This window comes from Polyodon spathula, chromosome 39 (assembly GCF_017654505.1).
Source record: "Polyodon spathula isolate WHYD16114869_AA chromosome 39, ASM1765450v1, whole genome shotgun sequence".
In the NCBI taxonomy this organism is placed as follows: Eukaryota; Metazoa; Chordata; class Actinopteri; order Acipenseriformes; family Polyodontidae; genus Polyodon; species Polyodon spathula.
In genome coordinates, this window is record NC_054572.1 from 868,141 (window position 1) to 931,863 (window position 63,723).

At 43.1% G+C, this 63,723-nt stretch overlaps 4 protein-coding genes across 5 annotated transcripts in view; 2 read left to right on the forward strand and 2 right to left on the reverse strand.

Annotated features, from left to right (window-relative positions):
- Positions 1 to 1,913: 1,913 nt before the first annotated feature.
- On the reverse strand, positions 1,914 to 5,867 carry LOC121304723 (protein phosphatase 1 regulatory subunit 15B-like). The gene is made up of 2 exons (XM_041236077.1): positions 3,054 to 5,867; positions 1,914 to 2,114 (listed from the first exon to the last, which is right to left on the reverse strand). The coding sequence occupies exons 1-2, from the start codon at positions 5,064 to 5,066 to the stop codon at positions 1,923 to 1,925; spliced, it is 2,205 nt and encodes a 734-aa protein (XP_041092011.1). The 5' UTR covers positions 5,067 to 5,867; the 3' UTR covers positions 1,914 to 1,922.
- A 4,029-nt stretch (positions 5,868 to 9,896) lies between these two features.
- On the reverse strand, positions 9,897 to 37,666 carry LOC121304707 (phosphatidylinositol 4-phosphate 3-kinase C2 domain-containing subunit beta-like). 2 transcript variants are annotated; one of them, XM_041236007.1, is made up of 33 exons: positions 37,339 to 37,666; positions 30,762 to 31,649; positions 30,291 to 30,391; positions 29,846 to 30,006; positions 28,949 to 29,069; positions 27,538 to 27,649; positions 27,327 to 27,406; positions 27,058 to 27,121; positions 26,787 to 26,933; positions 26,390 to 26,423; positions 25,581 to 25,776; positions 24,402 to 24,524; positions 23,272 to 23,439; positions 22,113 to 22,224; positions 20,098 to 20,240; positions 17,939 to 18,127; positions 17,583 to 17,676; positions 17,219 to 17,313; positions 16,680 to 16,860; positions 15,928 to 16,035; positions 15,709 to 15,801; positions 15,426 to 15,555; positions 15,163 to 15,299; positions 14,729 to 14,898; positions 14,275 to 14,431; positions 13,948 to 14,057; positions 13,481 to 13,682; positions 13,072 to 13,196; positions 12,860 to 12,977; positions 12,174 to 12,261; positions 11,364 to 11,470; positions 11,015 to 11,143; positions 9,897 to 10,392 (listed from the first exon to the last, which is right to left on the reverse strand). In XM_041236007.1, the coding sequence occupies exons 2-33, from the start codon at positions 31,557 to 31,559 to the stop codon at positions 10,201 to 10,203; spliced, it is 4,785 nt and encodes a 1,594-aa protein (XP_041091941.1). In that variant the 5' UTR covers positions 31,560 to 31,649; positions 37,339 to 37,666; the 3' UTR covers positions 9,897 to 10,200. The 2 variants fall into 2 exon arrangements, with proteins under 2 accessions (XP_041091941.1, XP_041091942.1); XM_041236008.1 differs by lacking the exons at positions 9,897 to 10,392; positions 11,364 to 11,470 and having other exon boundaries at positions 11,021 to 11,143.
- Positions 37,667 to 51,159: 13,493 nt separating this feature from the next.
- On the forward strand, positions 51,160 to 55,787 carry LOC121304633 (acidic mammalian chitinase-like). Its single transcript, XM_041235871.1, has 11 exons — positions 51,160 to 51,246; positions 51,821 to 51,850; positions 52,702 to 52,903; positions 53,080 to 53,136; positions 53,232 to 53,397; positions 53,685 to 53,809; positions 54,134 to 54,257; positions 54,409 to 54,594; positions 54,835 to 54,954; positions 55,063 to 55,204; positions 55,482 to 55,787. Exons 1-11 carry the CDS (start codon positions 51,222 to 51,224, stop codon positions 55,736 to 55,738), a joined length of 1,434 nt encoding a protein of 477 aa, XP_041091805.1. The 5' UTR covers positions 51,160 to 51,221; the 3' UTR covers positions 55,739 to 55,787.
- Positions 55,788 to 60,297: 4,510 nt separating this feature from the next.
- The window catches only part of LOC121304656 (acidic mammalian chitinase-like), a 4,484-nt gene continuing 1,058 nt past the window's right edge, over positions 60,298 to 63,723 (forward strand). Inside the window, exons 1-8 of the mRNA XM_041235922.1 lie at positions 60,298 to 60,317; positions 60,721 to 60,818; positions 61,654 to 61,855; positions 62,032 to 62,088; positions 62,184 to 62,349; positions 62,637 to 62,761; positions 63,086 to 63,209; positions 63,361 to 63,546. Of these exons, the coding sequence (XP_041091856.1) occupies positions 60,298 to 60,317; positions 60,721 to 60,818; positions 61,654 to 61,855; positions 62,032 to 62,088; positions 62,184 to 62,349; positions 62,637 to 62,761; positions 63,086 to 63,209; positions 63,361 to 63,546 (978 nt within the window). The remainder of the gene's footprint in view (positions 60,318 to 60,720; positions 60,819 to 61,653; positions 61,856 to 62,031; positions 62,089 to 62,183; positions 62,350 to 62,636; positions 62,762 to 63,085; positions 63,210 to 63,360; positions 63,547 to 63,723) is intronic.

Genomic DNA, 63,723 nt, shown 5'->3' on the forward strand with positions numbered 1-63,723 from the left:
TTTATCAAAACCACACTTACACAGAAACTAAAAGTCTGATGAGACTCCCTTCTTTATCACCCCAAACCTGCATGCCACAGACTCCAGGCAGCGCTAAGGGGTTCTCTGGCAACTAAAGCAGAGCTGCATCTACACGCAACTGCAAAAGAAACAAAGCTGGGTTTATTCCAAGCAGAGATTATGAAAAAAAACAAAAAACAAAAAAAAACAGATCTCTCTTTGTTCTTTGGAAGGACACAAGGGCAAAGAAAAGCAGACTTACAAAAATAAAACACACCCCCAGAAAGATCTGAATGAATATTTTTTTTAAATTGTTTTATTATTTTTAAATTTCTGATCAGACAGAAGCAGTTTTTTTTTTTTTTTTTTTTTTTTTTTTTTTTTAATGAAGCTTCTGCCACTGTTTTCCTTTGTCTATTGCAGAAGCACTAACCCAGAAAAAAATGGACGTTATACAAAAATAAAATTTGATATAATTTAACTGTGTTGAATTAAGAACAGCTGTATTAGTTGTTTGTATTATTTGTTATTACCATTCCTAAAATACTGGAAATACCGGCAGTGGTTTTATGATGTTGTGCTGGCCCCACCCATGCTTGGAATAGCCACACTCTAGCTCATGTTGCTTCCCACACACCTTTTTTATATAACATGCTTCTTACACCATAGACCTAAAAAAAACCTTGAGGGCCGTGTCTTATTGCAGATTAATATTCCAAGTGAAGGCACGAGCTGCAGTTATCAAAGTGGGCCTAAATCACATGCATTAATGAGCCAACGACCTGGATTAAGTGAAGTCAGGTTTAAACCACAGCAAATTTAATTAAAACAGAATTAAAAGAGAAACAGTTTTTGGTTTCTTCTTCTTGTCATATGGAATGGTATGATTCCTAATAACGTTAATTAAGATTTCTCCACTTTCCTTATAACGTGCGATTTTTATTTTTGTATTATTAACTGATTCAGAAAAGAAATACAATTTGTGTATGTCCTAAAATTAACACTGAGCACAGTTGATGCAACTGCCTTTATATTCAGTAAAATGAAAACACCTTAGTCTTGGCAGACAAACAAACTGATAGTTTTGTTTTCAAAGTCTTTTAAATTCAACAGAACATCCACAGGAACCCCAGGAATTGGCCAATTTTTTCACGATTAAAAACCTCAAGATCACCAACCACTGCAAATCAAACTGCTGCTTAGCTGGACTTTGGAATCAACCTTCTAGTTATTTTAAGATCTCCATTACTCTAAATAACACACCGTGCAGGTATAGCCTAGACCAGCCCAACCCATGGTTCTTTTTAGAAAAAGAAATTTGGTAGTGTTATAAGCTGATCAGCTCCCAAATAAGGCTGACGCACAAAAACACACGGTTTAATAAGCAGGAGGCGGCTTATCGCGGAACCCCTTTTCAGACATTTGCATGAAAGATTTAAATATTGTTGCTTCCTGGTGGGTTTACTCCTATGGTAGTCTATGGGACCGACATCACAATAAGGAATTATACTTGTAGCCAGTGAAGAATCAAAAGGAGGGCCACTGATAACATTTAGTCCATGCTGAAGTAAGAGATGCAAATCCTTGGTTCCAACGCCATTAAAATTACTGCTGTGCAAAGACTGATATCGCATCAGATCGCTTGTGTCATGAGCAGGCATCGAACCATGGTTAGTGACCTGTGACTTCACTGCGTACACTGGGGACTGAGCTGAGACCATACCCACTCACTGCACACAGCTGAAAATGACCTTGCAAAGAGGTATAGCATATGAGGGGGCCAAGTTTAGTGTAGCCTAAACCCAATTCCTCTGAATGGGATTGACAAGTCTTATTGAACGCTCTGCGCTGGACCTCCCGTCTCCCTGAAGTTTAAGGTAGATTGAGCTGCTGTCCCTTTTTTTTTTTTTTTCCCCCGAAACTCAGCATTTCTCATACAGTCTTTCGAAGACCTTCTGCCGGTGGGCTGGCGCAAGGCAGCATCCAACTGCGTCTTCTGTTTCCTGGACCCGCCTCAGAAAGCGGCAGCGGTCGCGGGCCAATTCTTCCCAGGGGCCACGGCGATCTTCATCACAGCTGGCATAGAACTCTTCTACCTCGTCCACAAACATCACCTAGGGCACAAACACACACAAACTCTTAGTTGCACAGGATTAACATTACAAAAGAGGACCTGTAACTATTAAGATAATTAGATAATGGTCTGGGAGGGACCATACAAACTATACTCCCTAAATAATTTACCTAGTAGGGGCGGACAATGGACTAACAATGACCAACAGGGATACAGCCACCCTGATGACTAACAATGACCAAGAGGGATTGTGTAACATGCCTACAACATGTAGTCTGCAATTAATAACATCTAGGCAACTGCTGCTCCCTTGAACAATGTTGCATCAGCTGATCATAGCTATCAGCCAGTCTGTTGCATGGGGTTTACATCACTCCTCCCACAGCACCCCAGGAGTACGGTACGTGTGTGTGTTATCAACACGCTCGTAGTTCCCTGTGGTCTTTACATCACTCCCACAGATGCTCAGCAATCTGTTTGGGAGACAACTGGAGAATCAATCAATGTCCAATGCCCATGATTAAGGTGGTTAAGAGCAGGGTAAAGATGCAGAGAATAAGGAACTCAGTATAGGTGTTTTTTTATGTGCAATGGAATGCAGTATAAAATTAAAAATGCATCAAAATCAACAGACCTTGAAGAGCAGCTAGGTCTCTCAATGCTTGGGTGCAGATTATAATTACACACAATATGCAATTTTGTACTTTGAAATAAGAGTTACTAAGCTTTTGCTCCGGTGCACATATAGATATTATTGTAAAGCCATATTAACAGTCAAACAATGATGCGAACTGTATGGCCTTTTATGTAGCACACCTGGCTGTGTAGCTTAATGTGCCTCAAAGCTTATGGAACCCTCACAGATGTTTTATTTAATGGGGCTCCCAGGGGCTATATTTACTGGTGTTTAAGATTTGAAATCAAGGCTATAGTTAAACCTGGAATAGCTCATAATGCTATGCAACTTGGGGATTAGTACCTTTTTTTGCTTGCCACATCTGTTGCTTGTCTTCTGCGCTTGTTCAATGTGGAAGGTCTCGGAGAAGCCGCTGTCCAGTCTTTCCTCTGCCTCCACCGTCTGCATGCAGGGTGAAGGAGCTCTCTTGCCCGCTTTTTGCTTGCTAATCAAGGGGCTGCTACACCGCTCCCTTACCTGTTTAGTACTGATGGGAACCATGAAATTCAGGGGGCTATAGGGGTCCCCTCTGCAGCTGAATGAATTCCATAGTTTGAGACTCTCTGCTTCATCACAACTGCTGTGGTCATCCTCAGAATCCCATGGGCTTTGAGACCCTGGGGAGCACTCTGCATCTGTCACTTCCTCCTCTGTAGAAGTAGCAGTTACATCTACCTCAAAGGGAGCTCTGGGTTTAACAGTCTGGATTGCAGCGGTAAAGTTTTGGGGGTTGTAGGGATCCCTGCTCTGACTGAAAGAATTCCACAGCATTTCTTTTTCTGCTTCCTCTGTCCCACCCTCTTCCTCCTCTGATTCGGAAAAGTCAGACGACCCCTCACTACTGAACCCATCATCATCATCATCATCATCTTCATCATCACTATCCCAGTCCAGGTCTGATTCTGACTCACTCTCGCTCTCCTCACTACAGGGGGCGCCCATGATAAATGCAATGGTCTTGTTCTGGCACTGGGGGCTGGTGAGAACAGGCAGGCTTTGACTGGCGACCTCAATGTGTGCTTCCACATTTGAGTCATCACAGGCCACAGTGGCACCTCCTATATCCCTCTGTTCCATCTCCCCCTCGGGGCCCAGATTGCCATTGCTCACACAAATGAGGGGCTCCCCCACCTCCGCACAGCTCTGCTGCTCAGTCCTGACAGCCTCAGAGGAGACCTGGCTTGTACAACAAGCCTCCATTTTGTGGCTTTTGGAGCCAAAATGCTCCTCCTCCCAGCTGGAGTACCCATTGTCCTGGTCTGGGGTCAGCACTACTGCCTCAGTGCTGAATGTGGCAGTGGCTGTAACAGCCGCACAAGCACAGGGCCTCCCAAACGCTAACAGGAGCTTTTCAGCGACAAGAGGTTCCGGTAAGGCCGTTTGTGAGCTTGCATTGTCAGGAGGGGGCACTTTGTGAAACTGATATCCAGCGTTTTTCGTACACAAAGGTTCCCCTTCACTTGGGACAATGTGAACCGGAGGCATTGAAACAATGGCTACAGGACTCGGCTGCAGCTGCTTTTGAAACCCTGTACTGACCTTTTCTTTACTCTGTTGCACTGGTCCAGATCTACCCGAAAGCTCTGCTCCGTGTGCACCAATACCAGCGGTACTGTTATAATCAGTTCCCCAGAAATGTTCCCACCAGCTTCGTTTTACCTGCCCTGCCGTCGCTGCGCCTGATGAAACCCATGTCGGATTGTCCCTTTCAAAAATCGGACCTTTCTTGCTCATCTCATAGCCGCTCTTGGCGTCCTGTGCCGACATAACGTTGACAAAAACCTGGTTTAAATAATGCCTCTCTGCATATGCATTCGTAGGGACCGGGTCTTTCGAATACATGTCTGTATCTCTGGCTCCGTGTATCCCCATTACTCCGAGGCCGTCCTTGGTAAACCAGTCGAGAGACGTGCCGGTTGACTGGAGAGAAAATGGTTCCTGGCTGCCGCCGTTACAGTAGTTGCTACCATGTTGATAATGCAACAAGCCGACAGGAGGACTGTGCTCCGTCTGCATACAATCCTCCTCAAGTCGGGCTAGAAACATCTGCTCGCATGCTAGGCTTTGCTTAAAAAACTCCTCGCTGACCCACCCAGTTCCGCTGCTGGACTGGCTCTGTGTCCGAGGCCGCCCGGGTAGGTATCTTTGCAAGAAGGAGAAATTCGGCCTTGAAATAATTGAAGAGAAAAATCCAATCCACGAGCTATCCTGATTTCCAGGCTCATGAGAGGGCACCCCAAGCCGGGTCGAGCTACTGGGTCCAGTCAGCTCTTTTGTATACAGTCCGTCAGAGTTCACTCTTCTGTGACTAAACATTTTGACTTAACTATAATAGTATAAATTTATAGTATAGTACATTTATATATAGTGAAAATTAGTTTAAATTTCAGATAAACTTAATATACGATATATTTTCTGTTCAGACGCGCTAAAAAAAAAAAAAGTTTTAAATAAACATTAAAATATATATTTTAAATCCCTTAAGTTTATTTTTAAATAATTACAAAAAAAAAAAAACGTTCCATATGCCAATACTTCCTCGACTCGATTTTAATTTCAAAAAATAAAACCGCAAAGCTCCATTATTACAGTCCACAATATGTCGAATATTTTTCTAAGTTTTTTTTCAAAGTCCATTTTAGTTAGCAGGAGCCGGTATGCGTCTCGTAGCAGCAGTTAGCTGGTCGGCTTTGCTCCAAGTGTGCGCAGACCTCCATCTCTCTGGCACTTGCTTCGGCAAAATTAACCTGAGAATAATTATTAACGAGCTTCATTCGGGCTGCCAGCTTCGTACAGATGGATGTGAGGAGAGAAGACCCCAGTAAAAAGCCGGAATCCTGGTGGCACACTGAACCGAAAGCCATTTTCTTTTTTGCTGTACTCGTAGCCTTGCTGTCACTGACCGGACTTGCTGTGTTGCACAACCAATTATTACCGCAAAACAAATAATTCTGTAGGTGAACTCTGATTTCTTATTTTAAATCAGGCGTTTAACTCTTTCAACTCTCCTCCGATTGGGTGTCATTCACCTTTTTTTTTAGTGTTTTATTTCTACTGCCTCACTGCTTTTTCTCATTGCCAAGCTCACAGTAACAGCATTTCATCAGACAGTTAAGGGAGCGTCGCAAAACTACCAATACCAGTGACCTGCGTCTTGGGGATAGTCGTTCAAGTTACTATACGCTTACAGCAGAAGACAAAAGATCTTGTTTTACATTACATACTTTTGAGCTGAACTGCTCTGCCGCTGTTTACTTACGCATGTCAACACTACTTATGCAGCTAAACCTGATAAAGTAACCGTTGCCCCTAACAATACCAAGTGCTAGGGGAGGTGGAGGGAGTCAGATGGGAAGCAAGCTGTTTGATAGTATTACAGATTGGGATTGTATTCTAGTTATAAAAAATCAGCCTTAGTTTAAAATGAAAACAATAAACCCTTATAAAACATGTTTTGGGTAACTTTGGAACTCAAAGCAGGGTCCGATCTTTATAATAATGCAAGTAGGAGTGCTGATCTAAAGAAGCCGGTGCATCCCACTATATTCTGGTATATATGCAGCCCGTACCCTTTTCTTTGCTGTGTTTTCAGATGTATTTTTGAAGAAGCTTCTTTCGCTTCTAGTTTCATTACGAAATGCATACCACAAATCGTTGATCACATGCGAGCCGAGAATTCCTTGCTTGCAGTTCCAAGAAACAGGCTGACTGCACTGCAAGCTGTTATTTATCACCGACCTGTTACTAAAACATGTGTTCATCTCCTATTAAATATGGGATTGCCTTATAGGCGGTTTACGCACTGGTTAAACAATGAGTCAGATTTTTTTCAAAGCATGCATCTGTTCGTTTCTGTGGTGAACTAGTAATGGTTTCACCTTGTTTATTCTTAACGTGTTGAAAGGGAGGACACCGAGGGTGGAGTTTGCAATGTATTCAACTATTGTTAGTGATTCTGCATAGCTGTGTTGCAAAGAAAATTATCTAAAATGTTACCTGATTTGATGATATTTAACAGCAATATTTATGTCTGAGAGTATCTGTTTATTGAAGCTGTATAAATCTATGTCCTATGGCTCAAATATATTTAATACAAAATATGCTTTTTTTTCAGGCATCAAAGCATTGTATATATGGTAGTTTCTTCTGTATTGTCTGCAGGCAGTCTAAACAGACACCAGTGATGACTGACAGGCATGTCCCCTTTTTTTTAGGCACTCTAGTTGGACACCACACAGAGCTGTGCACCGTAGCGAAAGAGAACATGTCAAATCTCCCGGCCACGTTCGTAGCTGTGTTCATTCAAGACAATACAGAGCAAGATTTCTGCTAATTATTTCCAATCTCTCTCTCTCTCTCTCTCTGGAGAGTGGAAGGGATTATTCACATGTCAAGTCTGTACAGGACCTCCCCACCCTGACGCAACTCTTACTTCGGCTTGCGGTTCAGCGCTGTGTGTAGTCATGCTGGAGAGCAGCTGTGGGCACCATGGAAATCCTCCCAAGAGCAGATGCTGTGTATACCCCAGTGCAGTATGCATAGGACTAACATAGACCTGGTTCCTTCACCAGCAACATGCGTATGTGTGTGCACTGTGCCCTTGCTGTTACAGATCAACGAGGAACCTGGCCTAAAAACCAGCACCCGAGGCATGGTACTGTATGTGTATTGGAGCTGGAAGAGGTGCTAGTATAGGAATGGCCAGCTTGCTGTACTGTTTAGGGAGAACCCCTGTGTGATTAAGCATTTACCAGCATGGTGTAGGTGTGAGGAAAACATTCTGTGACTTAAACATAAGACTTAATCAAGTTTTTCAAATTTTATTACTTAGTGCAAATAAAAATAATAAAAAAAAATACACAACTTAAATAATTAACCTGAAAATCTAACACACACACTTCGATAATCTACAATAATAACAATCATAACAGTAATATGCTCGATATTTACAACACACAAAAGTCCTGTTCAGTTTGAACTTCCATTCCATCCTATGTTCAGACTAGGCAGGCAGAGCCACGATAAGGACCCAGCTCATGGGGCTGCTTCCTGTTTGTGTGTGGGGGGAGGGGTGGGCCCTCCACTGCTGGATAACACACCCCCTCGCTGGCTGTAAAGTACAAACAGCTTCACATCGGCACGTCACCCACAGCGCAGTCCATAGCATGTGTAACATGTGCTCATTCATACTGACAGAAATACAGTATCCATTCATAAAGCTGTTCCTGCTGGAGATTGCAACTTCACTCGCTCCTCCTCCAAGACTACTCCAGTCCAGGAACGTGATCCAACCACCCACCAGTCATTTATAATCCAAATAATTAAATACAATAATTAAAAGATCTGTTTGCAACAAAGTCCTGAACCAGAATCACGGGACTGGAGTTGCTAAAGATTTGACACTACAAGAAATAAGTATGGGGTTTACTCATGGAGTATTATACCTAAATTCCATCAAATTTATAACTTAGCCATGGTGTTGGGCATTAAATAACCTCCCTATAGTGCCATAATGGTTAGTGCTTGAATTTTGAGAACCCATTCTAGCTGGCTGCCTCAGCTGGATGGAATTTATCTAAAGCCCACACTGCAAGAAGGGCGTGTGCACGTGTCAAACCCAAATCAAGAAGGAATCCTCCTACCCAGCAAAACACACCTGACTAGGCCATGTGGATTGGTCAGATAACTTGTGGGTATGTTGCACCATGGGTTATAAAAGAACAATTTTAGAATTATTCAAAAATCACATATAATAACCGACTGAATTTCAGCACCTCGTGACAGTTTTGCTGGCTTTGTATTGTAGGTAAACCTAATGCACAAAAAACATAGTGGCTTCCTCCTATTAATTAATTATTCAGCCCAGTTAATGGGCACCTTGCATATAAAATCAAATATTGTGGTTACAAAAAACCCCCAAAAAACTAAAAACACTTTGCAACCATTTGGACTGAATTACCAGAAATAAGCAACAATAATACAATGCAATCAACCTCCACCTATCACAGCTTCTGTACAGATTAGGGACGGTTTGCGTTTGTTAGTGGTTTTTAAGGGAAACAATTTGCAATATTGAAAACAGGCATGAGAGAGTGAATAAGAGGGGGACATCTATACAGAAATAAAGATAAGGTGTTATTGTTTACCTTTAATTCGATTGGTTTCGTGCCCAAATGCTGCAATAAAAAGAACATTCTAAAGTAACTCCTACATTATTACTGACATAACTACTCCTAGTATTATGGACTGACATAACTACATGGATCCAGAACAACCCCCCCCCCCCCCCCCCCCCCCCCCCCCCCCCCCACCCCCCCCACACACACAGAATAGCAGGTGAATAGAAGTGCATACGCTGCCAGCATGCTCGCCCTCCATGTTCACTTTCACATCACCTTGAAGCCCCGCATAACTGAAGATTTTCTTTTTTAAAACACTTCCAATGCAATCCGCTCATAAAGAATGCAATGTGAAAGCACCATTACCCTTAACCTGGTTCAGATGGCACTTTAAACATGCAACCATGCTGGCTGTGACCGTGGCACATCAGTGGCTATTTCCACTTGTCTTTACTATCCCGGTGAATCAAATACAAGGGGGGAGGGTAACTATACAAAGACTCCACGAGTCAACAAAAGCCAGTTGGGCTACAAAATGAAAGCACTTGGTTGCCCAATTCATAATTCAGTATTCTGATAGCCCCAAACTACTGGCTGATGGGCATCAAAACCCATGTACAGTACAAATCCAGAATCACCTTAAGAGAGACTGGGCAGGGAAAATCCATACTGTTGTACTATAAAACACACATGAGATACATACATTTATAAACTGTATCATATTCTATATAGTATATATTTACCATATATACTCTATAACGTGCAAGAGCTCACATCAAGCTCCAATTATAGAACAGAATTAAAAAGAAATAGCCAGATTCCTCTTTTTCTTCAAGCGTCTGTTTTGTCTCCCGAGTCATAAGCAACTCGCGGGATACAGTACAGATAGATGGGCAGATGCCATCAATCTCCAAAGCCTTCTGCATCTCCTTTCCGCAGTAAGTTTTGTAAAGATTAATCTGCCTTAGGGGTGGGAGTACGTAGTGCACTATCAGAAACTGACAGATTCCGGGTGCAGGGAGGTGCATTACTGGAGGTATCAGAACTCCAGATTTAAAGTGGTTTAAACGGCAGAGCTGTGCAGAATACCCCAGCTTTCAGAAGGGTTTGTGTTGTGAAGGTTGAAAGTCTAAGCCATCGCAGTGACCCCATCTCCACTCCCCCACTGGGGGAATATTCTTCCTTGTCTTCTGAATCCCTTGGCTGTAAACTTCGTCCACCCCTTCTCTCTCCTTCACATAAATACACTCTCCCACCTGCGTCCGGTGTTCTACTTTTGACAGATTCTCACTCCTGATCCTCTCCCTCACACTCCCCGTTCCCTTCCCTCTCTACCGGACTGTATCGTGCCTAACCGTGCCCAGCTGGTACCAGCCCACCTTCCTGTTGCTGGGGTCGAGGTCTCGGAGGGCGATGAAGGTCTCCCCCAGCAGCGTGTTCTCCCAGAACGCCCCCTCGCTCAGCACCCGCAGGTGGATGACTCTCTGCTGCAAGTCCCCACGTGGGATACCATCATAGACCAGCTGGGACAAAAGCACACACAAAGAACTGTGAGCCTGAAGCCGACGCTGCTTACCCTTACACAAGCACACACACACACACACACACACACACACACACACACACACACACACACACACACACACACACACACACACACACACACACACACACACACACACACACACACACACACACACACACACACACACACACACACACACACACACACACACACACACACACACACACACACACACACACACACACACACACACCACATCTTTCTATATGTAAGGTGTTTGATTGCTCTTTTGTTGCATGCTATCTGCTTATTAATCTAGCTGCTTGCAATGAGAAACAACATTTCAGGGTCAATAGTCCAAAAAAATCAGGCTGCTTACGCTCCACTTGTTACGTGAAGCACTGTTGTAATGTTATGCCCTGTTGTGTTTACTGTAAATATTTTTTGTAGTTCCTGATTTGGGTAAACCAGCTTGGAAAACCTTTGATTTCACATTCTCATTCTCTTGGGACTCATTGCCTTTCTCTGCCAATCAGTCTTGCTCAGACTCTGGTCTCGTTTCAAGTGCTTTGCGCACTACGCTCTCCCTCGCTCCCTAAGTAGTGCGCTCTCAGACTCACCATCTCATTGTAGGTGGGGTTGCAGGTGCGCCGGCCCCCCTTGGTCTTCCTCTTGCTGGTTTTCTGGGGGTCGGGCAGGAGGTAGAGCTTGACATACGGGTCAGGGTCCGTTCCGTCCTGGAGGGGCTGCTGTGGGGGGACAGGAAGGGGGGAGGTTAGTGGTTTGCTGGAACAAACGACACATTGGTAGCTATTTCTTAAATATCAGAAGACCTCAGAATGATGCAATCAGGACACAAGCTCCTGCTCTAATATTTTCAATCTCAATATGATTGATAAACAAGCAACAAGTTGGAAAAGCAGCCGCAGTTGCCCTGCTCATCTTAGTATCCCTGGCGGCCGTACTCACCAGCCCACGGATGTGCATCACCATGATAAAGAGCTTGTCATTCTTATAGGAAATGGAGAGCTTCACCTCCCCAACCACCCGACCTGCAGGGGGCGTCCACGATACCTCTGAGACGAGACACACAAGGGGGAGGCAGGGGTGAGACGGGACCACAGAGCTAGGGGTGCATCTACAGTGAGGGGCGCTGGAGCTCAGTTTTTACCGCAGCAGGATCCGTGTTCTATCTTTTACGTTGCTCATTTTACTGTTGCCATAGAGATCTGTGTTGTTGCCAGGACCTTCCAAGGAAGGACACACTGTACTGTATAGTCCAGCCCTCTGGCTACAGCATGCTACTCAGTAGTTAGTAGTCTGATTACTCAGGGAAAGATCAACACTGCCTTATCTTTCCTGGCTAGTTAAGGTAACAACCTAATCAGGGTTGTTGCCCAGGCTTGTTGCTTTGTAAAGCACTATGCAAATTCAGTTTGTAAAATATAAATTGTATTGTAAATAAGATAATTGTGGTCAGGTGACTCTGGGCTTGAATCCGTCGTGCTATTTTGTGTGAACTAAACACATTATCTCCAGGTTTAGGCACCACGTTTTTGTGGCTATTGGAAAGAGTCAAATCATATTGTAGGCAAGCGAAGGCTAATGTAAACGTGAAGTCTGCCATCTCCCTTTCTGGGGGGTAGCTTGTGATCTGCAAAGGAAGGCCAGAGAGCTGTGGCAGCTCCAGAATCTGATAGCACCGTGGGAACAACTCAAGAAAGAGCAAACAGAGGAAAAGCACCCAAGAGAAAAGCAGTGACAGACAGGGAGACTCACCGGCTGGTTTGGGCGGCAGGGCGTTGACTACTGTTCCCTGCCGGTCATCTCGAGGGAGGGGGTGGAAGAAAGTGTAGACGAGGTCACACTGCGGAGAGAGAGAGAGTTAGACACACAAGCTGAAGTATTTTTTTTCTTCTTTTTTTTCAGGGATTGGATGAATAAGGGGAATGGACAAATTATCAGAAATTATTTGAACAGATGCCAAAAATAAAAGACAAGGAAGGAGCGAGTTAGGCTTTAAAAACAGTTGGGAAAGCATACAAACGTGCAGTTTCTCTGACTACCAAACTATTTTTGCTGTGCAATCAGTGTGGTAACTCCGGCCTGTCTGCTTGTAATCTGATCTCTTAAGCCACACACTCTGCTGCTTCTATAGTACAGACAGTAAACACATTTCCAAATAAAGAAATGAAAAGACACGTTCACCTTTCACTGCTCCTCCCTCTCCCTGCTCCAAGCAAAATAAAACTTCCATAAAAGTGCTGAGCACTCATTTCCCCACAGAGTCCCATTGCAGTTCAAACTAGTGGTTTCTCAGGCACTAAGCTACACCAGCCCCCTGCCACACTGTCCACCAGGGCTGGGGTAATTGTAGTTGGGGGGGGGGTTAAATAGTATGTTGCTGTATTTGCACCTTTACTTAGTGCTTGGTTGTAATTCTGCTGTAATTGTAATTAGGCTACCTGTGCCACCTCGGGCGCTGCGTGCATCAGGTGCCAGACGTATCCGTTCAGCTCCTCCTTGCGCCTCTCTGCCATCGCCTCCCCGCGCGATCGCCCGATAACAAACCGGCTCGGGAAGCTGGAGGAGCGAGACGCAACAGGGTTTGTAAGATCTAACAGAACACACCAAGCAACGCAACGCAGCACTCTGTGTGCATGTGGTGTAGGTGTACCTGGGCAGTTTGGAGGAGGGGAAGAGGAGCCTTAGTTTGCTGTGCAGCTCGTGAAACTCCTCAAAGCCCCGCTGCACGAACGCTGCCTCCTGCTGGCCGTCGCGCTCCACTTTCACAACGTAAGTCTGCAGAGAACAGGCACAGCGCAACTCTCACAGCACATGGGGGATACAGTGTGCATCAGCTAAATGTCTTTACAGTATAATTCTATCAATAGGCCTACCTATATTAGCTTCTATATATTTTATACACTTACCAAATTTCCATTTATCACTACCACCCTCCCAGATATGTGCAACATGCAATACAAATATGATTTTAGCACAAATTGTGAAGATTTTGCAGAACACATGCAATAGGATATTAAACGATACAGAAGCTATGAAGCTGACAGTGCAATGTCACTCACATATCCTTTGCTGGGGCTGTACGTTCTCTGGTATCGGCACACGTACAGGTTGTGGATGAGCCCGTCACTCTTCAGGCTGTGAACCCGCGGGGCAAAGGACAGAACGGGCTGCTCCTCCACGGAGGCGAACTTCATCTGCGCCAGGTTGTGGATGAAGAAGTTGAGCTTTGTAGCCACGCTGCCCAGACTCGACTCAATCAACCTGCAACCACACAGAAAGAAAGTGTCAGTGCACAGCATCCACCACCTGGTCACCTGGAACCACAGGGCAACCTGCCCAGAACACAGCCTGGACGGTGCACTTACTGTTGATACTGGATCATTTCCATAGCCATTCGTCAGAACTATCTAAATGTTTGAGAAGATTTCAAAGTAGTGCTGCTTTAAAACACTGAGCTGCCTATCTACGATGTGCTGTTGTTAACACTGAATGCTCTCATATTCCTGCCGGCGCTCTGCAGGCTCACCTGGTGAAGTACATGGTAGCATCTGCCTCAGACTCGTGCGGGCGCAGGGCGTCGTACACATACTTGAGGTCCTGGAGATCGGACAGCTCAGGGATACCACAGGATAGCATCTACACAGGGTCATGGAGGGAGGGCAGGGTGGGGTCAGGCAGTGGTCAGAGGGAACTTGGGTATCAGAGGTACTTATAATCTACGGCAGATATTTATTGTCCTTTAACATTTAACTATTCACTTTAAATCATGAGTGTGCCAGGGAATATAAGAGTTTAAGCAGCGTGATGTGCAGTCACGGTTATCTAGAGATGCAGTCAGCCTCAGCTCTCGTACCAGCCCCAGCAGGTTTAGGAAGAGGTGTGTGTGCTTGCGGATCAGGTTGTAGGCCTCGCAGCACAGGTCCACAAAGTCGTGAAAGCGGCTGGACGGCTTGTCTCCCCCGTTGATCACGTACGCCATGTCCGAGGTGAACACGAAGGGGGCCCGGTCCCTGCAAGACATGAGACAGACCACAGCGCGTCACTCCGCCACTCATCCACATGGCTTCACTGGAACAGCACAAACACATAGCTAATATCACTGCTGATAACTCCTGATCACACTGGCTGAACACTTACTATTCTCAAAAGAGAAATATTTTATTTCTCCCTATCGTTTTATCATTATCATCATCATCATCATTATCATCATCATCATCATCATCATCTACTCCTAAGCATCTCTTGCTAGAAACAGTACTCTCTGTTGACAGATATTCTCTTTCACAGACGCTCTCTCGGAGCCTCACCGTTTGATGTTGCCGAACATCTGCGCATGGCCGAGGAACTTGCCGAAGTCGATGTGGAACATGTGCCCGCTGGTCTTCAGCATGATGTTGTCATTGTGCCGGTCGCAGATCCCCAGGATGTAGGTGGCCACGCAACAGCCTGCGCATGAGTAGATGAAGTTCTCCACAGCCTAGACAAACAAGATTAGGGAAACAAGATTAATTACAACACTAAATCAGGGGTGGAAATGAGACTCCTATTGCATAGCAGTTTCACCCATTTCAGGTTTTAATACAAGTGTATGGGTAACAAGCTCAGGTGTGTCTTATTAAGCTCACAGTAAAACCAGGAATGTATCTGTTATGCAATGGGAGTCTTATTTCTATCCCTGCAAATGACCCTGCTACAAACGGTTTCATTTTCCTGATGGTGGAGCAGACTGGCCCCCTCTCACCTTCTCGTACTCGTCCTCGTTGGGGTTGTGTTTCTGCAGCCAGTCAGCCAGCGGGCGATCCTTAAATGAGCCAGTCACTCCGTGTTCCACCTGGATCTTCCGCAGCGTCTCTGCGTTCGGGATCATCTCCACCATTCCTGCAGTGCAAACACAGAGTGAGGTTTATTACACGTTTACCACTGCTGCCTCCGGTACTACAGAGCAGTAGCGCAAGAGAGACCCCCCCCCCGTGCCATTTCGCACGGCAGGGTTTAGTCTCTCACCTCGTCCGCGGCCAGTGGAGAAGCAGCGGAAGATGACCATCCTCATGTCAAGCCCCTCCTGCACCCAGATCTTGTTCATGATGCGAATCATCTGCAGGGTCAGCATGTCCTGGCGAAGATCATCCCCTGACTGGACACAAGCACAACGAGGGGTGGGTCAAACATAACTAAAATCGCACAAGACCGGCAGTTTAAATCATACACCTTGCATGCGCCTTAAAATGTGCCTCAGTGAATTTTATTACAAAGCGCTTATAAAGCTCTGCCACAGCGCCAGCAATACCTTGAAGATTACGTTGATGTTGTCGCCCAGCGGGTCCACGTTGAGGAAGGACAGCTTCAGAGGAACGGCGTTGGAGTTGAAGTAGGAGCAGGCCTGCGAGCAGGAGAGACAGAGACAGCGAGAGGGGGAGTGTGAGGGAGTGTTGGATGCTAGTTTCTTCTGGAATAGCTACAAAAGGTCTTCATGAACGGACCCACACACAGTCCCCCCCATAATTACCGGGATGTTGATGCCCTTGACCAGCAGGCTGGGGCTGAGAGGGAGGCGGCAGGTGCTGTTGACTGTGAAGAACTGCCCCACCTCGTCCAGACCCTCGCGCAGAATCACCTGGAACAAAACGACACTGTCAGGAACTGAGCTTCCTACACTGAATACACCTGTGTTGGGCTTTAAAACGGTCAGCTAAAATTATGTTTATTGTACATATAAAAGAAGATGTCTTTACAACAAAATGCAACTAGCACCATTTTGTAAAGGGGAGAAAGGAAAATAAACCTGTTTCATATAAGGTAAATAACAACACACTCCTGAGTCCTTAAAATTAACCTTGTGGGTTGCTTGTTACTAGTTTTGTAAAGTTAGCAGTTTTATTTTACTTTGCTAATTTAATTTTGGTGTAAAGAGTTTTCTAAATCAGCCCCACAAGTGTACCTGTACCTACAGGCAGTGTACAGCTATGACCAAAGAAATGACAAAATGATATCGCAAGAGTTTTCCGGAAGCCATAATAACAGTACAGTATTTCATGTTCGATTTCAAAATGTCACATTTTTCAATTGTCAGTTTTTCATTAAGTATATGAAAAACTACAAAGCGGTATGCACTTCAATATGTTAAGGTAACATTATTAAGCAGGTTTCATTCGACTTTACAAAGCAAAACGAGTTCATTCTATAGGATGCTTTTGTCCACAGCTGTATGTCCACGTGGCGGCAGCTCTGACTGTTTATAGTATGGTTTAGGGCACTGACCTGTCGGGAGGACGGCGAGGCCTCTCGCACACGCTGCGCTACCTTGGCCAGGATGCCGACAAACCAGCACTGCCGGTCAAACTCGTCTCGAAGCCCCCTCCCAGAGCAGCACAGCAGAGCCGCCAGCAGGTACTGGTAACGCACACTGAACTGGGAGTCCTGGAGGGCGTCCTTCAGCAGCCTGGAGAGAGAGAGGAGAGAGGGAGGGGCTGAAGTGGAGACACCTCCAAGGCTTTTAAACATCCAGCCTTGTGAATCTCTCAATCAGACACAGTGAGTTTTCCAGAGCGAAGGATATTAAATGAACGTTCTTGGAGTACCGCTCGGGAAAAGAAAGTATGCATAAACCTAAATTGAACTGCTAAATTCTACGAATGCAAATCACTCCGTCACCGAATTTGAATAAAGCTGCTCTGAAGGTGTCCTGCTTTTTTTTTTTTTTTTTTTTTTAAGCTAGGATCTTTTTAAGCTGGCCAGACCCAACTGTTCTTCTCTTCTGACTCATCCGATCCTCCAGAGGGTGCTGTGTCAGTACTCACCAGAACAGATAGTGTGCGATGCGAATGTCCCCGATGGCTCTCCGCAGCAGGAATCTCACCAGAGGGCTGTCCAGATAGCACTCGTACTTCAGGGCCTGGGCAAAGAGTGGGAGAGAAGGAGGAATGCACCCCTCGTCAGGGTCAGGAAGCTTTTCATTTACAGGTACCTACTGATCCCCTTAGCACAAGGTCACATCTCTACAACAAATCTCAAATCCTGAATGCATTTCAATTCTAACATTTTATTACAAATGACGGTAGCTTGTGGGAATGATCAGGAACAATAACAATGGAGCAAACTATAAAAGAATGTTTGCACCCCTCCAACCCAACCCTGACCCTTCAATACCCCCTCCCTCCGTACCTGCACCAGCTGGGGTAAAAAGTCGAGCAGCTCAGGGTCTGAGATGGAGTCCATCCACTGGACTGCTGTGCGCCGCAGCTCCTGATCTGGGAACCTGCACACAGCGAGCGGGGTTAATGTTCCTGGTAGAGCAGCTTTCATGAAAGACTGCAGGAGGAATTCAATTATTTTTAATACAGTCAATAAGTAAATGCTGGCACTCTTTCTTAATTTTTTTTATCTCGACTCAAGATGCACGCTGGTTTTATTCTTGTAAAGCTGACTTGTAATGTAGTTGTTTTTGAATCCCGCTTGCTATACAATGCAGCCTGTCTCCTAATGCTCTAGGTTTGCGAGCGTGTGCTTGATTGTCTTACGTAGCGTGCAGCAGCCCCAGAGAGTCCAGGTGGTTCATGCAGGCCCATTGCTTCAGGAGCGCGTAGATGTCAGGCAGACAAGCCCACTCCCAGCTGGGGGCACTAGCGAGCACCAGGGGTAGGCAGCCGCTTTCAGCGTGGCAGAAATAGCGCTTCTCCCACAGCAGCTTCCTGTCCTCCTGAGTAAGCCTAGAGAGGGGGCAGAAAGAGAGAGGGGCAGTTAGACATAGGGGGCAATAGGACTAGGGTTTACCCCCTTACTGCTCTTAGAAAGGCAATTCCCAGGTCTGCCTGTGTGTGTGTGTGTGGGGGGGGGGGGGGGTGGATAGGCAGGGGAATCAGAGAAAGGAAGTTACAAAGACCAAAATACAAGCTTTAAATAGAAAAAAAAAAAATGTTGAGTGTATATAATGATGAATAGCGGAATACTGCTTCAAGCGTTTCCTGGAATGGATATTTTTGCATCTTAAAAGTTCCTGTTCCTCCTGACTTATTTTAAGTTGACAGGAGATGATGGAACTTTGCTGCCGTTTCAAGGTCTTCCACCAGGGAGCAATGTAGCCCTTTTAAAGCCAGAGAGCCGGGAGAGTCACAGCAGTTGGGAAATCACTGTTTCTGTCAGCATGTTTTCTCAACTCCCCTTTGAATCACACAGCCCACGTCAGATCAGACAGGAAGAGACACGCCTGAGTGGCCACACATACAGGTGAAAAGTGTTTAGGCGCACCTGTTGTTGAAGATCACCTGCTTTACATAGTACAGTTAGTACTAGAAAACACATTGAATCCTCACAGATAGGCACATTTATCAAAGAAAATCAACAACCAACTCAATAAATAACTACATAGAGCCATATACAAAAATACATGATACAAATAATAATAATAATAATAATAATAATAATAATAATAATAATAATAATAATAATAATAATATATAAGCAAATAAGCCAAGCAGACAAACATTTCGGCTACTGCCTTCATCGTTGCAATTATTACATGGTTTGATAAATGCACTAGCTGAAACATTATCTACCAGACTTATTCGAGCTATGGATGAAATAATGATAAAGACCCAGACATGTTAATGCTTTTTCTGGGCAGGTCCATGACAATGCCCCTCCCACCCAGTGATGTGAGCCGGGCTCCCCCCCCTGGCCTCTCTGTCTCTTTGTCCCTGATGCGAAGCGGACGGGGTGTGTTGGAGACGACCCCTTTTGTGTTGAGTCCCTGAGCAGCAGTGTCCCGTTCCCCTCGCTTCACCAGCCGAGCATGGATCAGATTGCAGGCAAGCAGGCAGGCAGGCGGGCTGGAGCACTCCCACCTGATCCCAGCTCTGCTAACACTGCGTCAGTCACACAGAGCCCTGGACCTTCTGTCTGTGTGTGTGTGTGTGTGTGTGTGTGTGTGTGAGTGTGTGTGTGTGTGTGCGTGCGTGCACATGTGTCCCCCAGGGTGTGACCAGCCCTGTAGCAGAGCCAGTCCCATATTGAATAACCACCCCAATTCAGGGACTGTCCATAGAACATAGCAACAGGGGGAAATGTGGGCTTTGGTCTTGTGGACGTCAACTTTTTAAAAGCCATGCCAGACCATTAATTAGCTGTTAACATGTTTTTGATGAGTACTGGTTTTACAACATGTTGTATGTGTATTTTTGTTTCAATATTTCTGTATTTGCTGTGATTTCCAAGGCGTTCTGTTGTAAGCACAGACCGGGATGGCGGTGGTGGTATGGGAGGTATTTCTCAGAGGACGGAGGAGGGTTCCTTTACAGATGGCCTCTACTGTACCACACCCCTCCCCGTTCATCTCAGATTCCATTTCTCTATCACTCTCTCAGGATTCCCCATGTATGACCTCACCCCCCCCCCCCCCCCCCCGACAGTCCCCACTCTGAACAGCACTGGGAAGTCCCCACTCTGAACAGCACTGGGAATACGGGGATTAAAGATTCAGGAACAATGACCCAATATAATACTGTATTATACTTCCGCTCTTTCTGCTGCAGAACACACTGATACCGAACAGCAGCATCAACATTACAATGTCAAAGCAAGTCACCCCTCACCAGATCTTGTGAAGATTAACATTATGTTACAGTTAGTTTGTCATTTTGAAAAGGCACCAGTTGTGCAGTTTCAGAAACAAGAGTCTTACCAGAAAAGGGACTTCTTGTGCAGGACATCCTGCAGCTGTCTCTGGCTGTCCCGGTCCAGACGGCTGAACTCGTACTGGGGGCTGAATTCAGCGGGCGGGGGGGTGGTGAAGCGCACCTCAAAAGAGGACGAGGGGAAATCCACCTGTGGGACAAACAGATGGGTTTCTATTGGACAGCACGGAACTGGGGAATATTTTCAAAAAGATTACTTGAATCTTTAATTAAATCTTATTATTTTAACTATTAGTGCCATGTTGATGTTACAAAATGAACAGCAGAGGACCTGAGAGTGAAAGCAGCAACTTTTCGTTCAGTGTTGTCTGCAAAATATCTGCATACTGCAAACTTCAAAAGGACGAAGGGGCCTGGGGGGGGAAGTGATAATGCTACAAGTGCTAATAATACGGCGAGTCTCCGAGAGAGGGGCAGAGAGAAAGAGACAGAGGAGGCTGGTCTTGTCAGAGAGGCAAGAGGGAGGGAAGGAGGAGAGACTAGTGGGAGGCTGGCTAGAGGATTGCAGAAAGCACTGTGCCACATCATCAATCTGAAAAAGAACTGAGTGGGAGAGAGGGAAGAAAAAGTGATTGAGGGGAAGAAAAAAGAATAACAGAAGGAAATAAAGATGGAATGGGAAGTGAAAAAAAGCGAAATATAGAGGGAGAGAGGTGTACAGAAGGAGGGTGGCATGCTGATCAAGACCAGACGTGCAGCCGGGGGGAGGGGGTGATGATTAAAAACAAGGCAACCCATTTAGATACCCTTAACAAGGAAGATTACAGGGCATCTAATTAATGGCTCTGCTGGGACTCTGCAGGTAATCAAACCAGCTTTCTCAAACACAGGCGACTTCCACTCAAAACCCACAATCTACAGACCCAGCTATTGCATGAAAAATGGCAGCAAAACAAGCCTGTGTAACCTGCAACAAGCTTGCAAGTAATACATCACCATGCAAGACAAATACAGGCTCTATACAGTATGTCATGAATGCAAATATTGGACTCTCCCATTGTATTAACCACGAAGTGGGCACTTCAATTAGGTTTGTGCATACTAAACGTTTACTAAAACATTTCCATAATTTAGTACATTTCCATAATGGCTTTCCCTAAAGGCAGAATAGATTATGTTATACAGCAATAGTCTGACAGGGGTTTTATTCTTGTATTATGAAGAGGGAAGCTGGTTGTTCTGTAGTGTCTGATTTCAATCCAGGCAGCTGTTTGGCCTCCCCTGTCATCTGGAGCAAGGCAGGAATGCTGGCAAGTTCAAAAGACCACACTGAAACGCTTCAATGCATCTTGTGTGCCACCTATTTCTTTTCGTACACAATCACAAGTATTTGATTATTTCACACTTCCAGGGTCCACTATCAGCTGCTTACAAATCTCTCTGCATCGTACTTCCACCGATTAACTGGGACAGCTTGTAGTTCAAAGGTCATGTTCCCGGAAGCTTGTTCTACGACCTCACTGTTGGTTTTCTATTCCCACGAGCTTCATAGGGTGCAGCGTTTAGACCGCAAGCTCTCCCGGGTGATCCCAGAGCATGCAGCTCAGTGACAGAACAGTGTTGTTAATCCATCTATTAACCAGCCACTGCAGGAGTCCCTCACAATGTCCTGGTACTAATAGAAGCAGAACTTTGGATGCAAAAAAAATCTGCAGTAGTGTCTACGCTGTAGGGCTGCATTGTGAATAGAACATCTGGAAGTGGGTATCCAGACTGGAAAATACCCGGGTATTAATTATAATTTCACAGCCTTGATTGAGTTCCTGAAATTCACACTCTTTGGGAAACTGGTTGTAATCTGCGATTAGATATTTAAAAGCTGCAAGATGATCAATTAGCAACGTTTTGCTTTTAAAGGGTATATAAATTGGGTAGGAATAATAAACCTGGGATGGGTCAGAGTATTTTTACAATAGGTGGATATAACGCCAATAACCACTGCATTATACTGAGAGCGGGCCAGCGATACAGAAAGAGGGGGTAGGTCACGGGATGGGGGTACCTGCAGGATGACGCTGTCTGGTTGGCTGAAGTTGGGGGTGCTGGATCGAGTGTTCCTGCTCTCTGGGGTTGAAGGCCACAGACCCAGCAGCTTTCTCCCACACGCCAGAACACTGCGAAGACAAACACTGCGTCACCCCAGACAGCTGGGTGCAACCTCAAGAAGCAGGCTATTGCAAGGACCATCCTCCATTGAGGCTCATTGCGCACACAGCAAGATCCCATCACAACCTGCTCTGCACACCTTGTTGAGCACTGCACACTAATTCAAAGCAGATTCCCAGGCAGTGGAAACAGCTGCTTTTGAGTGTAATCTAACACAGTAATCATAAACACTGCTCAAGGCCCTGTAAACTAATATATTAGGTAACAGAATCTAAAAGCACCGAAGGCAGACTCATGAGATCCTGCGTGAAAAAGATCTCATCCTGCGCTGAGAAAAACAGCGAGATAAAGAGACACAGAGAGGGGGGGCTCTCCCCAGCACACTCCATACTCTTCTACGGCTGGGACTGGAAACAGCTGCTTCTTGCTCTCTTTCTCCGGGCTGCTTCCCAACCGGAAAGCCATCACATTCCCTGGCATTCCTCCGGAGTGGCCAGGCTTTCTTCAGTGATAGAGCTCCTAGCAGACCGGAGGGTCGTGGGTGACTGATTTAAAAACGTCAGCTTGTAAAATCAACCAACTGCATGGCAAATACTGCACAGCTTTTATTTCCTTTTCAAAATTCGCACCAAGTCAGATTCACAGTCTTTGCTTCACTAAAGCTTAAAACAAAAATAAACAAATAAAATCTTAATGTTTCAAAACCAGAGTTCTTACCGATTAAGAGTAGCTCTTACTACTAGAAAGAGTGCCAATTCTGAAGCAAAAAAACTAAACAACAGACATCTTTATTTTCCTGCTCTGCAATTTTGTTTTTAATTTGTAGCTGCTTCTTTTTTTCTTGAACTGTTTAAGAATGTTTCCCTTGCTGCCAGCCCTGTCTGGTCTGTGTTGTGCTCACCCCCACCCCCTCCCAATCAAACTCTGAGCAGGAGGCTTTTTTCTGTATAAATCAAAACAGGACTTGATAAATGTGTTGCTTTGCTGCCAAAGTAACTCATTTTGGTACAAGTTGTTTTTCCAACCAGTCAATGCTGCGAGTCTACCGGACTCACTGTCGGAAGTTGAAGAGTGGCATGGTGACCCAGCCCAAGGCTTCTGCGCTGCGCCGCTGCTTGTTTTTCTCCTCAGCTCCCCCCGGTGGTGGCAGGGGCATGGCATAAAGGGTAACCGTCAGCTGCGTCTCCCTCGGCAACCTGTTTATTTGCACAGGGAAGCAGATCCTAGGATAGAAAGACAGAGAGAGGAATACAGAGATTGACAAACCTAAACAAAAGGAATCCTGACTCTGCTTGGGACACGGGTATGGACGAGTCCGTGTAACTTCCTGCTTAGATCTGCAGAGCGAACATCCACGCAGAGAAAGCCACAGCGGGGTCGACTGCAGATGGGATCGGAGACATGGTGCCAGAACTGGACCTGCCTTTGTGACCCACAACGGTGCTTGCCAAGCCGTGCACTCAGTCCTTGAGCTGCAGTGTCCACAGAGCTGTGATGAAGCTCTTGGCTCTCACATCTTGAGCAAAAGACAGCAGTGATGCACGTCTCAATCTTTGGTGTTAGTTCGCATTTGTGTTCCCTGGCTCATCTCCCCTGGTCTCTGTGATTGCGCTGTACACAGCCCCACATTCTGCGGACGCTCCCTCCCATTCAGATAACACCAGCCCAAAATAATCTGCTCCAGCTTATCCACGGCTGGAAAAATCTGCAGGCCCGATACCCCAGAACAGGGATCTTAAAGGTACGCTCGACCCAACCTGTGGGGTTAAAGGGGAAGGGGGCAGACCCACTACTTGGTCCAAATGGTAAACCTAATGTGTGTCATTATACAAATCTCCTGGGCACCCTTAATACATACCCAAATTTGGGGCCACAATACTTAACAACTTTTTTACTCTGAACCCAAAAAGTCAGTCAGTCAGTAGGGGATTGATCCTGACACCTTTGAGAATGTGTACAAAGGTGTCATCATAACTGTGTTGCCTTGCAGGAGTGTCACCACTAGATGTCTGTCGCCAGCGATATTCAATACCCCACAAGTGCGAATTAGCCCACAGTTTCTGGAGCATCAAATAAAAAAGCCATTAATTTTTAAAATGGTCTGGAGTTACCTACAGCAGGTTATGCTCTTTAATGAGCCAAGGAGCCATGACCCCAGCCCCGAGCACCCAGCCCTCAGACTCACCTCTGGTCCCACACCACCAGGTGGAAAAGGTACTTGCTGACGACCTGCTTGCTGGTGTATTGAGGGCTGCAGAGTTCCACACCTCCATGACTCAGCGAGCATGACAGGTGGAAACCTTCATAACTGCGGGACAAACAGAAACAGACAGACATTGTATCAGGAGTGTGCAGAAACTGCAACTATTTAAAAATAAAAAGACAGAGAGACACAATCTAATACATTAAAAGGTGCTGTAAATGAAAGCATGGGGGACTCCGAGTCTGGATCGACATGAAGGCTGCTCTAATGTAGGAAACCACAGTATGTCTAGATGTTTTGGTTAACAAGTGTAATAGTTTGGTCTCAATCTCAATACAACACCACATTATAGTATGCTGCACAATTGGATTGGCACAGAGCCTGGACTGCTTCTTCCAGGGTGGCATGTGGGGACATGTGGGCTTGTGTTAGTGCCTCTCTATTAATTAGACAGTGCAATCCAGCATCTTCCTTGTGCACCACATTGTATTAGTCTGGATAGGGCGAGGGCTGAGGGAGGGGCGGAGAAGGGTGGGAGCTGAATGGGGGAGGGGTTACTTTGTGATCAGTGAACAACCAGCCCCCCTTCCCCCTCCTGACAGACAGATGGTATGCGACACAGCGCCTGCCCTCCCACACCATGTGACAGGCGCCTAGCGACCAGCCAGCCACTCTCACAGTCAGAGAGGTCAGAGGCCACGCAGGGTTCCCAGGCTGCCTTCTTTGTCAGGCACCAATCATCAATCAGCATCCATTTCAGAGGGGAACAATAACGGAGTCCCCAGGGATAAGGGGGGCGGGGCCAGGCACCCCAGGGAATGGAAATGAGATGGGTCATACCATTCAGTCACACTCCAGGGAGGGGTGGGAACTGCAGCTCTGTGCCAATCAAAACGGAAGGGGGTGGGGTAGAGTGGGAGGTTGAAATTAATATGAGAGTGTGTCTGTGTCTATCTATCTAGATTATAAATATATATATATATATATCTCCAAGTACAGTTCTAGCCGTAGAGGCACAGAAAGGAAACTCCCAAAAATCCAGGTCCACAATCAAGGTTTCAACAAAACAAACTTATTCTTACAAAAATTAGCACATTTTTGTAAGATAATTTTTGTAAGAATAAAAAAGTTTATTTTGTTGAAACCTTGCCATGATTGTACCTGGCAGCCCATGTGATAGGGATGCGGTGCGCTGCGTAGATGTTGAAGGACAGCGGGCTGCTGATTAGCCCCGCCTCCTGCGTGGGCGCGGTCAGTCGGCTGCTCTGGACGGCCGTGTAGAAGTTGGCATTGAAGGTGGCGCAGTACAGCTGTACCAGGTCCAGGATAGAAGCCGTCAGAGACTCCACCACCCTCTCTGGAAAAGACGGTGAGAGACATCAGGTAGAGACATCAGACATCAGGTAGAGCTCAACCAGTAGATCTTACAGCACAGGACACCATTTACTAATAAGCATTCTCAGATTAAAGAAAAGCAGCTGACAGCATTAACTTTTATTAATATTAATAATAATAATAATAATAATAATAATAATAATAATAATAATAATAATAATAACAGCAGGTTTGTCTGTGCTTCAGACTACACTTACTACAATCTGATATCTGCAGGAATGCAATGGATTGAAAACTTATATCAATGTACCGCACTATAAAATACACCCAAGAACTGACTGCTTAGCAACACAAATTACAAGAAGGGATAGGAGGGTTCACCAAAACAAACTTGATATTGTACTTTGAATAGGAAATGAAACCGGGCCAAACAACTGACCACAGAACCTCACCACTAACATCTCCCTCTGCTGCAGACTCTTGGTCACAAATCTTTTTTTTTTAAAATCTTTATTTAAGCACAGTTTGAGGAAACTAAAAAGGACATGCTTAAAGAGAAGACATGTCTCAATTAGCTTGTTCCCAGTCAAAAGCTCCAAAATAAATGACTAAATAAAAGCGGATTGGCTCATTACCTCGATTCGCTCTCTGAGCCAGCACCGCCACATTCTGTCAGGGACGAGAGACAACACAGCTGTTAAGACACCCAGTACTCGAAGAAGAGAGAACTGAAACATCACTACGCAGACAAACCTCAACGCGGCTGGAGAATTTAGAAACATTTTTTTTTTTTTTTTTTGCATAGATTTGCTGTTCTTAGAATAAAAGAAAAATAGAAATGTGCTTACTGCCACACACACACACACACACACACACACACACACACACACACACACACACACACACACACACACACACACGCCCACACACACACCACACACACACACACACACACACACACACACACACACACACACACACACACACACACACACACACACACACACACACACACACACACCCCCCCTCTACCTTCAGGACCCGGGGCTGCAGGCGGCAGGGGCAGGCGGGCAGCAGGCTCAGAGCGTTGGTAATGTCGGGGGTCTCAACAGCTGCCAGCGAGTTGCACAGCGCCTTTACGGACTGAACCAAGCGCTCCACACGAGGGGGGAAGTCTGCCTGCAACAGAGAGATACGGAGAGAGAATTCAAAGTTGAATTCCACGCTTAGTGCTGACTGCGGTCTGCGAAACCAGCCGACACTGCACTGTACAGGTGAAACATTGATACACTCCGAGCAGTACCTCAGCCAGCAGGAAGCACTCTCCCTCAGTGTGGAAGGTGTCAAGCAGCAGCGTCAAGGCCTCCCTGTCAATGACAGAATACAACACAATTGCATGCATATAACAGCTAGAGCAAGAAGACTCATCAAGCGTACTTGGACACAATAATCTCCCACACTACTACAAAAAACCTGCACTTTGTCTCGGATTTTACACAGTAATCCCTTAAATGTATGTGGTCACAATCTATTTTTTTTTTAATAGATTTACATGATTCAAGTCCCCCTTACCTGGTTACAGTTTGCTTGATTGGTCTCTCCTGTAGCAGAATGCTGTGATTCATTGTGGACAGAGTTTTGTCATCTTCTTCCTGTCAATCAGTAACACACAAACCAATTAGAAAGTCACAAAAAAAAAAAAAAAAAAAAAAAAAAAAGTACTACCCCGTTTTACAGCTGAACCCTGATCCCACTGGAACACCACCACCCCCGGTCCACTCACCCTCCTGGCGAGCTCCCTGCACACAGCAGTCCTCTCTGTCAGGCTCAGCCGGATTTCCCAGTCAAACTTGCGGCATTGTTGGATATACTCGTGACTGCCCAGCGTCTGGTTACTGAAACACAGGGACACGTTAGGTTAGGGAGACACGAACACAAGGGTAAGAGAGAAATTTAAAAGATTCATTCTAGCTGTGGATTGCACCCGCTCAGAAACTCTTTAGAAACTATAGTGAACTTAACCCAAACTACTGTTTTTTTTTTTTTTTTTCTGTGACACGGTTGAATGAAAGGATACCTATTTATAAGCATGCAGCAATATCCTGTTCCTGAAGGAAAACCGAAAGCGACAGGCAATGAAGCTGAGAATCCATGGATGGGAAGATAGAAAATTAGTTAGCAAAAGTGTGTGTACACAGCAGGCAGTTAGTACAGCTGCAAGAATGCTTTCAAAGCAACTGGCTGTTTTGCAAGGTTCCATGTTATAAGGTTTGTTTGCTATGGCAGTATTACTGAATGATCATGCCAAAGAGATTATGAATTTGTGCTCTACTGGCACGGACAGAGGGAGAACAATAGTCCCGTTAAGCACAGGAAGTCCCTCCCTCCCATGACGGTAAACTGTAACCTTTCGGTTATCTGGTAGCGGCACATTTCCTGCAACACAACTGCGCTCGCCAGCTTTGACGGCATTCGCCTCCTCAGACCTTCCCTCCCTCCTTCACTTGCCTCCGGTTCTCTGTGTGCCGTACAGAACGTCAGACAAACCCTCACTGTGACATATGCATATGCACTAGAAAAAACACAGGTGTGACATACAAGCTATATATCACGAACATGCGGTAAAGAATGTCAGAACCAAGCTGCACACACACCAGCAAATACTCCAGTACTGGTACTTGTTGGAGGCTGTATTTTAACAAGGACCTAAAGGATATAGTGTGATTAAGCTGTCACAGAAATTATGGTTTGTTGTTTTAAACCCGCATCACTAACCCGTGAACAAGCTTCTGACCAGAGAGCTGGTAGTTCTCAGCCAAGCTTCCTGTCTCACCACCCCACTCCTACAACACTACAGGCCTCAGACAGAACTGCGACTATAAAAACATAGCATTCACAGGCAGAGACTGGGGAGAATTTAGGAATCAAACAGCCCCTACAAGCCATTGAACAGAAGGAGGAGAACAAGAATGAATTTAGTGCCCGTTACACCTGGGGTCAGTTTGAACACATAATAAAATGGCACAATGTTGAGTAATTGGAGTAAACTTAACTGAAAAGAGCACACTTTGTAATCTCTCAGTAAGAGTTCCCTATATTAGCCTCACTCCTTGTATCACTGCATCCTAGCACAGTTCAGTTTGAAGCATCAATCTGCCGAAATCACGACACACAGAGGGGAGAGTGTTGCTCACTTCTGCAAGAACTCCTCCAGTCCGCAGGGTTTGAGAATGAAGTCGTCTACATCAAAGCAGGCAAGGTTATCATGTGCATAGCACAGAGTCTGGTAAATAAGCAGGTCCACAGTGGATGAGCCTGGGAGAGGAGGAGAGACAAGCAGAGGGGGAGAGACAGAACTGTGAACACTGGTGCACATTAAACTAAGAGCACACAGAGACCTAGAAAAAAAAACAGGAGTGCATTTTATATAAACGTAACGGACGACAGGCTGCTTATTATAATGGGGATCTCATATATAGATTTGAAAACTATCCAGCAGAACAGATGCGGTACCATCGTTTTCCTGAAACTTTAATTGATAGTTTTATATAGCAGAATACTGCTTAATGCTGTCACCTTTAAGAGAGGAGATGCATATTAGACACACATCAGAGGTAGTTCCCTTACGTGGGCTTACTAACTGTTGCATTTTCCACTGTGTGTACCTGTAAGTTTTTATGGGTTGCACTTATTTGGCTGCTAGATTTTACAGCTTTACTGGATTAAATGGACATCGGAAATTAGCTCAAATGAATGGCATGCCAACAAAAGGGAGTTCCCAGTATACAACGGTTACACTGTTTGCAAGCAACTACACATGATACAGACTCCAGTGCTGTGAAATGTTCAGTTTTTCTGTATTAAAAAAAAATCGTATTTATACTGTACATTGTAGTAGTGCAACTGTATATGCTTTCAAACTAGCTGTTGGCAGATTTCCTGAACCTGACACCTCACTGACACTGCATTACTCACACAATACTGGCACTGCTTAACCTAAGAGAATGCTTGTAAGCACTATTTGAGAAGAGGGCCCATTGCAGCAAGGTTTCTTGCACAGTGAAGGCTGACGAAGGGTTAACTGATCTTACCATCGCAGGTGAAGGTGAGGGGCTCTCTGTGGTGGTCACTCACGACGGTCACCTTCATGCTCGCGCCATGACCGTACTGCTGGTCATCTCTGGCCACGGCCGGACTCCACACGAAGCCCGGGTTCTTGCTGCAGTCAGTGTAGGAATAAGCCGAGCGCAGCCTGCCATCACATACACAGGGTCAGAAGGTAAGAGCTCCAGTGAACACACAACAAGCAAGACAGATATCGACCCAAACCTTGAAAAGGATTTGGGTGAAAATTAGGAAGGAGGCTACAGTGTAACAATGAATGGGATTTAACAAGAATGTAAGAAATACTCTTGGAATGGACAGGTACAGTTGCTGTAGATATATATATATATATATATATATATATATATATATATATATTATATATATATATATATAGACTGTTAGGTAGTAAGGATAGATAGAAGCTCTTACACATCCAGCATGTGACAGAAAGCCGCCACCTCCTCGTCTCTCTCCTCAGACACCTGGAACAGCTCACAGCCAAAGCCAGGCACCCTTGAACGCAGCGTCACCTGCAAACAAGAGACAGTCAAATTAACACAGTATGTTCATTAACACGGGTCTCGTGTTATACAGTCGCTAGCACTGCATGCATTGCCCTGTGTGCTATACAGAACGGTAAAGATTTACTAGAATGCTGATCTACAGTTTATTGCCACCTTTGTCACTAACTTAAGTTTCAGGCAGGTGCCAAGTTTATTCTTACAGAGAGAAACCAACAGAGAAAAAATACTTTAATATTCCATCTATTTTTTGTAATGTAAAGCTAAGGGTATATATCTTCCATTCAAATAATAGGTATAGGTTTGCATAAAGCAATGCATGCAAGCCAATACATCCCCTACAGTACCACCAAGAAACAAGCATTGCTCGACATCTTACTGGGTCTGCAGAGATCCTCCGGTTGTCCTTGTTGTTGCGGCGGACGGGCTGGTAAGTGCGGGGGGGTATCTGCGGGGGGAGGGTCTTGCTGCGGGCGACTGGTTTCCCGGGGGTCTCCCCACTCCTCCTCCTCCTGCTGCGAGGGAAGTCCCCATTAAGCTGGGAAAGGGCCTCATTGAGCTCCTGATAGTCCCAAAGCTGGTCCTCCTCTCCAGAGGACAGCTTAGGCTGCTCAGTCTCAGGGCTGAAGAGGTTGATGTCCCGGGGAGTGGAACTCCGCCTGGCCGGGACTGAGGGAACCACGAGGTCCGGGAGGATAAGGCGTGGGGGAACAGCCGGCGGGGTGTCACGGGAGGTCATGTCTTTGGGCAGTAGCAGAGACGAGCCCCCATCTTTAAAAGGCCGATCAAGGATATAGATGGGCTCCTTTGACGTGTCCCAGGACTGGAGATTGACTCTCGAAGGGTTGGAGAGACTCTCCTGGATGCGGGGGTGCAGGTTCAGATTGGGATCAGATCCCGAGAGCCCCTTCAGCAGGGCCACACTGCCTCCTCCTGTGGTGTTGTTGAGTTTCTTGTTAGCCCCGTGTGTCTGTGTGGAGATGGAGGGCACAGACAAGGGTAGCTTGCCCACTTGCCCCACACTCCTTCCAGGGGGAGTCTGGTCCTGTTTCAGCCTGGACAGGGCATCATACTCCATCTGCAGGGCCTCAGCTAGAACAAGCTCACGGGGGCTCAGCCCCAACTCCCCACAGCCCCAGTGCTGATCGCCATCGCTCTGTGTCTGTGCCGCCGACATGATCCACAGGGGGCGCCACTCCAGGGAGTGCGAGAGACTGCAGACAGGGGGCGCTATGGGCTCTTCGGGAACTGCATCAGGCTTGGAGACCTGCAGGAGGAAAGCACCGTTAAAGTACGTAAACTTAATGTTATACTTAGTACAGTAGCTTTGCATAACTTTGGAGCAAAAAAACAAAATCCTTCAGTTACTATGTGTACAATCCTACTATGTTAAAGTTTCCTATATGTATCCCCCAGAATTATGACAGGGCAATTTCAAAGAGTTCACACAAACTATTTTACATTTTCTAAAAATCTAATAATAAAAATTATGACAGAGGGGGATATAAGACTTTGGAGAGGCTATAATATACACTTCCATGCTTTGGAATGGACCCTACTTCACTAAGTGATAAGACAATGGATCTGAAAAACAAAAACGAATATTTGCAGGCCTTATGTTGTTATTTTTTTAAATGGTTATAGATCTGCGTCATTTTGTCAGTGGTATTTTTTTGCTTAAAAGATCTTCAGATGTTTTTAAAAAATCTTAAAATGAACAGTCAATACCCCAAACCTTCCACACAAGGGTTCACTGTCCTTCCTCAGCAGAGCAAACGGGAGGGAGCCAGAGAAAGATACGCAGGGCAAAGTCCCTGCCTCGTTTACACTTTGCTCCACAACTCAGCAAAGCAAACACTCACAAACTCCAGTGTGTAAACAGCGTTCGCAAATGCGAGCATTTACAGTACATGACAGCTGCAACGTGGTCAGGTGGCTGATAACCCAGCCTAAAGAAGCCTTGTTTACATGCAAGCTATGAGAGACTCTGAAGGGCACTGCATACAGTATGGGCAGAACACTGGCATGCTCTTGTGCTGTATGAGATCCAGCCGCAGGCAGCTCACTCCATCTTAAGTACTGAGCCAAGCCTCCGAGCCAGTTTCATTTCCAACTGCAACCACCCCCTGCCGCTTCAAGGACACTCAGAAACACCGCAAGGGAAGCCCTGCTGCTTTTGAATGACTTTTCCTTCCTGTGCCGACCGCAAGGCTATAACCCACCACGGGGGGTAAAGATTGAGAGGAAGTCAGTATTTGTGTTAAAACAACGTATTATTATTTATTGTTGTTTTGCTTGGCAAGGAAAGAGTTAAAAACCTTCTCTGGCAGAAAGACTCGTGCGGAACGTGGCTGTCTTCAAATTGGCTAATTGCCTGCCAATTTGACGACAGCCACGACAATATAAAACGACAGCTGTGTGCTGGAAGGGGAGGGAGATAAGAGGAAGAGAGGAACAGACCAAAGACAGTAAGCTAAACAACTGTTATCCAGCTGGCTGCACTCCAGTCGATATCAGTGAACGATCTTCTGCCCTGTCCTTGCGATCTATCCAGGATGCTTTTGGAAAGAACATGTTTCGCGTTTAACAGGATCTCATAAAGGGACTGTTTCAGGTGCATTATTATGAAAAGGGGATCCTTGCTGTACCTGCTCCGCGGACCTCAGTCCCAAATCTCTTAATTTAGCACAAGCGTTAAAATCTATCAACAAGCTCTCCTTGGCGCATCTCACTCACTGCCCCATCACCTCGACAGGACGTTGCTACTTCCCGACTTCCTGTCCGCCCCCGTACAAGATGAGTCGGTGCTGCTGAAAGACGGAAGACGGCGACCTGATCTGAACTCGTATTGTCCTGGAAACAGCGACACAGCACAGCACGGCTCACAGGAAATACTTTAGTTTAAAACGATGCTTATTTGACAACTTAAATACACAGATTTTTGTATTTACTGCTGTCGGTTTGTACAGCTTATGGGTTTTTGCAGAGGTCTACTCCCATGGTCTGCCAGAGTGAGGAAAAGAAGCCAGGACACAGAAGAGAGACTGACCTCTTGCACAGAACAGGAAGCAAAAGGGTGTCAGCAATCTAATGTGGTACTCCCAAGAAACTAAAGAATAAGCAGAGCACAAACCCATCTTCAGAAGCAGCACTGTGATAACATTAACAAAGGATACAGAATGGATATTGGAGCCTTGGTTATAGTATAATTTAAAAGAGATGTACAGGTACCAGCGTGTACTGCAGTGAAGCAAACAGACTGTCAGAATAGACCCTTGTGATGGGGTGAAAATAATGCACCCAGAGAGAAATCTGAATATGAATTAAAATAACTTTTAGCTGGTTTTGAAACTTTACTGCTGGCTTTTCAAACCCTGGAGGCCAACGTTTGTAGAAATCGCTGGCCAATGTGTTTGAGTTCTAGAGAAAGACACATAACTGTGAGTCTCTCAGTCTGTTATCCAGAAACACTGCCCCTTGTTCTCTCCAATCTGTGCCCCAGAAGGGGGGTTGGGTCAGTGACCCACAGCCTGGCTGCTGGAACACTGGCTCAAAAAAATGAATCTCCCACGGGGAATTAATCGGATTCAATTAGGATTGCTCCCAGATTTACAAAACAAAGGACTGAGGCTGTCACGTGAGCCAGGAAACTCAGACACAGTCACAAGGCCCTTTCTTACACAGGCAAACAAAGAGAGGCTGTCACCCCACACCCGCACGCACACACACACGCTTTGTCACACACACTCCATCCTCCAAAGTATGTTAGAAAAACACATGCTCACCAAGGCCGCATAGACAAAGTTTCAATATCATAAGTAAAAGTAATTCCACTGAGTGTAAGAGATGCACAGACAGGATCTTACCACGCTTCATGTAAAAGATATAACCTATGTACACTCCAGTATATCCAATTCACCAGGGATATGCATGCACAGCTTTTGGAAATGAGCAGAAAATACAAGCTTTGGTTCCCCATCACTGTAATCCTGCACGTCAGCACAATAGTAACCTTTAAACAATCTTTATTTCAGTCTCAAACCTGCACCTTAAAAGCTGAAAGTGGAATTACAGAATACAGTAGCATAGTTGCTGTTTGCACGGCTGAGTCGCTCAGGGGTTAGAGTACTCTCCGAGAGCTGTGACAGGGTGTCCTGTGCCCTATTGTCAGGGCTGCTGGGGAACCTTCTAGCTGTTTAAGCCCAAATACAAGGCTGTATGTTCTGCAGCATAGTGGACAGAGCAACAGTACAGCTGACTTCAGAACTCAGCCTCGTCCTTGCAATGCACGCACCTATACAGTAACCACGGTGACACAACATTCACTGCTGGGTGAAACGAACACATTGCAACAAAGGTGACGTCCACAGAAAACTTTCCATTACAATCAACAAGCTCTTGCTAAGCTTAGCAATAACAGGATGTCCCGCTCCGGTAGACAAAACCTGCACCCCGAGCTGCTTCTGCTCCACTCACTCTTGCACGCTCACACTACTTGTCTGAAACACACAAGAACCCATTCCCATTCTCATCACAGTACAAAAGACACCCAACTATACAGTCCAGTTGTTATGCACAGTTTTCTACTTTTCCCCAATATTTTCCTACAACTACTGTACTGCCCTCGCAAATAAATAAATCATCAGCTTACAACTGCTGTGAGAGTAGATAGGAAGTGTGCTCAATCCGTTATGCCCGTATTCAGTTTTGCATTGATTTTGGGATTGCATGAATCCCTGGGAAACTCAGCGGGGCTGCTGATGGTATCTAGTGTACGGTGCTAGGGCAGTAAAGGGCGCTATACTGTACCAAATCAATATCATGTTGACTGATTTAGCACCGACCTCCCAGTCTGAAAGACAACTCCAAAAGGCCATTACAGGCACGAGGCGCACTCCTCACAGGCTGGGACTTACAGTGCAAAGAGCAATTCTACAAGCAGGAAGAAAGGAATGCAGCAAACATGTCAGCTGTGTTATTATATTTCAGCTGAAGTAGGAAACAAAGTCATCAGAGATGTCAGTGTTGAAGCAGACACTGGAGGTGCGAGGGTGGATACTTTCCAAGTGAGCTGAATTACAGAGATATAGACTGTGGGTGAAGAAAGAGATGCCTTATCAAGGTTAGAGTTTCCTGCAGATCCACCCATATCCTGGCCCAAGAGTTACAGAGTGGTAATTAGGCAACCTTTTTTTAATTTTTTGTTCGATTCAGAACGAACCGGACAAAAGTCCTAGCTTTTGATTCCCTATTGGCAGTAGGGACCCAGTTCAAATACAGTCTCTGTAAAGCAATCTGTGTAAAGTGTGTTTGGTGGTCTGGCCACATTGTTGAGTAAAACTACTCCTCTTTAAATGACGAACTAAAGGAGGTGATGGAAATTGACCTAGATATCAATGCAACCTCAAGGAAATCTTCCACAGAACAGCTACTGGACACACAGGCCCAGCAGTTATTTGAGCAAGTATCGCAAATTTAATATGTTTAAATGTGAAACAGGAACGGGAAATAACAAAAGTATGTTTTTTTATAATGTACACTGCACATTACAGACGACCTATGGCTGTAGGAGGGGTATTTTCTTGTACTGAATGTGCACGGGCGAGCAATGCAGACTTCTATTGAGAACCTGACCGGAACTGAACCTAGAATATTCCCTGTGGTGGAGGAGAGCCAGGGGCAACCCATTCAATACTGGGAAGTGACAGCAGCACAGCTGTCCTGCAGGATCAAGACACAAAGAGCCATGGCCGTCTCCCCGGAGACTGTGCTGATGGGATTGTGGGATTATATATATAACACTGGTTTTCTGCTCCTCTGGCATTTTTTTTTAAAGTATACTGAATTATTATCATTATATTTTTCTTTCTATGTGAACAATTAGACAGGGGTGGCTGATCAGTTGGGAGCAGTGTGGTAGCACACAAGACAGAGGAGAGTTTAATGAAGTCGGGCACAGTGCTAGGAATGGTCTGGTTTCCAAAGCCAATGTGACCGACGCCTGATGGCAAAGCTCTACACGCTTCCAATCACGACACGACAGGTACATTGCTATTGGCAACCCGGTGCCAGCCATAACAACACCTTTTCAAAGTTAGCTGCTATTTAAACAGTTATTATCTACCAACCAAATGCCGAGTACACGTTACAGAGAAGACATCAGCCCTAAAAACAGGTACTGGTCATGTATGCAATAAATTAAACAGACTGAGCTTTTTTATTTTTAAGGGATCACAAATGACTAGAGCTGCGCGCCTTACAACTTTGGCTTCCTTTCTTAGCAACGGGACAGTGTCACTGTGTGACCCCACAAGACAACAAATACACCCCGAAAAGTGAGAAGGAAAATGATCTGCAACCAGCATACGCACGTCAACAAAGCTACAAACCACAGCATTGTATTTCTGATAATTGTCTTGATGGTTTCAATGCGTATACACACACCTAACTATACCATATTATAGACAATGTTTAAAAATACACGTGTCACATAAAACAGAAGTGTAAACAAACATGTTTATACCATTTTAAAAGGACTGGGCACTAGACTGAATATGCTGACTGCAGTTCCCAGCACAGTATAACAAAAACAGTATCGGTATAACCACATCGACACATACCAGTTTCGCTTAGCGGGTTTCTGCCCCATTTTCCTCTAAATGGCGAATAAATAAAAGCCAGGTGGAAATAAATAAAACGGCATTCTCTTTATTTCCTTCCAATCATTCCTCTGGTTTAAATGATGCTAATATTAATGCAAATGTTTTGTCACACCAGTCTGTAGCGCGCTGCTGCGCAATGTTTATTTCGTTTTTCTGACTCCCCTCTCTACCTCAACTGTATAATTGAATACTACTGTATTATTTTACTCGCTTGTCGATTCAGAATGGGGGTTTCACGTTTTGCTGAACCGCACTGTTTTGCTTTCTATCTTTAAAACAAATGCGATCTCTTACCTGCTTCCTGACACCGCCAGCACTCAAAAATCAGTAACGTCCCTGTTAATCTTCGAGAAGCCAACGCCGATCCTATACAGATTAAACAATCTGCCCTCGCTGCTGACGCCTGTGTGCAGCTGTGCTTTGCAAGAACTGGATGTCGCTGTGTTTATTATATTATTGTTATCGCTGCTCGCAGATTTCCTCGTGCCCCACTTTCATGCGGTTGCAAGGGGTGAACAATACGATTTCCTTTCTCTCCCCTCTGCTGGTTTTTCATGCTCAGTTGCTGGGAGCTGTTCCACCCGCTCAGCAGCACAGCCTTTCTCATCAGAGGGTCAGTGACAATGGGAGGCGGCGGTGGAGCGCCCCCTGGAGCAGACCCGCGGTAGTGGCACTGTAGTGACAGCATGGTGCTTCTTTGTTACTGTCAAAGCACGCTGTGCTAAATACAGAGCACAGCAACCAGGCAAATCCTCAGATCGTGGAACTGGAACCCGTTAGAATTTGCTACCCGTAACATATTATGACAATTATGCATGCCAAAATGTGCCACCTTGCTTGTTTATATTAGAAAAGCAGGTAGTAAATTCTGACAAGCCGTACTGTGGTGTCAGAAAATGCCACCGCTGTTAATACTATAGAGAACAGCCTTAAATAAGCCTCTCGGTGCCCGCCCCTTTCAAGTCAATGACAGTGGCACTCAATTAGGACAAACACTCTGTTAAGATCCATGCGGTCTATTTTATGGGTCAAAAACAGTGATAAATCTAAATACAGCCACTATGCAATTCTATTTGAACCCTCCTGCTTTTCCATCTTAGTAGGTCTAGGGAACCATTTAATAGCATTTGAACATTAAAATTACAGAAAATAAAGAGTCTACAAATGTTACCGTAGCTACCACTGTTGAGATCATTAAAGTTTTTGCACAATATAACCCTAACCCTAACCCTTTTTGGGTACTATTGTGTACTTACATATATCGTGCAAAAAGATTTACACATTAAGCACATTCTAACTATGCATAATAACATTGTGATTTTGTGTAAGTACACATGTATTTACTAAGTGACTACTGTGTAACATTAATTAGAAACACTTCATGCTGTTACCAAATGAGGCATCATAGGCAATACCATGTATTATTCCAATAAGGGTATTCTCTGTTAAATAGGAGAGTCACGCCTTGCTGGCCCGCTGCACCACACGTCAGAATGATCTGGAGTCCTCCCTCTTTGCTCAGAGACACACCAGAAATAAATGATGAAGCCTGTGATGCATCACATACGGGACGTCCTACGTATTGATTTGAGCTGTGGACAGGCCCTCGTGGAAGCTCACAGAGATTAATAAATCTCGTGGGCCGGGGTGTTGTTTTTACAGAGCCAGGGCACAGTGTGTGGGAATGGAATCCTGTTACAGCACAGGACCTCACCCGTTCCGTTCCCATGGAAGAGCTACACCCCCCCCCCCCCCCCCCCCCCACCCGCCACACACACACTCTCACTGCCGACAGGCCAGGCTGCCAACTCAGACTGGGTTCATGGACTTTCAACATCCACTGCATAGGTGATTCAAGGCTGCATTCCAAACTGCTGTTTAAATTCTTTTAATTTCCATGTTTTACTTTCACTGTCCCTGGGTTGAAATTGGATTTTGGTACTCAACTTTCATTGAGTTTATAGAATGCTCTATCTGATCATGTTAAATTTGCCTGCTCTTAGTTTTTTTATGATCTTCTAGCTGCCACTATTATTGATTTATCTCTCAGGACTCCAAAGATAAAAGGCTATAAAAATGTACCAATATACACCTTTTCAAAGTTAGCTGCTATTTAAACAATTATTATCAACCAACCGAATGCCGAGTACATGTTACAGAGAAGACATCAGCCCTAAAAACAGGTACTGGTCATGTATGCAATAAATTAAACAGACTGAGCTTTTTTATTTTTAAGGGATCACAAATGACTAGAGCTGTACGTTGTTATGCCTCCTTTAACAGTAATCTTTTAACAGCACCTTAAGTCTCCTTTGTGTTGACATATGATACCAGGCTTGCAAATTCAGTGATTGTGAAAGTCTGTCAATAATCTCTGTACACATTAGTGTGTCTCCACTCCAAATACTTTTTGTTGTGGTGCTGTTTATTTCAGTTGCTTTCTACCCCAGGATAGCCCAACAGCGACTGAAGAAACTGAACTGCAGTTCAAAGAAAACATACACTGCCTCCCGGCACCTTAAAACTAAGCACTAAGCCACACTGCCTGGCTGCCAGGCCCTCAAGTGTAACCAGTAGACCACAATACTTATCTCAATCCAACAGCTCTAACCACTCCCAATGTCTCTGCTCAGTGTCCTGTGCTCTGCCACTTCCCTCCTTCTCACGATACAACCAGTACAGCTCTACAAAGCAGACCACAAAGAGGGCTGATAACTGTTTAGCTGCAAGGGGCCTTTAAGACAGGAGACAGGCAGCTGACAAGTTTCTGGTGTTGCTAGGGTGCTGTGGCTTGTGTTGCCATGCCGATAGGAAAGCTGTTGGGTTATACATAATGCTTCAGGAGCCTATCAGGAACCTACTCTTGTTTTATGAAAGAAGAGTGTGGAATTCTTTCACTTGACTTTTAAAAGAAGAGAATTGAGGCAATAAAGCAGATCATGTATTCAGAATGTTTCGGACATAACAGAACATCACTGCTAAAATGGCACATACTGTATGATGAGCACTAATATAGTCTAAATACATAATCAAGACTTATCCACGTATATTAGAAATATATTAACAATGGGTAGGGCTGTGTTTCACTGGTGCGCCTGCTGCCAGTCAACACTAGGGGGAGCAAAGTGTCACTGAGGGTTATCTGTAGGAATACCAGGACTGGAAAACTAAATATAGAGCTGCAGTTTGTGTTTGAATCCAGTATGGGAAATACTGAGGCGCGCAATCTGCAGATATGCAAGCAGTCATGTTTCCAGAGGGGTCGACCAGCCAGCACTATGTATATACAGTGTTCTCTCTGACTTAAACATCAAAAATAGAATATAAAAAGCAGTGAATTGGCAAAGGACACTTCTACAGGACAGTATACAACGTCTATGATGTACTGTGAACATGTGGTCTAACAGTGCATTAACCACATGTGTAAATTATGGAATGGTTCGATATCGAGAGATAACTGTGTGTGTTTTAATATAGGCAGCCACCGACCTGTGCAGTAATTTCAATGCCTCACAGTGTGAAATTGCACATTTAAAATGGTCCACACCAGATGAAAAACTTGATTCGTGTCAAAAATAAATAAATAAATAAATAAATAAAAAAGCTCAGTGATAAGGCCCCGGGGATCCAATCAGTGCAAGGTTGCCTAGCAACAGCACAGCTCGGAATCGTGTTCATCTGTCAACAGAGCCCTTTGTATTTCACTAAAGAACACAGTGTGTGGATCACAGTATAGCCTTCAGCACACACACCTGAGACAGAAACGTAATCTTCATACTGTACCAGCAAACTGAAAGCATATTACAATTCTCCTTCCTACCAACCAAATTTACAGCAAACTAACAACTCTGCCATTATTTCTCTATGCGACATGGGGTCAATGATACAGAAATATAAAACATGCCTCGCAGATTTATTAAGATTTATCAATTTCTCTCTACTGCTTTGGCTTGTAGAGAGTGTGTTTGGGGGAATTTAATTTGCACAGTGTAATGAAATTTGCAGCGACGCTGTGCTGCACAGCTGGGTTCAGCGCTACAGTGGGGTTCAATTGGTTCTACTGCCCTCGTGTGGTGGAAGTGAGGAAATGTAACAAATATTCACCCCATTTTGAGCTGTGATTCGAAACCACCACACTGTCGCCACTTGAAATCGTCAGCTTATTTCTTTATTGGTAACAAGCATGTATATGAACTCTGTTTAGCTGTTTTATTTAACACCATGTAATCAAAGGAACTACAAAATGATGTAGCAAAAGTCTACCAGAAGCTATAGTAGTAGGACAGTATTTCATGTTAGATTTCGAAATGTGACATTTTACATTTTGTCACTTTTTCGTTTATATGGAAAACTACAGAGTGGTTTGTAACATTATTCAGCAGGTTTCATTCGTTAATTCCATAGGGGGATGCACAACTTTTGGCCATAGCTGTACAACTGGATCTGAATCATACTTGAATTCCACCTCTGCTCAGACCCCAGTGAATTACAAAGCAAAGCCAAACGACAGATTGCATTTGCAACATGCGTTCAAACTAGTTCACCCTAGTCCCAGGGCACAGGGCTGGAGAGTGCCTGAAAACCTGCGGAGCGGGGTCTTTATTCATTCATTCCCTTTGTACAGCTCCAAACAATAGAACTACAGCCTCAGCCCAGTTTCACTCGAAAGAAAACTTAACAGGTGAATTTACAGTAGTGTTTATTTATTTAGTTTCAGTTTTTGCTCACAATGTCGAAATACAGAACGCACTCACAGTGACAATTCCAGGGGTATTTCTCTGTGCTGCAATTGCAAAGACCCTTTAGTGATACTATCCTTTGAGAGCAGCCCGTTCAGTCAATATGTTTGTCAGCAGTAAACCGTTCTGTGTTTAAATAAAACAATAAGAAGCAATGCTGTTAACGCTCGGGAGTGATTCTCGATGATGTTAAGTTGGCACAGAGTGTATTGTAACACTCCTGTGGTTTTTGTTAAATATGGTCTTTTCATTTTTGTTCCCATCTTTCACACAGTACAAAAAGGTTCGATTTTTTATATTCTAAATACTGGGCAAAAAAACATAAAACTACACTTTACATTGTAAATTGTTTTCCAAGCTGGGAATGTCATCAATGACCAAGCTGAAGAACTGGATCAGCGAGCTCTAGGGGAAGGACAGTCCCTTCATTTAAAATTCTCAGTTGAATTGATCATTCTCTAAATTATTTTAATAATGGAATCGCTGTAAACCTGAGGTGGGGTTTTATATAGCCCCTTATAAAAGTTTCACTTATTAAAAGCATAGCAAAGTGTAATAAAGCACAGTGAAAGCATGGTAAAGCATAGCATTGCAAAGCCCAGAGAGATATACTGAAACATGTCTATAAGCATGGCAAACCAATAGCATAATCATGGAAAAAAGCATGAGAAAACTGCAAATCTACTGCACAGGTGACCATGTTAAACTATTATTAGTGCCAGCCTGGTATAAACTTTAATACACAGTAAATATTTATTCCAGTTCCCAACTCGTGCAGCTCACCAGCTCAACAGCAGTTGCTGGAATTGTCAGTACAGTATTGCGAAATTTAGGAAAAGCAGATTATACTGGAAAAAAAACTCCCATAATTTATACAAAATGAAGACAAAATACTTAGAAAAAAGTAGATTGAATATATCATTAAATAAACTCATATTGTGTAAGTTGGAGCAGGAGTGTGCGTATTTATGTATTTTATTGATTGTATTGTATTGCATTGCATTGTTCTCGATTCAGGACTGACTCCTGGAGTAGCAGAGTGGAAAAACAGGTTTCAAGGCAGAGGAAGCTTGTGTCCCTACAGCTACAACTACCTTTGTGGAATGCAAACATACCAGCCTGTCAGCATCTGTCAATGAGAATGCAGAGAGTGGGAGATCATGCAGTAAACACAATCCACAGTTATACACGAGATATGTGTCTGTGTAAAACTGAGGCTGATAAACTATAGCTTTAAGACAATAAGCAATACACTTAAAGGTTCGTCCCGGTAAAGCTATTAGCAAAAACAAACATGGAAAATGAAACCAGGAAAAAGGAAACTATTTAAATTGTTCATCTAATCAGTGACCGATAAATAAAGAAACTGATTCTGCAGTACACACAACAATGTAACCGCAGTGTTGTGGTGCATCACTCAATAAGAGTTTTTGCACAGGGGATTAGAGGAAAGGGGACATTTTTGACTGCTGCACTCTGCTCCTACTGGTATGCTCTGTGCTTTACTGACCAGTCTCTAATAAGTAAACAAAAAAAAAGAAGTTTAAAAATATAGATTTAATGGGCTTCATGGGGTTTCTGGTCATCCTTTCTTACAGCTAGGAAAAAGCATTTTAAAAGCAGCTCAGAATATGTAGTGCTCACAATAAACACAGCATTAGATTCTGTGAATGCTGTATGTTTCTCTCCTTTCCAGTATAGAATAATTTACTTTTTTTAGTATCAAAGAACAATATTAAAATCATTTTTATTAAAAGGCATCCCGCAAGATATTACACCCAAAAATGCAGAAGCTCGGTATCACTGTGTGCCTTCATTAACTCTTAAAAGCCCAGTTTCTCCCTTTCCCATGGAAACCTCTGGGTTATGGTTTTCCCGTATTACAATGAGCAAAAAATGAAAAGCAAACCAGTTTCGCTAAAAAGCATTCGGATTTTAAGTGATGCATCCCACTTGCAGCAATGCCCTGTAACGATGAAGCCATGTTCTGTAGCAGATGCATCAATAATATAGACGTCTCACAGTCATTTACCAGCTTTGCACTGTTTCTCATGTGTAAAAGCTAACAATACCAACCACTCCCACAGCAAGATTAGCCATGGAAACATGGGATAACTACCAAAAAGGTGTTACCTCATAACAATGTGATGCAAAAAGGTTAAATAACAAACAGTTCGGACCTTTTAAAATGTGCTCACAAGGTTCAAAAAAGCAACCAGTTGTGTGCATTTTTATACAGGTGCATTTGTAGAAAGACTGCCATACTGCTGTTGGAATGATACTCTGGTGTAGTTTGGGTTCAGATCTAGACACACTGTAATTAGATTTTAACCTGAATTACTCGCTAACTTGAATTTCCTGCTGTTCTTTTAAATAGTGGCATTAGCATCTGAATAGTCTTTAATTTAAAGCTGGTGTTTCTTTACTTGCCCAAACCCTCCCTGAACAGGGTATAAAGCAGAGTACCCATCACATAACACACATCACAGCTTCAACATGGAAACAACGACCGTCTGTAGAGGTAGGAGGGCATTTCTGTTGGGTGATATTTGTTAATGATGTCAAGTACTGGGTGGAGTGCTCTAGGTTTTAGGTTTTTCTGTTTGTTTTGCCGTTTTTATTTGTTAGGAACTATTTTTTTTTTTAAATACACATTTATTTGGTTTCCTCTACTCACTGAACGTTTTATCATCTCTGTGCTGCATTATTTTTTTTTGTGAGAATAGTTTTTAAATTGCTTAATTAAGTTTCATTCTTTTTTTTAACTGAGAAAGGGGTGCTTAGTGAAAATATTGGCCCATGCAAATTACAGAGCCATTCAGAGCCTTCGGTCATAATTTTTTTGCTATATTTTTAGAAATGACCACAGTTTGTGTGAACGCTATGGAGTTTGAAAACTTACCTTACCATAACTTTGAAAACAACATAGCTGTGTATGCATTATAAAACAAATAAATACATATAACATTTAGCATGGTAGAATTGTGCACACAGAGACTGAAGGGGATAGTTATTGTAGTTTTGCTCTTGCTCTGCTGTGCTTTCATAATGCTTCCTCTGTATTGTGCTTTTACTGTAGCGTAGGACAGGGAGTGTTAATCAGAGAAACTGCTTTCCAGTGACTAACTGTGTTGATTTCATTCTGTCTTTCTAGGAGCACTGTCTCTGCTGCTGATTCTCCATTCAGGTAATTATATTACAGTTATGAACCTAATAAACTAATGACTGTCTAGAGCATGAAACTCGTAAAGCATTTACACCAGTGCTTGCTTTATATATATATATATATATATATATATATATATATATATATATATATATTCAGTAATTATATAAATGTTTTTTACAAAAATTTTCCATTGTCCGGGAATTTGTAACAGCTGAGGGAATATGTAGTGATGTATCTCTCTATGCATTGCTATGTCAAATATATATGTAATATATTTAGCTTGAGTTAAATTTCTAACTAGTATAATCTGATATACTACATGCTGTCTTTATTATAACCATCGTTGAATTGAACCTAGGGACTGTAATGAATTACGTAATTAAGAACCTGATTGGGACAAGTTCTGGGATTGGATTGGACTGAAAGAGCCAGGATGTAGGATCCTGTTCTAAACCAATAAAAACAGATAGCCTGCATGCTGCATGTCTCATATATGTCATCTCTTGGCTGTTTCATACATGCTCATGTTAGGGTCATTTCATGTGAAAAATATGTTCTCTTGAGGATTTTCAATTTAATTAAAAGGAGAAAAACACTAGAAATAAACAGAGCAGCTAAATTTTATTCAAGACACAGCAAGAAAAAAGCTTTGAAAATCATCCCCATTGTTAACCTGTACATGTCTGTGTTTCCTTTACTGGTAATAGCTGTAAATAAGCAGTAGAGGTCAGGGTAGGGCTAGATGTAGTGTAATAAAGTTGCTTAGTAACATTTTCCAACAATCTTGATTGCTGTCAATTATTTCCGGGTTACTAGAAAGCTGTACTGTTATATTAAATTATAAGTGATACCATACCCATGCCTGTATTCTTTGGGTCTGTTTGGATGAATTTGGTAAACCGATATTATTTAAATGCTCTTGACAACTTTTCCGAAATTAATTTAAATAGCTTTCAGTCCATTGATATACATGTTTTACACAAAGTTCTATAACTGTTTATGATTGCTTATCTTTATCTAACAGCCAAAGCATTTGACCCAGATTTCTGTGCCGGGATGCCCAATGCAGCAAAGGTGGATCCGGAGAGCAGTGACAGCTACTACCGTTGTGATAATGGGGTCACCTACCACTACCAGTGCAGTGCTGGGCTAGTGTTCAATCCCCTCATCTCTAACTGTGACTTACCATCCAACGCTCCCACCCCAAACTTCTGCATCAACTTGGTGGACGGCCTTTACCCAGAGCCCAGCAACCCCTCCACCTTCTACCAGTGCTTCGGGGGGGCCACGTACTACCGGAGTTGCAGCTCCCCTCTTCTATTCAACAGCACCTCCTGGCTTTGTGACTTCCCAATCGAGATTCCATTCCAGCCTGTCTACCCTCCGAAACTGACCGAAGGATCCAAATTCTGCGAAGAGAAGTCCAATGGTTTCTATAGCGACTCAGAGAATGAGGGTGCTTTCTACTACTGCCAGGAATGCAACACTACTCACTTCCTCTGCCCTTCAATCCTCTTCTACAACCCAATGATCAGCAACTGTGATTTTCCTTTCGCTGTCCCTGAACCGGATTACTGTGCCCACTTGGGCAATGGTCTTTATCCAGAAAGCACAAATCCAGCTGCCTTCTACCAGTGTATCGACCAATCTACTTACTATTACACATGCACCTTTCCTCTTACTTTTAATAGGGAAATGTTAATGTGTGATTTTAACAGTATAGTTCCTCCCACTACTCCCAGCTCTGCACCTGCATTACCCAAAACCACCACTGCACCAGAATTATACGAAGCCATCACTGCACCTGCATTACTCAAAACCACCACTGCACCAGAATTATACGAACCCATCACTGCAGCTGCATTACCCGAAACCACCATTGCACCAGAATTATACGAACCCATCACTGCACCAGCATTACCCAAAACCACCACTGCACCAGAATTATACGAACCCATCACTGCACCTGCATTACCCGAAACCACCATTGCACCAGAATTATACGAACCCATCACTGCACCTGCATTACCTGAAACCACCATTGCACCAGAATTATACGAACCCATCACTGCACCTGCATTACCCGAAACCACCACTGCACCAGAACTATACGAACCCATCACTGCACCTGCATTACCCGAAACCACCATTGCACCAGAATTATACGAACCCATCACTGCACCTGCATTACCTGAAACCACCATTGCACCAGAATTGTTTGAACCCATCACTGCACAAACATTACCTGAAACCACCACAGCACCAGAATTATACAACTCAAACTTTTGTGTCGGCAAGCCCAGCTCGTTCTACGCGGATCCCGAAGATCTGACAGGTTTCTACCGATGTGAAACCGAACTCACCTTCTACTTCACCTGCCATGAGGGCATGGTCTTCGATCAAAGGGTTCTGAACTGTGTGTTTCCTCCTGCTGCCCCCAGCCCTGGATTTTGCATCTTGAAACCCAATGGTATCTACAGAGACCCCGGCAACAGAGCAGGTTTCTACACTTGTGTCAAGAGACGTCCTTTCTACAAGACCTGCCCCACACCTCTGGTGTTCAACCCTGATATGTTAATCTGTGACAACCTCTCTGGCACTGCAGAAGCATAGTTAAGGTCACTGGTACCTGATGCACCTGAATTACCCAAAACCACCACGACACCCGAATTACCTGTGGCTAGACCCACTGTGGAATCATCCGAATAAACAAAATCAAACAACTCTACACGAAAACCCGTTTAAACCTTGCTGGGATCATGTATAGCCAGTAAAAAGCTCTGCTATGATGTTTGATGAGGTAATCAGTTTCTTAAAACAGGCATGAGTGGTGATGATATTTTAAATCCAAATGTTTTATTTACTCTTAAAAAATCCTTAGAAGATAAAAAATAAATAATATTGAGCACATTTTGGGTATAGTTCCTGCTTTGTTTTCAGGGTTCTTTATTATGGGCTTTTAACACAAAGAATGATATGTGGGGTTAGAGGACTGCACCTTTTTTAAATGTATTCGTACTGTTGGGTTTTATATGCAAAGCTTTCAACATACTGTAAATGTGTTTTATAAAAATAGTTTTCACATTAACACTGGAGTCTTTTTCTTCTTGACCTTAAACTGTGACTCTCTGTCATCATACTGCTTCACCTGCTTCTGAACCCAGAATACACCTTTAGAACAACAGGCACAATGTGTTGCCTTTTGCACAGGTGGAAAGTATGACCCTTTTTTCACCAGAAGCAATCATTTAGAATCTTTATTGAACATGTCTAATCAGGGCTAACTTTCCCTGCTGTCACAAAGTTGACATATGCCACAATTTACTTTTCATGTAGAGTATAACATTATTCTCATAAATATACATATATTTAAATATAGTTTGCAGTATATTTAAATATATGTATATTTAAATAGGCTACTATGGTGTTCATCATATTTTGAGAGAGGTTTTTAATGAAGACCTAAAAAGGGACCACAATTTATGTTGATGTTGCACAGTACAGTATCCTTCAAAACTTCAATTTTTTTTGCAAAAGTCACATTAAAAACGATGTAACAGCGATCCATACCAGCTATAAATCTCAGGAAACACTATCTCACTAAGTCTTATGTTGGTTGCATTACTTTCAGTGCGTTCAAAGGTCCCTACTAGTTATATATATATTTCGAATTTCTTCTTGTTATACTTTTAAACATTGTACTTAGTTTCAAGTTCAATTGTTATCAATAAATGCTTTTAGTAACAGATGAATCAACAGCATCGAGAACCTGCAAAACTGGAGCAATTTTTATTTTGATCCGATTAACAAATTAATAGTAATGAATAAATAAGTAAATTAAAAAAATGCATCACATTGCTCTGTTTAATTCATGAACTTGAATTATCCTACACCCCCCCCCCCCCCCCAACACTAATTGAATCAGGCCCTAAAAACGTCAGCAATGCAAAGGGATCTTGACTGAACGTTAAGGTGGCTGTAATAGCTCCGGTGTTATCGACATACACAGATTAAATTTAGAAGGGGATTATAATGCTTTGACTCCAATCTATTTTTGATTGGCTGTTACATAGTGCTGTTCAACTTGGCAAACAAATTCTGATTAGCTAAAAATGATAATATAATATATATATATATATATATATATATATATATATATATATATATATATATATCAGACATTCTGCCCTCCAACTGTTATATGTGTTTTCACGTAAAAAAAAGCCTTTATCATGGAACTTTTTGGCATACAAATAGGGATTTCTAGATATGAAAAGCATTAAAGCACAAAAAAACAGTCACATTCAAAACTGATCACTTTCTCTAGAGTAATTAGGCAACAAACGTTCCTAAATATTGAAATGCTGACCTGAAAAACAGCAAACGCTACATTGTAGAATATTTCATTTAGTCCAGCTTTTAAAGACATCCTATTTTCACCATCAGTGTAATTCTGATCATTAATACGGCTTTTTCTCTGAAGACATTTTAAGGAAATCGTGCAGCTCCATGAAGTGTGTGTTCAATCATTTACCGGAAGCAAACTAAACCGACAGCAGGGTTCCTAAATGCTGCGTAACAGGTACTTCGTCAATGAGGCAAACGTTTGCTGTATTTATTTCTATGTAATAAAATATTTTTATATTTATGCTATTCTATCAGAAATGGGAATTTTCATGAGGAGCTACATATTACATGGCAATGAGTACATTTAAAGGAAATCTTTAAATCCGTGATAACCATGAAAAAAAGATAACCTTAGATGATTAGAAAAAGAAACATTAACTCAGAACTAGCAACCGGGCACATTATTTTCCAATGAGCCCCAATGACTGTTAGGAAAAACAGAAATAATCAATTAACGAAGGTGTTAAAAACATATTGTTTATGTTAACCACAGTCCACAGATACTCCAATATCAAATTCATTGGCAGGTTGTCTTCAATATTCACCGTCATTTATTGAATGTTTCTGTCGTAAATCAGCATGCAGTAATAGCTACTGTTAAACATTAGACAGTCTCAGTTTTTGCTAGATGGTAAAACACTAAAGCCTCTGTCTCCTAAATAAGCCTGTATTGAGAGCAAGCTTTTGAATTTGATTATTGCATTTTCCATTAATCAGAAACATTAAGTCCCGAAGCTGATATCCTTGAGACAAAGTCATCAACACTGGAAAATAAGGGCTTTTTATTTACATGCGGATGTGCCTACAGCTGGAATTTAGAGTAATGTGTCAATATTAACATATACATTAACATTAACCCTGTTATCTGACCAGCGCCATGGATTGTAACATTTAGTTGGAAAGTGTGATATAACTGAAGTGTGATCAAACAGCTCCGGTATCGATAAGATTGCTGGCCTCTGGTTTAAGGGTAAAAGGAGTGTCCAGCCCGGCTGCCGGGTTCCTAAATGCAGTGTAACGGGTAATGCAATCAATCAGGCAAATGTCTGCTGTATTTATTTCTATGTAATAAAATATATTTATATTTATGCTATTCTATCAGAAATGGGAATTTTCACGAGGAGCTACAAATTACATGGCAATGGGTACATTTAATAGAAATCTTTAAAACCGTGATAACCATGAAAAAAGATATCCTTAGATGATTAGAAAAAGAAACATTAACTCAGAACAAGCAACCTGGCACACTCTTTTCCAATGAGCCCCAATGGCTGTTAGGAAAAACAGAAATAATCAATTAACGAAGGTGTTAAAAACATATTGTTTATGTTAACCACAGTCCACAGATACTCCAATATCAAATTCATTGGCAGGTTGTCTTCAATATTCACCGTCATTTATTGAATGTTTCTGTCGTAAATCAGCATGCAGTAATAGCTACTGTTAAACATTAGACAGTCTCAGTTTTTGCTAGATGGTAAAACACTAAAGCCTCTGTCTCCTAAATAAGCCTGTATTGAGAGCAAGCTTTTGAATTTGATTATTGCATTTTCCATTAATCAGAAACATTAAGTCCCGAAGCTGATATCCTTGAGACAAAGTCATCAACACTGGAAAATAAGGGCTTTTTATTTACATGCGGATGTGCCTACAGCTGGAATTTAGAGTAATGTGTCAATATTAACATATACATTAACATTAACCCTGTTATCTGACCAGCGCCATGGATTGTAACATTTAGTTGGAAAGTGTGATATAACTGAAGTGTGATCAAACAGCTCCCGTGTCGATAAGAGTGCTGGCCTCTGGTTTAAAGGTATATAAGGAGTGTCCAGCCCTCAGTTTAATGTACAAAGCTGAAGATGGGTAAGCTACTGCTCTGGACTGGTAAGTACTGCTCCCATTGCTCTCTGCTTCTGCTAACTATTACTGCATTAGCTTATTGCATGTTAGATCAAGCTGTATAATGTTATATGGCACATCTGTTCAGGTTGCTCTACTCTTTACTCTCAGGTATAGCCAGTGCTATTATATTAATGCAATACCTAGTTTTCTGAGCTTCAGGTGTACTGCATATCGTACCCACCTGTAATAATATAGAGTATATAACAGGTGTTCAACTTCTACATGTTTGTATAGAGATACAATACCAGGACTGACCTGAAGCCATAACTTTCTTTATACCTTGTTGAGTTCATGTTGGTATCCAGAATGCAGGGTTGTGGGGACCCTGCAGTAAAACAGTGCATTTATTATTATTATTATTATTATTATTATTATTATTATTATTATTATTATTATTATTATTATTATTATTATTAATCAAGTGTTGTTACTATAGTTTATAGCCTTTCTAATGCATTTGATAGACTATATTCCCATCTATAAAGTAGGTATTATTCATTGCACCTGGCTGGCGTCACTTCCAATGTCATTAATCCACACTGCTTCTCTCTCACAGGCCTGGCCTTCCTGCTGCACCTGCAGCTAGGTAAGTCATCTTCAACACTCACATCTTACACAAACCAGCACGCTGCGTTTAGCACTAAAACCTGGACTTTATCAATGAATGAATATATATATAGACACACACACACACACACACACACACACACACACACACACACATATATCGGTATACATTTTTATAGGTATACATTCTCAACATTAGGTCAAATTTATAACTCCTGAGAGAGTGCAGATAGGGTCATGGTTACTATGGAACACGTATACTAACCCATATATACAATTCTGCACTATTTGCTAAAGTGTTTGGTACTGTTACTGGTACTGGAAGCTGTAAAAGTTGCTGACTACTTTAGTTTTCTTTTATTCTTCTGTGTTGTACATAATCCAATTTCATTTCTTCTAAAACTACAGATTGCAGGTCATTCATGCTATGGTCATTTTTTGTAAAGTGTTGAACTATTGGTTAATTTACTTTTTTATGTCTTGTGTTTGATAAGTGATTCTGCATTCTTTTATATAATGCGGTACCTGTCTTTCCTACGTATTTTATTGTGTTGTATTTTTGCATGACGGTTTTCTTAAAGCTGAAAATCTATTTTCTCTAGTTGTAATTTCACTTTCATCTTTACAAATATTTTTGCATACTTTACATGTGCTATTACAGGTTTTAATGTCCATGCATGTGTCTATGATCCGTTTATGTTTACTGTGGACCACAATGTTAGCAAAATGTTTGACTAATATAGTGATTGAACAAGCAGTTACACCTCACTCTAGTTCTCTGTAAAATATCACTGTTAATGGGTTGGCTGCACTGTAGACACAATGTAATGCATATATGATACATTTCTCTTCTTAACCTTGTAATCCCAGGATCCTCCTACATCCTTTCCTGTTACTTCACCAACTGGGCCCAGTACAGACCAGGAGCTGGGAAGTACTTCCCCACCAACATCGACCCATGCCTGTGTGATCACCTGATCTATGCCTTCGCTGGAATGAGTAACAACCAGATCAAGACTTATGAGTGGGATGACGTCAAACTCTATGGGGAGTTCAACGGCCTCAAGAACCAGTGAGTGGGAAAGACCAAAACCGAACAAGGGCAAGGGGAGGGACAAGGGAATGCAATGGGCAAAGTAGAATAAACTGTTACACAGTGGCACATGTTAATATTTTAATCAAGATCCCACAGGGTAAGAACCTGAAACAAGTGTAGAAACTAAACGTCTGTCTCTTGATCCCTCGCAGGAATGGAAACCTGAAGACCCTCTTGGCTATTGGTGGCTGGAACTTTGGAACAGCTCAGTGAGTTTTGCTCCATGTGTGTTCTTCACTCCCTCTCTCTCTCTCTGTGTCTATCTCACGATCCTGTTCTCACAAATCCTCCTCTCTCTCTGCAGGTTCTCTGCTATGGTGGCCAGCTCTGGCACCCGTCAGACTTTCATCCAGTCTGTGATCACGTTCCTGAGGCAGTACGAGTTTGATGGGTTGGACATTGACTGGGAATACCCCGGCTCCAGAGGCAGCCCCTCCCAGGACAAGCAGCTTTTCACCACCCTGGTCCAGGTACTGGGAAAAACACTGACCACCATCCCACAATTGTGACAAACTAAAACATGTGCTTGCTTAAAAGGCAGAAGGGGACAATGCAGAAACTAAGAATATTAATGTACTTTACTTCAGCATAACATGATAACGTGAAATTATCATCTTGTTTGTCAATAATACATTCTGAGGGAAGTGGTCCATCTAGATCATTGAGAACCACTATCTGATACATATGTCACACTGTGTAGGACAGCTAATGATTGTCCATAAGCTATTCCTAAAATGTCTTGCACTCCATTTCACAGGAAATGCAGGCTGCCTTTGAGGCTGAAGCCAGCCAAAGCAACCGCCCTCGTCTCATGGTGACCGCTGCTGTCTCAGCCGCCAAGGGAACCATCGATTCTGGATACCAGGTCGCCCAGGTCTCCCAGTGAGTATCAGCAAGCCAACGTTGAGCGTGAGAACCCTGGATGATAGAGACAGCTGAGCCATGTGATTACAATCATCACCATGCCATCCTTGCTAGCAGGAACTGTACTGAATCCTGGCTACGAGGCTGCCCTAGCCACTGAGAATCTTCTCCCCTCTGTACAAGCCGCTTGATAGAGTGCCCTGTCTTCCCCACAAGACTGCTTGTATAAACCTCATAAAACTTGTTGGAAATAAGAAGAAAATCCCTAATACTGCCTAACAGTTCTAAGATACTGCAACTGGATCCAATACCGCTAAACCAGCGTCTTCCTGCCTCCCTCAGGTACCTGGATTATCTTCACGTGATGACCTACGACTTCCATGGAACCTGGGAGCAGCAGACTGGTGAGAACAGCCCTCTGTACCAGGGACCCGCCGACCAGGGCGCCATGACCGACTTCAACGTGGTGAGAACAACAGCGTAACTGTACTGAACAAGATCTAATCACATAGTAATTAGGATTAGAATTGCACGAATTTGGATTAGTACTCGGAACGGATCTCCACTACCACATTGTGCATCAATCTAACCCTTTGTTTGCCTGCTCCCATTCCCAGAACTACGCCATGAACTACTGGAAGAGCAGTGGTGCCCCCGCAGAGAAACTGCTGGTCGGCTTCCCCACCTACGGACACACCTGGACCCTGGCAAACCCCTCCAACAATGGTGTGGGAGCCCCAACCGCTGGCGCTGGCCCTGCAGGACCCTACACCAGACAATCAGGCTTCTGGGCCTACTATGAGGTACGCAGGCCTACTAGGCCAAGTTGACGGGCCCAATGGCTTTTCCTCCTTCCAAACATTACTTACCTCATATGAATGTATGCAAAATTCATATATCATATACTAGTAACATGCAAAAGTGAGCCCCTTTCTTTAGGTAATGCTATATTAAAACTTCTTTGTTGTCTTTAGTGTTTTGAGTTGCTGGCAGTGGATCTATCTCCTTGTGTAACTCCCGTTTGGTCTCTGTCTTCTCCCCAGATCTGCACCTTCATCAGTCAGGGAGCCACTCAGGCCTGGGATGCCCCCCAGGATGTCCCCTATGCCTACAATAGCAACTTGTGGGTCGGCTATGACAACGAGAAGAGCTTCAACATCAAGGTGGGTCTCAGCCGAGCTTTGCTTTCAAACCCCAGGTAATAGGAATTCTACTGACCTCCCTGATAACCAATTCAACACCGTGCTCTATCTCTCTGTTGCCCCCTGTAGGCTGAGTGGCTGAAGCAGAACAACTTTGGAGGTGCCATGGTCTGGACTATCGATCTGGATGACTTCAGCGGCACTTTCTGTAACCAGGGCAAATACCCCCTGATCAACACTCTGAAGACCGCACTGGGAACAGGCAGCACAAGTAATTTCTGTCTTTTTTCTCTCTGTCTGGTAGTGACCCAGAAAATCACACTGAGATGACCGGAGGGTACAGTATATGATCTAAAACACGTGACCTCTTAACACCAGCACTGTTAAGCTTCCATCTGTTATATTACGATTCCATTCCTTTAAGGAATATATTCCAGGTCACAGGTCATGTTGAGTATGTTCGTTGATCCAGCTGGTGTTCCGTGCAGTAGATCCAGTGAGTTTTGTGATCAGGGCTCTGATGTTGCTCTTCTCACTGTGTCTCCCAGGCTGTACCCCTCCAGCAAACCCCCTGCCCCCCGTGACTCAGGCCCCTGCACAGCCCAACCCCCCCTCCGGTGGAGGCAGCAGTGGAGGCAGCAGCAGTGGAGGGAGCGGCTTCTGTGCCGGCAAAGCCAGTGGCCTGTACCCTGATGCCTCCAACAAGAACCACTTCTGGCATTGCCTGAACGGAGTGACCTACAACCAGAACTGTCAAGCTGGCCTGGTCTTCGACCCCAGCTGTTCCTGCTGCAACTGGGCTTGAGCACGGGCAGCACCCTCTGATTAAATTCCTTCAGTGATCAGAACGGCATTGTAACACCCAATCAAGAATGAATTAAAATTCAAATGAAAAGCAATCTTTTGCGTCTGTTTGTCATTTTATTGTGCACAGCGTTTAATAGCAAATGCAAACACGGTATCATCATAGCCATACACAAAACAGCCATATCGAAATATGGACACAGCAGTAGAGTAATACAGTATCTTGGTTAAAAAGATTGACCATTGTAACGAACAAATATATTTTCCTGTCCATTCTGTGCTAGCTGCTTTATAGAATTTTACAGTACAGATGTTTCAAGGTTCAGTTCTCCCTTGTTCTTTCACATTTCATTAATTCACAAATGCAACTAATTCATAGTTAAGCCTTGCAACACGCTATACTCTGGAAGGATCCCTCAGTTTTTCCTTGTCCCCTTAATATTTTTAATATTTGTATGCAGAGCTGTAACTATTAATTTAAGCACCCAGGGCAGGCAACCCCCCCACCCCCCCCACCCCTAACCACAACAGGAAGGCTATGAACCTCAAGTGTAGGAATAATCAAGGGAACATCACTGTGTAACATACAGGTTTAAACATTCAAGACCACTGCAGACACCGTCTTGGACAAGATTACTTTAATGAGGGTCCAGCAACACAGATATTCAGCATTAACTCACTGACTGTTCACTGAAACGTGAGCACAGACAACCAGCCACTTTTTTATTGAGGGCGGAACTGTGTTACTATAAATACATTCCCTCCAGGAAACACTCTCTCACTAACTCATGTGTTGATTGCATTACTAGCAGTACGTTTGTGATGGTGCAAGTCCCATCCCATGTCAACCAAATCAAAACTATAGCCTTGCTTGAGCCTATGTGGATATTAAAACATGACTTTTGTTTTTACCTATTGTGGCTGTGAATTGTGATTTTTAACAATGTAAATCCCTGGTAAAACAAAAGAGAACTATGCTTCCTTAAATGTGGAGGATGGTGCAGCAGGTTGAAATGTGAGAAAGAAACAAGAAATAATTTGTATTTTAAAAAGAACTGTACTGAATGCTGAAAGCTGTTCTCTTTGAAAAGGTGCACATTTTCATAGCAATGCGGCAACAGTATTTTATTATCTGAAATACATATTATAGATTGCAACACTGAGGGCTGTGGTGACGTCAGATCAGGAAAAGAAAAACAAAAGCACAGGATGTATGGGTGAAACTGAAACGCTACAGCGCTCAGTATTTTATTAAGAACCAAAAACAAATAGTTTATACAAAACACAAAATAAAAGGCACACTGGCCAAAGTAAAATTACTCTTACTTCTTTAACCCTCTCTCCTCCTCTCTGAGACAGAGTGGGTCTTTTATATTGTGGCTGGAGCCTTAATTTCCCACTAATTACCTTATTATAGCTCCAGCCACATTCCCACGAGTTACTTAGGACGGGGGATTCAACCCCATTCATGCAAACCACACTGTAGGAGAGTCTCAAATAACAAATAATAACACTATGTAACACAATTTTTGTTCCTGGGTAGTAAGTGTTATTTCCTAATTGCTTATGCCTCAAAAGTATAGAAAATGGCTATTATTCCCCACAAACTTTGCTTTTGTGACCAGGACAGTGATATTGTGAAATATCACTATTTCCAATGCGAAAACGGGAGCTTTTGTGTCTTTTCGTTCACATAAAGTCAGAAAAAAACAACATATGAATCCAAATTAACATGTATTTATACTAAAGTAATACAAAAATGACTACAAAAGATTTAGAAGTGAGTAGTTTTGAGATTTAGGATTATACTGTAAATTTACAGTATAGTGCAGTCAGTCTGCTCAGGGCTGATGAGTAGAAGGAGGTAGGAGGTGTGCGCTGCTTCCAAGCAGTCAATACAAAAGTGCGTGCTGTGTTAAAATGGAATGGACATCCTAGGAGTAACCCGACGGCAGCCAAAGATTTATTTGCAGTCTACACCCAGTGATAAATAGAGCTTTAACCAAACAGAAGAGTAAAATATATCAAGACACACTGCCCAGTATTTGTGTTATGTTTTACTTGGTCTGACTTCTATTAATTGCTTATCAAATATTATCAAAGTCTTTCTGGGCAGTGATACCTCATTAATTAGTTTACATTTCAGATACAGAATTTCACATCAAAAACAATATATAGAATTGCTAATAATAAATCTAATGTGACGCTTTTGTGCCTCAAACTAAGTAAAACAATAAGACTGAGTACATTACGGTAACTAATAGTGTGACGCGTATACACAGATATATTGGAAATACCAATTCAGCCGTCTTTTGAAAAAAAAGAGAAAAAACGCATCCGTGCCGGGGTGAAATCACAAGGGATCCCGAATTCCATGGAGTACCAAAATCAGCGTGTCAAGTGACCTGTTCAAAGTGAAGTTAGGCTCAACGTTTGAGCCAGGTGTTTATTTTGTTTTGTTTGTTTTTGTGTTTGAAAATAAATTAGAGCAACCGCGCTTGAAAAAATCAATTTCTGTGTCTTGGGTCTATTTTAAAAGGTGCAACGAACGACTGTGAGTGCCGGCCGTTTTACATTATATATATATATATATATATATATATATATATATATATATATATATATATATATATATATATATATATATATCGTATAGCAGCGTTAGCACCTCTGTATGGAGACAACTACCAATATACAATGGATGAATTAATTAAAGTTTACATTTCACTGTGAAAATACTCACAAGTTGTGCTTTTCTTGTGCTCTCAACTTTTATGTTTTTCCTGGAGAGTCAGTGAAGTCATCGGTGACACTATAAATGTTAGGGCTGCATCATTCAGATCAGGCAAACAAATACAGCCTGAAATCAGACAGACTGCTCAGCCCTGTTCACTAAGCATTACTGCTGTTAAAGACATCAGTGTAACGGGCAGTGCTGTGTGGTTTCTGTCACCGGTCTGTGAGATGAGATGAGGTTAAAAGTTCTTAAACCACGCATAGAGAAGAGCTCGGCGCTTGTGCATTGTGGTTAAGACGCTCGCTTGCGGTGCGCCGTATTTTCTCTGTTTAATTAAACAAACTTAAAATAATTACAACCCTTTTTTTTCGAGCTCAACGTTGCTTGAATTGGGCTCTAAAACGTTACGACATAGCAATGCAAAGGGACCTTGACCGAACGTTATGATGGCTTCAACAGCGCCTGTGTTATTGACACACAGACAGAATAGTTTAAGATAATCAATGTTAAGTTTTTTCCAATCTATTTTAGATAGGCTGTTTCAGAGTGTTGTTTTCAAGTTCTTTTAATAACCTGCAAATGGAATATTTGTCCGTAATATGTCAAACAATTTCTGATTGGCTAAAAAGGATCAAATAGAAAGATGTGCCAATCATTTTGCCCTCCAACTGTTAAGTGTTATGATTAGGGCTGCATTTCTTTCACGGTAAAAAGTTGCTTATTTCATGGCATTTCACAAGATATTTCATGTTTAACCATAATATGCATTAAAGAAGAAAAAAAAAAAAAAAAAAAACATCGTTGTCACTTTCAAAATTGACCATTTTCTCTTCAGTAATTATACAACAAATCTTCCTAAATATTGAAATGCTTACCTGAAAAACAGTAAATTTGTAGAATATTTCGTTTTTCATGTCCACCTTTTAAAGACATTCTATTTTCACCATCAATGAGTTATCAAACAAAATAAAAACAGAATTAAATATTAAAATACAAGTGGCACGTGAAATGTTCCCTTCTTGTGCTGGACAGAGCGATTTGCAGATATATTTCCCGTCTTCGATGCAGCTAGTGTATTTTTCTTTGAAGACATTTTAAAGAAATCGTGCAGCTCTATGCAGTGTGTGTTCAGTCATTTACCAGAAGCAAACTAAACCGACAGCAGGGTTCCTAAATGCAGTGTAACGGGTAATGTGTCAATCAGGCAAACGTTTGCTGTATTTATTTCTATGTGATAAAATATATTTATATTTATGCTATTCTATCAGAAATGAGAATTTTCATGGGGGAACTACAAATTACATGGAAATCTTTAAATTCGTGATAACCATGGAAAAAAAAGATACCCTTAGATGATTAGAAGCCTGTATTGAGAGCAAGCTTTAGGATTTCTCTCTTGTCACCCTGAAGCCTCACAAGCTCTCTCAAATCACCACATAACTCATTCCACTCTGCCCTCCTCCTATGTCAAAGATACAACACAATTATACTGCAATTATCTAATACAGTTCTGTAACTATTGCATTTTCCATTAATCAGAAACATTAAGTCCCAAAGCTGATATCCTTGAGACAAAGTCATGAAACAATGGAAAATAAGGGCTTTTTATTTACATGCGGATGTGCCTACAGCTGGAATTTAGAGTAATGTGTCAATATTAACATATACATTAACATTAACCCTGTTATCTGACCAGCGCCATGGATTGTAACATTTAGTTGGAAAGTGTGATATAACTGAAGTGTGATCAAACAGCTCCGGTATCGATAAGAGTGCTGGCCTCTGGTTTAAGGGTATATAAGGAGTGTCCAGCCCTCAGTTTAATGTACAAAGCTGAAGATGGGTAAGCTACTGCTCTGGACTGGTAAGTACTGCTCCCATTGCTCTCTGCTTCTGACAACTATTACTGCATTAGCTTATTGCATGTTAGATCAAGCTGTATAATGTTATATGACACATCTGTTCAGGTTGCTCTACTCTTTACTCTCAGGTATAGCCAGTGCTATTATATTAATGCAATACCTAGTTTTCTGAGCTTCAGGTGTACTGCATATTGCACCCACTTGTAATAATATATATAATACAGGTGTTCAACTTCTACTTCGACACTGCAGTAAAACAATGCATTTATTATTATTATTATTATTATTATTATTATTATTATTATTATTATTAATCAAGTGTTGTTACTACAGTTTATAGACTTCTAATGCATTTGATAGAATATATTCCCATCTATAAAGTAGGTATTATTCATTGCACCTGGCTTGCGTCACTTCCAATGTCATTAATCCACACTGCTTCTCTCTCACAGGCCTGGCCTTCCTGCTGCACGTGCAGCTAGGTAAGTCATCTTCAACACTCACATCTTACACAAACCAGCACGCTGCGTTTAGCACTAAAACCTGGACTTTATCAATGAATGAATATATATATATAGACACACACACACACACACACATATATCGGTATACATTTTTATAGGTATACATTCTCAACATTAGGTCAAATTTATAACTCCTGAGAGAGTGCAGATAGGGTCATGGTTACTATGGAACACATATAGTAACCCATGTATACATTCTGCACTATTTGCTAAAGTGTTTGGTACTGTTACTGTTACTGTACTGGAAGCTGTAAAAGTTGCTGACTACTTTAGTTTTCTTTTATTCTTCTGTGTTGTACATAATCCAATTTCATTTCTTCTAAAACTACAGATTGCAGGTCATTCATGCTATGGTCATTTTTTGTAAAGTGTTGAACTACTGGTTAATTTACTTTTTTATGTCTTATGTTTGATAAGTGATTCTGCATTCTTTTATATAATGCGGTACCTGTCTCTCCTACGTATTTTATTGTGTTGTATTTTTGCATGACGGTTTTCTTAAAGCTGAAAATCTATTTTCTCTAGTTGTAATTTCACTTTCATCTTTACAAATATTTTTGCATACTTTACATGTGCTATTACAGGTTTTAATGTCCATGCATGTGTCTATGATCCGTTTATGTTTACTGTGGACCACAATGTTAGCAAAATGTTTGACTAATATAGTGATTGAACAAGCAGTTACACCTCAATCTAGTTCTCTGTAAAATATCACTGTTAATGGGTTGGCTGCACTGTAGACACAATGTAATGCATATATGATACATTTCTCTTCTTAACCTTGTAATCCCAGGATCCTCCTACATCCTTTCCTGTTACTTCACCAACTGGGCCCAGTACAGACCAGGAGCTGGGAAGTACTTCCCCACCAACATCGACCCATGCCTGTGTGATCACCTGATCTATGCCTTCGCTGGAATGAGTAACAACCAGATCAAGACTTATGAGTGGGATGACGTCAAACTCTATGGGGAGTTCAACGGCCTCAAGAACCAGTGAGTGGGAAAGACCAAAACCGAACAAGGGCAAGGGGAGGGACAAGGGAATGCAATGGGCAAAGTAGAATAAACTGTTACACAGTGGCACATGTTAATATTTTAATCAAGATCCCACAGGGTAAGAACCTGAAACAAGTGTAGAAACTAAACGTCTGTCTCTTGATCCCTCGCAGGAATGGAAACCTGAAGACCCTCTTGGCTATTGGTGGCTGGAACTTTGGAACAGCTCAGTGAGTTTTGCTCCATGTGTGTTCTTCACTCCCTCTCTCTCTCTCTGTGTCTATCTCACGATCCTGTTCTCACAAATCCTCCTCTCTCTCTGCAGGTTCTCTGCTATGGTGGCCAGCTCTGGCACCCGTCAGACTTTCATCCAGTCTGTGATCACGTTCCTGAGGCAGTACGAGTTTGATGGGTTGGACATTGACTGGGAATACCCCGGCTCCAGAGGCAGCCCCTCCCAGGACAAGCAGCTTTTCACCACCCTGGTCCAGGTACTGGGAAAAACATTGACCACCATCCCACAATTGTGACGAACTAAAACATGTGCTTGCTTAAAAGGCAGAAGGGGACAATGCAGAAACTAAGAATATTAATGTACTTTACTTCAGCATAACATGATAACGTGAAATTATCATCTTGTTTGTCAATAATACATTCAGAGGGAAGCGGTCCATCTAGATCATTGAGAACCACTATCTGATACATATGTCACACTGTGTTGGACAGCTAATGATTGTCCATAAGTTGTTCCTAAAATGTCTTGCACTCCATTTCACAGGAAATGCAGGCTGCCTTTGAGGCTGAAGCCAGCCAGAGCAACCGTCCTCGTCTCATGGTGACCGCTGCTGTCTCAGCCGCCAAGGGAACCATCGACTCTGGATACCAGGTCGCCCAGGTCTCCCAGTGAGTATCAGCAAGCCAACGTTGAGCGTGAGAACCCTGGATGATAGAGACAGCTGAGCCATGAGATTACAATCATCACCATGCCATCCTTGCTAGCAGGAACTGTACTGAATCCTGGCTATGAGGCTGCCCTAGCCACTGAGAATCTTCTCCCCTCTGTACAAGCCGCTTGATAGAGTGCCCTGTCTTCCCCACAAGACTGCTTGTATAAACCTCATAAAACTTGTTGGAAATAAGAAGAAAATCCCTAATACTGCCTAACAGTTCTAAGATACTACAACTGGATCCAATACCGCTAAACCAGCGTCTTCCTGCCTCCCTCAGGTACCTGGATTATCTTCACGTGATGACCTATGACTTCCATGGAACCTGGGAGCAGCAGACTGGTGAGAACAGCCCTCTGTACCAGGGACCCGCCGACCAGGGCGCCATGACCGACTTCAACGTGGTGAGAACAGCTGCTTAACTGTACTGAACAAGATCTAATCACATAGTAATTAGGATTAGAATTGCACGAATTTGGATTAGTACTCGGAACGGATCTCCACTACCACATTGTGCATCAATCTAACCCTTCGTTTGCCTGCTCCCATTCCCAGAACTACGCCATGAACTACTGGAAGAGCAGTGGTGCTCCCGCAGAGAAACTGCTGGTCGGCTTCCCCACCTACGGACACACCTGGACCCTGGCAAACCCCTCCAACAATGGTGTGGGAGCCCCAACCGCTGGCGCTGGCCCTGCAGGACCCTACACCAGACAATCAGGCTTCTGGGCCTACTATGAGGTACGCAGGCCTACTAGGCCAAGTTGACGGGCCCAATGGCTTTTCCTCCTTCCAAACATTACTTACCCCAGTATTATATTGCATTTATGCAAAATTCATATATCATATGCTAGTAACATGCAAAAGTGATCCCATTTCTTTAGGTAATGCTATATTAAAACAAACAGGTTTTAGATC

What these genes read in the sequence shown, in the direction of transcription:
- LOC121304723 (XM_041236077.1), bottom strand. Translation starts at nt 5,066, where the DNA reads ATGTTTAGTCACAGAAGAGTGAACTCTGACGGACTGTATACAAAAGAG. An exon ending in GATGTGGCAAGCAAAAAAAG is followed by an intron (nt 2,115 to 3,053) that starts GTACTAATCCCC and finishes TTTGTGCCCTAG; the next exon opens with GTGATGTTTGTGGACGAGGT.
- LOC121304707 (XM_041236007.1), bottom strand. Translation starts at nt 31,559, where the DNA reads ATGTCGGCGGCACAGACACAGAGCGATGGCGATCAGCACTGGGGCTGT. An exon ending in GGCTCAGAGAGCGAATCGAG is followed by an intron (nt 25,777 to 26,389) that starts GTAATGAGCCAA and finishes CGTCTTTTCCAG; the next exon opens with AGAGGGTGGTGGAGTCTCTG. An exon ending in CAGACAGCGTCATCCTGCAG is followed by an intron (nt 20,241 to 22,112) that starts GTACCCCCATCC and finishes TTTGTCCCACAG; the next exon opens with GTGGATTTCCCCTCGTCCTC.
- LOC121304633 (XM_041235871.1), top strand. Translation starts at nt 51,222, where the DNA reads ATGGGTAAGCTACTGCTCTGGACTG. An exon ending in TGGAACTTTGGAACAGCTCA is followed by an intron (nt 53,137 to 53,231) that starts GTGAGTTTTGCT and finishes CTCTCTCTGCAG; the next exon opens with GTTCTCTGCTATGGTGGCCA. An exon ending in AGAAGAGCTTCAACATCAAG is followed by an intron (nt 54,955 to 55,062) that starts GTGGGTCTCAGC and finishes TGCCCCCTGTAG; the next exon opens with GCTGAGTGGCTGAAGCAGAA.